General features: G+C 45.0%; 1 protein-coding gene across 2 annotated transcripts; it reads left to right on the forward strand.

Moving 5' to 3' along the window:
* Positions 1 to 1,593: 1,593 nt before the first annotated feature.
* Positions 1,594 to 18,491, forward strand: GATA6 (GATA binding protein 6; the record flags this gene model as incomplete). 2 transcript variants are annotated; one of them, XM_084281554.1, is made up of 6 exons in its annotated part: positions 1,594 to 2,464; positions 5,441 to 5,607; positions 8,432 to 8,557; positions 10,094 to 10,181; positions 10,284 to 10,390; positions 18,324 to 18,491. In XM_084281554.1, 6 exons carry the CDS (start codon positions 1,594 to 1,596, stop codon positions 18,489 to 18,491), a joined length of 1,527 nt encoding a protein of 508 aa, XP_084137680.1. The 2 variants fall into 2 exon arrangements, with proteins under 2 accessions (XP_084137680.1, XP_084137681.1); XM_084281555.1 differs by having other exon boundaries at positions 1,948 to 2,464; positions 10,284 to 10,417.
* Positions 18,492 to 72,089: the final 53,598 nt, after the last annotated feature.

Genomic DNA, 72,089 nt, shown 5'->3' on the forward strand with positions numbered 1-72,089 from the left:
GCCCCCTCCGCTCACACCAGGGCAGGGGGCCGCTGCCCCCTCCCATCCCATCCCTTCCCATCCCATCCCCGCGGTGCCCCCCCCGTGTCCCCGTGTCCCCATCCCCGTCCCCGTCCCCCCCCCCTCGACGGGGCGGCCTCCAGGGCGCCCGCCCCCGCCGTGGCCGAGCCGCGGGCCGGCTTCGCCGCTGGGCCTGGCACCCCCGCGGAGCTCCGTGTTTGTTTTAGGGCCGGCCGAGCCCAATCAGCGGCTGCTGCCTGCACTTTTCCGGCAGGGCTGCGAGAGGCGCCTCCTCCTCTCTCCTTTTTATACATCCAGCCGCCCGCCGCCGCCGCCGGACTCGCCGCCGCCGCTCGCCCCCCTTGCCACCGGATTTACCTCCCCGGGACCCGGCCCCATGAGGGCCACCGGCTGCAGGTTTGGCCCGACCCTTTTTCGCTTGTCCCCGAGCTTCCCCGGCCCCATCTCCCCCCGCCCCACACACAGCCCACCCCGGGGCCGGCCGCCGAGGGGAGCCGAGCTGCTCCCGGCCCGGGGGAGCCCCGGGGAACCCCGGTGGGCAAACATCCGATGCCGGTGGCTGCAGCCCTTATCTGGCCGGCCCTTATCTATCCGCCCGTTATCTCGCAGGGGGATAGGGAGAGGCGTCCCTGTCTGCCGGGGGGTGGGTGGCGTGGGGCCGGGCGCGCTGCGCGGGTCGGGGGGCGGTTATCTCGGTGGGCTGAGGGAGGGGACCCCCACCGGGGGCTTTGCTCGCTGTCACCCCTCGGAGTCCCCTTTCCCTTTCTGCTCTTTCCCCCCCGAAGCGCCTCGGGTGCCCGCCTGCCTGCGTGCCCGTGCCCCGGCGGCCCCGGGATGCCAGCGGTGCCCGGCTGGCGGCGGGACGGTGCCGACCCCAAAAGGACCTGCTGGGGGTCGGGGCCGTCCCGCTGGCACCGGCTGCTGCCCCATGCACAGCACCCCCAGCCCCGACCCCATCCCGGCCCCGGCCCCACAGCGCACACGTCGGGGCCCGGCCCCTGCGCATCGCCCGGCTCCCGGGTGCCTTCCCTCCTCCTCCTCCTCCTCCTCCTTTCCGTGACCTTGGGCTGGAAACGAGCAAAAGAGCAGGGCTCCCGGTGGAGAAGCTCCCGTCTCCCTCCGGAGAAGCACCCTTCAAGGGATCGCCCTGCTAATTGTTTTCTCGGTGGAACCGAGTCAAATGACTCATTCATTGAGGCAGCGCTAACAACAACAAGGGCAGCGGCGGCGGCCAAGGCAGGGGACACGTCCCTCTGCCCCCCCCTCGTCCCCACACCCTGCCCAGAGCCCGGTGGGGACGCGGGGGGCAGCGGTGGGGCGGTGTGAGCCATGGGGCGCTCGGAGGGTCCCCGCTGAGCCTGGTTTCGGGAGGGAGAGCGGCTGTCCCGCTCGCTAACTTTGTTGTTATTATTTCTCTCTCCCCCCCCCTCCCTCCCTCCCTTCTCTTTTGTGCCCTCCCTCCCCGCCCTGCCCTGCGGACCCCCCTCCCCTCCCTCCTTCCCTCCCTCCCTCCCTCCTCCCCCTGCCCTCCTCCCTTCCCCATCCCCACCCAGCGGCTAGAAGGGGACCTGGATGGCCGTGGCTGAAGGCGGCTGGTGCGTGCTGAAGCGGGGCGCTGCGGACTCCGGCGCTTCCTCCTGCCCCTTCGCGGCCAGCGAGCCGGGCCCGTCTCCTCCTTCGCCTTCCTCCTCCTCCTCCTCCTCCTCCTCCTCCTGCGGCGGCTCCCAGGGCGAGCGCAGCTCCTCCGAGCCTCCCGACGGCGGCCCCCGGCCCGCCCCGTCGCAGCCCTCGGGGGTCCCGCAGCCCCCCGGCCCGCCCGGCTGGGAGGACGTCCTGCTCCTGGCGGATTTCGAGCGAGCCACCAAGCTGATCTGGGCCAGCCGCGGCGCCAAGCCCAGCGCCGGCGGCGCCGAGCAGCCCGAGGAGATGTACCAGACCTTGGCCATCTCGGCCGCGCAGGGCCCCGCGCCCTACGACGGATCCCCGGGCGGCTTCATGCACTCCTCGCCCGGCTCGCCCGTCTACGTGCCCACGACCCGCGTGGGCTCCATGCTGCCCACGCTGCCCTACCTGCAGGGCAGCGGGGCGGCGCAGCCCAGCCACCCGGGGGGCGGCCACGCCGTCTGGTCGCAGCCGGCGGCCGAGAGCCCCTCGTACGGAGCCGGCGGCGGCTCGCACCCCTCGGGCCGCTTCCCCTACTCGCCCAGCCCGCCGGTGGCCAACGGGGCTTCCAGGGAGCCCGGAGCCTACGGCAACAGCCTGGGCGCCCGGGATCAGTACAGCCCGCTGGCTCGGCCCCTCAACGGCTCCTACCCGGCGCCCTACACGTCCTACGTGGGGCCGCAGCTCACCCCCGCCTGGCCCACGGCGCCCTTCGAGAACTCCATGCTGCACTGCCTGCAGGGCCGGGCCGCCCCCATCCCCGTCCGGGCCCCCAGCGCAGGTAGGAGCCGGGACGGAGCGGGGGGACGGGGGGGGACGGCACGGGACGGGGCGGACGGGGGACGGGGTGGACGAGGGGATGGGGCGGGCAGGGGAACGGGACGGGACCCACGCGTGCCCGTGGCGGGACGCGGGGGCGGCTCCTGCGTTGCTTTGGCTTTCTTCTTGCTTTTATTTTTCGGGGGTGTCCTCCCAGCGAGTCGCCGGCCGTAAGGGTTTCCCCGGTTTGGTGCTTTTCTGCTTGCCCCTAAATACGGGAGGCTGGTGAAGGATTGGTTCGCAGCGGGTTTTTCGGTCCCGGGGCGCTCGGGGAAGCTGCCGGGCTCGCTCAGCCCATGTGCGATTATTTCTTGAATCTGCCATCCTCTCCGTTGCTTCGTTTAAAAATGATTTAAAAATAATAATAATAATTAAAAAATAAAAATAAAAACAAACCAACCCCGCTCCGCTGACAGGAACGAAAAACCCCGTTCAAATCTTGCTGCCCAAAACGCCGCAGCGTCCCGAGGGAATTTTGCTTTCGCTTCAGAGGTGTTGTCACCTTTTTATTCCGAGGGAAGGCAGCTCGCGGTGTCGGTGTTTTAAGCCCTGAAGTGGCGGCCGAGCTGCAGCGATGCAGCAGCGGGCGGGAAGGTTAACGATTATTGCAGCCTCTTCAGCTCTAGAATATATTTAGGGAGCTCTCTAGAATATATTCAGGTGCCTCTCTAGAATATATTTAGGCAGCAAACACGTATGTAAATACAGAGGCGTGAGGGGGTCCTATACAGGCATGTATAGATGTGTATGGACACCCACACGCAGGCACTGGGGCAGCGTTTGCTTTAATCACAAGCTGCCCACCAGGGAGGCGTTTTTCTGCCCGCCGTGATTTTTCCCTTTCAGTGCAATGTCGCCGAAAATTCCCCGATCCCGTTTGCCCTTTCCCTCGGGACGGGTTTGGGGCTCCTGGAGCCACCCGCTTGGTGCTCGCTGCAGTGACAGGGGGAGCGGGGAAGGGGCAGCTTCAGAGGTGGGAGAGGGAGAGCAGAGCCGACAGGAAAATCGAGTTTTTAACACGATTTCCCCAAATTCCAGTGGAAAGCTAGGTGATGGGAGGAACTAAAAATATATATACTATTATTTTTTTTCGGGGGAGAGGAGCCGGGGGATGCCCGCTGCCTCGCTTTTGTCGGAATAATAACAGCACTGATTATGCTTCAAGCAACAAGCCCCTGTGCTCACGGCTGCCACTGCCCTGTCCCCTCGGCTGTGGGTTTTTTTGGGTCCTGGGGGACGAAATCCCACAGCGAAGCCAGCAGTCGGGGGCTGCCCGTCGCTGCCGCGGCCGGCAGATGCGTTTTGATAGCGAGATATTTAGCCGGCCTGATACGGCTTCTTTGACGTTGCTGGAAGGGTTGCTAAATATTTATCTATAAAGAGCGCTTTATTTTGCTGCCCTTCGAGATAAATCTATTTCTCACGCGTTAAGGGGAAAATACTTTAAAAAAAAAAAAAAAGGCAAAGAACAAAAAAAAAGCCCGGGAAATATTATCACGGCAGGGTTTCTTTCAGTAGGCACGAAGGTAATGCTATCAAGTAAATAGCAGAGACAAATAACTGTTTAACTTCCAGCGTCCTTGAGACCTTAAGCATTTTCCTGATTACAGTAGTCAGTGGCGCTTTTAGTGCAAAGATTAATAAATCTTGGTGATGTGCTGAGAGCCACAAGCTGACAGCGTAATTTGGGCTGTGCTCTCTGGACCCTGCCGCTTTCTGATTCCCGTTGAACTCGCAATCACTCGCAAATGAAGGGGCGAGAGAAATGTAACGTGGTGGGCACGGGCCAAGAGCCGTTTCTTTGTAAGAGCCAAGTGCCACCAGAGCCCCGTAGCGAAAGCCGCTTGACATTTACGAGCCCCCTTTCGCTTTACAGCCCGCAAAGCTAATAAGGGAAGGAGAAAAGAGTAAGCAAACGCTGAATTCAGGCAGGTAGTGGAGGGGATGGAGGGAGCAAAACTCGGTGGCGAAGCTGAGGTTGGGATCGTTGAGCGGTTTAGGCTGGAAGGGGACCTTAAAGATCATCCACGCTCCGTCAGAGGCTTTCCCAGCCTGACCGCCAAAGCTGCTGCAGAAATCACAGCGCTCCCTTCAAATTATTTCTGCTCAGCGCGGCGCGTTACATGGGAAATTCGTATTTCTTTTTTTTTAAATTATTATTATTTTTATTTTTTTTTTCTCCACGAAATGTAGAGAGGTGAGACAGAACGAGTATACAAGGACTGGCAGAGGGGAAAGGTGTTTGCTTTTGCGTGTGGGCTCTCTTTATTCTCTGCCGTGCATTTAGACCTTTTTTATTTTTTTTCAGTGTTTAGTAGCTGTCCGAGCAGGATGGCAGAACACTCCACGTTTTTCCATTTCCCCCGCTTCCTAACAACGGGGTCGGATTTAACCAAACCAACCGAGTGAAGCTCTCTCTCCCCGTGGCTGCCTTAGCAGCTCAGGTCCCCAGCCGCCCCCTGCACCCGAAGTTTAAGCACTTCGCAAAGCGCTCCCGACGAGACCCCCCTGCCGCCAAACTTCCCGCCCGGCCTCGACCCGGAGCAAACATCCAGCAACCCACCCCTCTTTCCAAAACCCTCTCCCCCTTGGCACACCGGCCCCCAGGTGTGAGTCGGTTTTGCCAAACCTCTCGAGGGCCGGGAGCCGTCGGAGGGAGCCCCCCGGGCAGGGCTGCGGGCGCTGCGCTGCGCTCCCGGCCCCGTCGCCGCTGGGGGGGCGGCAGCCTCCGGGCGCACCTCGGGAGAGGGAAATAAAAAAAAGGATTTTTATTATTATTATTTTTTAAATCACCCGAGGGCTGCTGTCGCTGCTGGGAGTTGCTTTTTCCGACGGGGCTCGGCCGCGCTCCTCCGCGGGGCTTTGCGGGGCTCTGCGCCCCCCGGTGCCTCTGTCCAGGCCGTGTCCCACCGCTTGTCCCCTCTGCTCCTGTCCCCAGAGCTGCTGGAGGACCTGTCCGAGAGCCGCGAGTGCGTCAACTGCGGCTCCATTCAGACCCCGCTGTGGAGGAGGGACGGCACCGGCAACTACCTGTGCAACGCCTGCGGGCTCTACACCAAAATGAACGGCCTCAGCCGGCCCCTCATCAAGCCCCAGAAGAGAGTGGTGAGTGGGGAAGGAGAGAGGGCTGCAGCCCTGGGGTCCCCCATTTAGTGTAGCCAGGCAGGGCGAGCGCCCTTGAAGCCCCTATGCATGGGGACCTCCAGGGTGCGAAACCAAAGAGGGGCTTGTGGTTGGATTTGGGGGGCAATGTCATCGTGGCATGGGTGAGAGCCACCCTCCGAGGCCAACTCTGGGCCCTGTGTGGGCAAAATCACCCTCTGCCCCCTGCAAGCCAAACCAGGGCGGATGGGTTTTAGTTTTGTTTGGGGTTGGTGGACCCCGTCAGTGAGGGAGTCTTGCTGGCTTGGAAGGGTTTGGTGCTGCTCATGTTGGAAGTTTCCAAAAGGGGGGGAAATAAAAAAAATCAAGGTTGGAAAGTGTTTGTTCAGAGGGCTAGGAATTTCTCCAGACCTGCTTTGTTTGCTGAGAGCTCGATCCTTGGGAATGTAAGCAAGTTTTGTATATAATTCAAAGAAAACCAATTGTTTAAACAATGATAATAGCCTTTGTTTTGTTTTACTCCTAAGAAATGAGCGGCAATTTTTCTAAAAATACACTCCTAAAACTAGGGGGGGAAATAAATAGTACAAACCAGAACCCCCTGTTTATAACTCAGGCTGGCACTGAATAGGCAAGGAGAAAATTTAACAAGCGGGAACTGCACATTATGTTTAGCAAATCTGGGTGGAGGTCAGCGGAGAAAAAGAATACTCTCCTCCGTAATGGCTGTTACCGAGCGAGCCACAATAAATCACGCCGGTATAATCCGAGCTGATGTTTGGACCCTTGTGTATGGAGACAGCGTATCAAACCGATCAGCCCTTCAAGACCCTTTCAGTCACCCCAGCTGCTTGCTCCGTCCCTATTTTCGTAGCGTTAAACCACGTCCCGTTCCTTATTTCACAACTGTCTGAATTTAGTGCCCTTATGGGGGGAAACAAAAAGCAAGCGTGCAATGAGCAGATCGGACAGTAAGGGCTCATGATCCCAACACAGGTCCCCTTAAACCTAAAAAATTCCATTTAATGTTAAGCCAGGAGCTGATTGTCGCTGAGTGCCATTTTTTTTTCTTTTTTTCTTTCTTTTTTTTTTTTTTTTCCTATCTGTCTGTCCCCTAAATCCCATCAAGGGAGGTGTTACCTCCTCAGCAGGGACACAGGTTTGCAGCCCCTGAGCAGCGTCGGAGCTTGGCTCCGGCACAGATTTGAGCCAGCTGATACCTGGCCCCAGCCTCTCTGTGTTCCTCGTCTTTTTGGAAGGGGGTGAGGGGTGAGGAGACCAAACCAGAGTCAAACTGCGGCCTGATTTCAGCCTGACACCTCGTCTGAATAACTCTGAAATAGTTCTGTGCAACAGTCCGCACCAAGTGTACTGGCCATAGCTATAAATCAAACGTGACTGCGTGTTCATGCAGTTGAAAATATGTAGGTGAGAAGGGAAAATGTTTTGAAAATGCTAAATATGTTTAGATTTCCCTGAAGTTTCTGATAAAATTCCTGCGGCAGAAAAGTCATTTTAGCTTCAAAAATTGCCCAGAACCTCACTTTTGTTTAGCTATGGGAATGAGCAAAAGATATTGAAATAAAATATATGAAGATTTAGACCTTACTGCATTAAAAAAAAAAAAAAAAAAAAAAAAAAAGAAAGATTTAACAGAGTGAAATGTCTGATGGCATTTCATCTGCAAAGAAGGAAAACGCAGTGTATGTGAAAAGACCAACTTTCTTTTACCTGGTCCATGTAAAACTTGTATTGAATCGAGGAGCACAATTTAGAGCGCAATTCAGACACTGCACATACGTATTTAATAATGAGATCAAAAATTCCGTTTTTGTGATAACTCGATTTTAAAGAAATATATACTTCAGCCGATATTACATTTGGCTGGTTTTCTTGTTATGCAATTAATAATGAATTACTGATTCAAAGTTACAAAAATCCTACTTGATCTCTAACTCTTTCCCATCGAAATTCAAGAAACTTGGTTATTACTCTGAAATATTCTTCATTCTTAAAACATTTCTATCCGTTTCCCAAGTGGCAGGCAGCTCTGTGGTATCAAAGGTGACCGAGCTGTGTCTAACAGCCCAGCAGTAAATGATTCAAGAGGAAGGGCACAGTACCCTCAAGTCAGTAATTTCAGTTATGGGCGCTTTATGAGCAGAATAAGATTAATGCAATTGTCTAAAACTGACTTTTCCACGTAAACTTGTTCAGCTGCCAGACACAGAGCTAGTCGTGTTTTTTTTTTTTTTATTATTTTTTTTGACAATGCGATACTTTGAAAAATAATAGATTTATGATGCAGTTGGAATTCTTTGCTTGTGATGAACGTAAAAGAGATCGCTTGTTACAGGAACTTTTATAACCCATTCACCTTCATTTCACATGTTTATGAGGACTGCCTTCACTTATGATATACAGCCTGAGGCCATAAAGCACTGGGTTATACGGTTATTTCTGATACAAGGTTGCTTCACCTTGGCTCCAAACTCCACGGAAGAGTGTCATAAATGGCTTGTTTGCAGTGTGAACCTTGCTGTCCCACACCAGTTTTTCTGAGGGCTGGGGGAAAGCTCCCTTCTGTAAAACACGTTCCCGAGGCATGTTGTTTTTCGCGCGAGGATAAAATGTGCGGTGATAAGGAAGTCTCTTCACGGAGACGACACTCTTTGACGTGCTCTCCCCCTCTGAAAGCCCTCTTCGAGCCCTCTCCCTTGCCCAAGCCCAGGTTTTAAAGCCCTTTTCCCCGTAAACTGCAAAGAGACAAACCGTCCGCTCCCGCCTGCCTGTTAATGCTTGTGTTTTTACCTCTGCTTGCCCGCAGCCCTCCTCAAGGCGGCTCGGCCTGTCCTGCGCCAACTGCCACACCACCACCACCACCCTGTGGCGCAGGAACGCCGAGGGCGAGCCCGTCTGCAACGCCTGTGGCCTCTACATGAAGCTTCACGGGGTAAGAAAGTCCCCTCCAGCTTGGCTTGGGTGCTTTTTCCCCAAGGCTTGGGTGCTCGGTCCTCAGGGCTCTCGGTGCTCTGTCCCCAGGGCTCTCAGTGCTCTGTCCCCAAAGCTCTGGTGGTTTCGGGTTTTGTGTGCGGGTTGCATTGGATTTTCTGAAGGTTGGGGCAAGGTTTCTGGTGAAACTTTTCATGGTCTCATCTTGTGGTTTCAGACCGTAAAGTTAAAAAATGATAAAGGTGTATAAAATCAATAAAAACCACAGAAAAATTCTAGTCGTTGGAAAATGGTTGTCTCGTTTTAGTGAGCTATGGTTTCGTCAGTGACCAAAAGGGTTTGTAATTGCAAATTTGTATGGATTTGTACAAAGAAACTGCCTCTGGTTATGTGGCTGATCCCCTTTTGCTACCGTGATTTCAATCAGCTCTTCAATGGAAAAAAAAACTAGACTTGTGGTACGACAGTTTTTCATAGTGTGGACAGACATAGCCACGACAGCAAAATTTTAAATGTAATTCCAGCCATTCCTGCAAAACTTTAAATGCGATTCCAGCCTTTCACAGGCAATAATGCAGGAGGAAAATAACTCAAATGTAATGGAGTAAGTCTGGGGAGAGACTTGGAATCTGTTGTGCCCCGACGGGTTAGGTTATAGCCACGTACAAGTGTTCGAAGAACAAGGGCACTAGGACTGGTTGGTAACTTGGTCTAGCCCTTGAGAAAAAAGTAAATTATATCACTGGTTTAAACATCGTAATGATAGTAAGCACATGGCTGAATTCTATTTCTCCAAACCGGTGTTATCACAAAGTTAAAATACATTTTAAGCCAATGTTTTCTGTATAACGATTATGGTTGTAATAACAGAGAACACAAGGCTGATTTTTGAACACATTTTCTCTACAAATAGAAATTTGGATACAAAAAGCTGTATCGTATGCAGAACTGCTTATAGGAACAGACGCTGTGCTGATTACGGCACGAAGCTTCTGTCCTAAAACACTTACTGAGGACAATCCAGTTTGCATAGCTGGTCCAGAGGAAGAGGAGAATTTTTTCCCTCCTTCACATTCTTGCTTTCCAAAATGAACTACTAAAGATAATCTGGAAACTGGCTGGAAAAAGGAATTGGGGATCAGGTACACCCAGTCCAATTTAATTTCGTATGACCTACAGCCAAATGATGCCTTTTTTTCCTTAAAATTGTGCTGTTAATTTGTGGACTGACTGAGGTGTTGGAAAAACTACACCAAGAAAAACATTTCCCCCTTTTCTTTAAAAAAAAATAATTTTATTATAATTTTTTTTTAAATTCTGATAAAACTCCCCTGGAAACAACTCATTGCTTTGCCCAAATAAAATACAAATGCTTTAGGAATTTCTATGGTGAGATGGGAAAAATGACTTGCTATATGTGACTTCATTTCACGTGTATTTTCAACATCATTATTTGCTCGTATGTTCTAGTTTTGGCTTTTGGTGATTAGAGCATATGTACAACTCTATGATTGGTGTGGAAATTTAATTTTTTCAGGTTCCCCGACCCCTTGCTATGAAAAAAGAAGGAATTCAAACCAGGAAGCGAAAACCTAAGAACATAAATAAGTCAAAGGCATGCTCTGGTAAATATGAAAAGATAAGGTAGTTGAGCTGCAAGAGTTTGTTTGTTTTTTTTTCCCCCACTGGAAAATTCTTGTTTTTAATGCCAGATCCCGATCTTTCAGGTAACAGTACTACTGCAGTTCCTATGACTCCAACATCCACGTCTTCTACAAACTCAGACGACTGTAGCAAAAACGCTTCCCCAAGCACACAACCGTCAGCCTCAGGGGTAAGTACTGACACAGCATCCGTGTTTGTAAGCAGGCTGATCACTGTGCAGTGTTATCACAGCTTTTATCTTATCTAGCAGAACAATAATCTAAACAAACTTTCCAGTTTTGTTAGCTGATACTGGAACAAGATTTTCGGAGGATATCACATATAGCTGTAAACAGAGTGAGGAGCTGAAGTACTTTACAAACCCCTTAATTAAGACCTATATAATTTTTATGATTAAGTTAAGACATTTCGTTTTGAAGTGTTTAGTTTCTTCTCTTTCAAAGGTTTTCCTCCGGAGGAAAAAAAAATATCATGCCCAATTGATCCTTTCAAGAAACAATTGCGCACGTGCCCTATTTTTTTTTTTTTTTTTTTTCTGAAATGGTCTGATAAGGGTTTATTCTGCTGCCTGGAGGGAAGCATAATGGCTTTCTTTCTGAACTGAGACATGTGCTTACACCCGGCTCCAGACCTCTCTGAAAACAGGCAGAGGACCCGGTCTGATTGTGGTGCGTGGGGATCAGCTGGCAGGGGGCTCCTCTGGGGATGGGTGCTCAGCATCCCACAGCCCCAAGCTATCAAGTTTGTGATCCTGATTTCACATCATACGCTCAAACCATCTCGCACTGCTTTTCTTCACTCAGTTAGAACATGTGATAACAAATACTACTGTTAACGTTTCGTAGCTTTATATAGATTAATTCCTAACCATTTGGCTATACATACCCATATCCACACTCACTCCTTTGGTCTTCTGAATCTTTCAATCTGCCACATAATTTCTTTGAAAAGCTTTCCTAACGTGGCTTTCTCTACTCCTTTATTAATAATAAAAAAAAGACATTGTTTATAATGACTATTTTTCAGTATGTCTCAGCATTCCCACATCCAAAATCCTTTCAATAGTTTAATTCCTGACATACAAAGTTTCATTGTAGAAAGGGGAAAAAAAATGGTTTTAGCAAATGTGATTGTTTGTGTGGTGGTAGGGCCACCCAGTTTCAGAGGCACTGGGCTTTTGGTTCTGATGCTGCCAAGCAAGAATATCATTAATAGGGCTCCTCTTTGACATGAGAAAACCTTGTCAGTATAATAAAATAAATGGGTCACACCAGAAAAAAAAAAAAAAAAAGAAAAAAGAAACAGTAACCAAAAAGTGAACTGTTCAGGCTTCCCAAAGCGAAGCCCTATATGTCGCTTTAGTTTCTCATCCTAGTATTAGCAAATGGTAACAAATCAGAACAACTTTCCCTGCCCTTCCCTTTGGTATCCTACTGATCTGAGAAATGTCGTGCGATTTATACAGTGGACAGAATTGTAACCAAAATCCACCCTGACCCACAGAGGTGCAGCTGTGTGCTGCTCTGGAAGAAGAGACCTTAGAGGTGAGATCCCGTTTTCCCCGCACTGTTGCTTTTCTGGCTGGCTGACTTCTGCCTTCCTTTCTGCAGCCCTTCTCCCTCCCTAGAAGTGATATTAGCAATTTTTGTGTTATAATTTTAGTGGCACAGTTTGTGACATAATTTTGGCGCAGGGAGTTGTATGAGTACAAGACAAGCATTGGATGTTCCTGGGACAAAAGGCTAGTTTGGTGTTGCTAGCAATAAGAGTAATGAACAGAAACCCTGAGGCTGCTCTTAATTACATAAAGGTATCCCTCAGTGCCGGGACAGCCCTGATTTTTCCAAAGATGATCAGTCTAGGAGAGGACAGTGGCAGCCTTCTTTTCACCGTGATTCCATCACATCTGCCCTGCATGTACAAAGCACTTGCAAAGTGCCTCTTGTTTGCAAAATTTCTGTAACAGGATGTGGTGGAAACAGTCTGTGTCTCCTGGTTGTGCCCAAGCATCAGCAGGGATGATGCCCAAGCATGGACAGGGAAGAGTGAAGGCTGAAAGCAGGGAGGTGGCTGGTGAGGCTTGTTCCACATTGTTTGGGAAGCGGTCTGCAGCTGCGAGGGGAGCAAAACCATTGTTGGTGGGCTGCAATGTCGTGGGAAGGCTGAGGGCTCATAAGGCCCCTTGAAGTTGCCAGGAGGGAAGGAAATTCAGCATTTTAGAGCCTGACAGCCTTTAATCTGATCACATGCTGAAGCACAGATACTATACTGGGCTTCTATTTTCCTTGATTCTTTTTTTTTCTTTGCCATTTGAGTTGACGCATTGGTATCCCGAAGGGTTTTTTTTAATCTAAACCCAGGTGATGGCTTTGCACAAGGAGTATAATTTTCTCCAGGCTATGTCAGGAGGTAAAAACCCCCGGATAGATGAATCCAGGCCCTCTAATGTTTGGTCACTTTAACAAGAAGGGTGACGTTGCTGAAACACAGGCACCTGTTTGGAGGACGTACCTGGCCCATTCCCCACGCGTTACACAACTGGCATGGCAACTTGTTGTTGTCTCACTCTGTTTTTGCTTCTCTGGCTCTTCTGTAAGGAGAGGAAAAATGCCAAATTGACATTAGGCAGAAAAATATGATGACGTTTTAGAAACTGTTGTCTGAAATTCACAGCCATGTTGTTGCTAAATGAAACAGAGAAAATGAATTCCTCTACTGGTACAAAAGTAATTTATTATGCCCGTTGTGGGAGGCTGCCAAAAGAGCTCCTAGTTATGTAGAAATCTAATGGAAATGAAATTCAGCAGAATTCATTTGTGTCAGTAATACTCACTTTTTGCCCTACCTTTCTTTATCTCTTTCAAAGTAAAATAAAGAGGGGAGGGCAGAAAAAGAGAAGGGCAGCAATTACTCACCAAAATGTCTTTGAGACTATCCATTTCATGAAGGGAATTTTATACGATGCCAATTTTGAGACAAATTAGCAAGAACCTTAAATGTTGATTTTATGTTCTAGCTGAAGTTTAAACATTTAAAAGATATGATTAATGAATTGCTATGGGTGCAAAGTTGATTTCAAACATCCCAAAATGTAGAAGTGTTTGGATCGTGCATGTTTCGTTGTCCCATTGTAAAGGGGCTATTTGCCAAATTCACATCTGGATCTAGGTTTTAGGCCCATTTCTGTTTTCCTAAGCAGTATAAGTAAGTACTGGGTGTCCTGTGTTACTAATATGGAAAAGGTCCAGCTACATGATATATGAAGTTGCCTTACATCCCCATAAAAAGAAGATTTGAAGGTTTCAGGCAGCCTGCATCTGCATCTATACCTGCTCTCCCTTTGATGCTGCTGAAACTGTACAGAGAAGAGCTGCATGGAATAATTTGCTAAATGAAGGGCACAGTCTTTAGTGCACACCCATACATTTCCATGCAGGGGCTCCAACTGGTGTGATTACCAGAAGGGTTTGTTCCCTTATTAGGATAAAAGGCAGGATGAAAACTGCTGTAAAATCTGCTTTTCATGGCAGGGCATGGCGGCTCTTAGAGCCAGAGCTGATGTCAGTAAAGGCTCAGCAGCACCGGCACAGCTCCTCTTTTAGAGGACTCTTACTACACTCTTTGCCTCCAGTTCATAGCTGTCTCAGAAGGACCATAAGCACACACCACAGAAGAACTGTAGAATAACTTAGGACAGTTGTCTTGCAGGTAAAACACGTGTTTACTTCCTTTGGAGGCTGATCTTTAGAAGTGGTTCAGGACTGGCTCTCCAGTGTTGTAGTATGGAAAGTGGGAGAGAAGAAGGAAACAGCCTTAGCAGGTGAAGAGCTAGAGGGAAAATACAGTTCTAGCTGTGCCCTCGATGTCTGACAATCTGGTCTGAATTCATGGAATAGCTTCTTGTGCATTTGTTTTATTTCATTTTTAGAAGAGGAATCATGAGATTGTCAGAGAGATTTGCTTCCTTTCAGGCAGAAGATCGGTAGGACATTGAAGCAGGCGATGGGGGAACCAGCTTGAGTACAGTATCTCCCAGAGTGTGGATGAACCCGTAGGCTCGACCTCTTAAAAAAAATTTCCTAACCGCCTGGATATTGGAAAGCTGAATGTCCAAGGGTCCTTCAGACTATCTGATGATAGGATTTCAGTTGGGATAGAATAATTCTGTAGCTGCCAGGACAAAGTTTCCATGAGAAAGCCTCACCAGCAAGGTTGTTAGGACTTTCACCTGGAAAATGGGAACACAGTGCCTCAGTCCTGGTATGACTAAATATTTATCTAAACCAGGTGGAATAAGATCAACAAGAGGCATGAGGAACATGGCAACCTCCAATATCAAATAGTCTGGTAGTCAGGGCATTATGCTGGGAGATGTAATACACCAGTTTAAATCTCCTGTGGCTGGGAATAGAAATGAATCTAGGTCCCCTACGTCCTTTGCATTATTGCTCACTCCTGGACAAAATAAGATGCTGCTTTCCTCTCCCCAGTCAGTTTCGTAAATTCAGGCATTCCTTTTCTTAGTGGTGTGTACAAGTATTCAAAAGAAAACTTTTTTTTTTTTTTTAAATCAAATTGAAAAAGGCAATCCAGCTTTTTTGTTTCAGCAGGGAAAACCAAGGAAAAGGAGTATTTTTGGTTCTACCCAAACCTTATATATGCATATAGACACATACATTTTGCCTTGTTTAGTTTTATTGCCAAAGCAATAAAGCCAATTACTCACACAGCCCTTGACAGCAGTGGGGTCATCAGCTTTCCCAAGCCATGCTGGAAGTTGGCTCCCTTAGGAAATTAATGAAGTATTAACCACAGATTTATGTTGCTATAATACAAAGGAGAGATTAGAAGATATGTAAACTTACACATCTGCAATATAAACAAAAGGATCAATTGGACCAGCAAGAAATTACAGCTTTCTGTAGTCAGGGGGTCTCTAAATCAAGAAAAAAGTTGTGGATTTGCAGTACTGAGACCTGTTCTTCAGAAACCAGGGAGTTATAGCATTTGGAGAAAGTGCTTGTAGTGGGGATGGCAGTTATCAAGGGGAGCCTGAGACTGGAAAATTAAGGCCTTCACTGCTGTTTGCCAAAATACATTATATGTGAAAGATGTTTTTGCAAGTGTGTCTCAGCTGACCACAATTATCGTTTAAGTGTAGCGAAGCTAAGCTAGGCTAATAGAAGAGGAAGGGAGCAGTTTATCAGCTGGGGCTCAGTTTACTACAGATGTAGTACGGTCCAAAATTCGTGGAGCATTTTGAACCTTCGAAGCAGATGGAGTAAAGGTCTAACTGACGGAGCAAAGGTCCAGACCAAGGCCCTTAGCTACCCCCTCCAGATGTCAGCACGACTTCTTGACCGGAGCTTTTGCCTCTCGGCACAGAGGCCTGGGGGGAGGCCGGGGTGGGCACCCCTCCCCTCTCCCTGGTCTCCATGCAGGAAGGAGTGGGTGGAATAAAGCAGGAGGCCTTCAGATGGAGATGTTCCCTCAGTGCTGGGCCAAGCGGCCCGTTTCTTATCTGGGCCTGCAGGAGTGGAGAGGATGTAGATGTCTAAATCCCTTTGTGGCTCCGGCCAAGGTCTCCCTGTGAGCGTGGTGGGCAGGTCTTCTACAGCAAGGCCACCTCTGATCCAGACAGCTTGCCTGGGGGCAGCCCCATGTCCAGCTTCTGCTGCTTTGAGTAGAAAAAAGGTGGGATCCTTAAACCACCTTTGCAGATAACAGGTTCGAACCTCCTCTGTTTGTTTGGGAGGCAAGCTCTTCCCAATGGATTTCATTCATTTTTAGCTCAGGAAGTTGAGCTCCAGTTGATTATCTATCTTGTTACCAGATATCAGCAATAACAATAAATCTATTACTTTTTTATTGATAGAGCCAGCCGTTGTGAATTAGAATAGCCCCTTGACTTCAGCATTGCTTGGCTTATTCATTCCAGCTGACAGCTCCTCTAATAGCCAACTGTAACTTCTGCTGCCTTTCCTCTGTCGAAGCCGGAGCAGTAAAAGCTCAGGTCGCCTAGCTCAGTGATTCATCCACCTCCTTCCCTAGAGTTTGTTTTCCATGTCTCACTTTGGGAGCTGCCCGAGCTGACTGGATTTGTCATGACATTACCGGGGTGGGGTTTCCAGGCCCAGCAGTCCTGCCCAGGTCCTGCCCGCGCTGGCTCGATGGAGCCAGGATCCGGCCTTGGTTGGGCAGGGATGGGCGGCCTTCAAACAGGACGTGCCTCCACGTCCTCCCTTCTGGGGTGCTGGAGGGAGGGGTGGCTGATAACCAGGCATGGAAACGGCTCAGCTCTGAGCCTCACCTTTGTGGGGCTGAATCAGGAAAAGGGCGAACTACACTTTCCGAGCCTGGAAAAAAAAAAAAAAAAGGCAGAGATAAGATATTTGCCTACCGGAACAGCAGCGGCAAATATGGGAAACCGGGTACCTTTCAGTGCAGCTCCCAGTGTGTCCAGCTCAAGTTGAGCAAATGCTGTTCAACTGTAATTGCAACCCTTCTTCCAGAGTGGGGAGAATCAATCTGTTAAAAATCAGACCTTTTGTGCCAAAAGGAGTCCACTGGATGTATCACAATTTTCAAAAAGCATTGTTGAAAATCTAGGTTGATGTGAGACCCAGAAATGGACCCAAAGTTTTGCATGTATTCTGCCTTACTGAATTATTTGTGCAGTCATAGAAAAAGAGCCTACAGAGATCAGATGTTACTCAACAACAGTTGTGTATCTGATAGAGAGATAACAGAAAACATATTTTTTTCAGATTATAGCCATTTGGGCAGTCTTTGGGGGAAGCAGCATGTTTGTTTTTTTTACTGTCTGCATTTTTGGGTAGCAGCTGAGAGATTGGGGTCCTGGTTGATGACTGGGTACAAGAATAGCAGTCTTCAGCCATTTTAATAAAAGATAAAAAAATATTTACCTCTAGGTTGTTTCAGACAGAAGTGACCACTGGCAAGAAGTATCTCCTTCAGAAGGTCAGGTTTCAGCTGGGTTAAACATGGCAACAAAAACTCTGCAAAGTGCCACTTGGAAATTGCCTTTGGATAAGTGACGCCCCACTTTTCCTATGTACGAACTGCTAGCTTGGCATGACTCCAGGACAGCCAAGAGCTCTACTCTAGTAAAATGATTAAATATGTATACTTTTCACTTAAACAGCAGGCAGGAAGCTTCTGCAGTCACGGTTTAGGATAGTCTTTTTTTTCTTCTTCTTCTTTTTAAGGAATCTTGTCCGAAGACTATCCATTAACAAGTAAATTAAGGTTTTAAAGTTGACATATCCAAGAGTTAATTTTGCATGAAGTCAGCTCTTAAACATTTCCTTTATCAGGTGAAAATGTTGCCCCTTCTCTGTCTGGCACTGCAAATTTTTCCTCTTTAGTGGATCTGCTCAGCCTCATGGAAAAAATGATTGTTTCTTTGTCTTTGCAACTCCTCGTTTCTCTGTTAAAATAAATGGACTGATTACAGTGCTGGTCAGAGTTTCAGCTTCGTGCCTACCAGGGCTTCCCTGTGCTTTGTCTCGGGAGTGTAGGTGGTGGCTTGTGGGACAGAGCAAACATGCTCCTGATTCTGAGACGTAGTTCTCCTCCACTTGAGATAAAAGGGGCATCTCCCCTAGTGGCTAGCCTTGCTGGAATTCAATGGTCATGGCAAGCGTTTTGAAAGATGAGGAATATTTTACATGCTTCAAGGTCTGCAGGAGCCAAAGAAGTCTGACTTCCAGGAGGTGCTCAGCACCCATTGCCAGAGGCACTGGGCTTCTCCCACCAGGGGAGCAAAAACGTAGGTGCTACCCCACCTGGGGTTTGGAGACAGGTAGTGGGAGGTTGCCCAGGAAGGCTGTGGTGTCTCCTCCTGGGAAATCTTTGAAAGCCACCTGGACGTGGTCCTGGGCACCCTATTCTGGGTGGCCCTGCTGGAGCAGGAGTTGGAGCAGGCGACCTCCACAGGTCCCTTCCCACCTCAGCCATCCCGTGATGCTGCGTGATCCTGAGAGTGGGGCAAAAACCCTGGCTTTTCACAAATGCCTAGGAAAGCACTGCATGCAAAGCTCACCCACTCAGCAAAATCTCTGTTTTTTCTCCCTCTGCAGGCGAGCTCGTCAGTGATGTCTGGCCCAGGAGAGAGCACCAGCCCCGAAAGCAGCAACCTTAAGTATTCAGGTCAAGACGGGCTGTACACAGGAGTCAGCCTGACCTCCACAGCTGAGGTGACAGCGTCCGTGAGACAGGATCCCTGGTGTGCCCTGGCTCTGGCGTGACCTGGTGCCAGCCAAGCTGGATCCCGGAGCTGTGTGGCAGCCCCCGGACGTCCACGTGGGGTTTCTTCTTCTCTGGAGCGGCGGTGGCAGCAGCGAGAGTGCTGGCAAGGGACGCTCCTCTGAATTTGTTTCCGTGCCTTGGTGGCAGAGGCGGCTTTCAGCCCTCCCAAAGAGGCTCTGCCGAAGCATCCTGTTCCTCATCTATGCAAGAAAACTATAGGGAAAGCAAATGCCCACCGGGGGATAGCTAATGCAGCCTTACACACCTAATAAAAAAGTAAATAAATAAAAAAAAAGAAAACAGAAAAAGAAAAAAAAAAAAAAGAAACTTAAAACTGTCGATAGGTTCCAGAATTACATCCTCAACTCACACAGCCGTGCTGCCTTTCTGATTGTATATTTGTTTTCACTCTCTCACCACCTTCTCCCCCAAGAACTGACAGACACCGTCAGCACTGGGGAGGGAGTAGCGGAGGCTTGAGTTATTAGACATAGCCAGATACTTTCTGAAGAGCTCTGGAAGCGTGTACGTACTGCTTGAGTCAGCGCAGGTGCCCCGAGCTGGACATTTGATGTCTTCACCTGTCCTGCACTCTCCATCGCCAGCGCCCGCCTTGCTCTGCTCCTCTGTGCCAGAGCCCAGCTACACCCGGGAAGGAAATCACAGCCTTTGGTACAAGCCTCACGGGGTCGAGCTGGTTAAGGAGATTTTGTTGTTGTTTTAAGATATTTACTCACTTTGCAAGACTGCATTATAACTTTTGAAGTACACTGTGACTGAGGTTTATGAAAGTTCATATTTTGCGGCTGAACTGTATAGAGTCAGTCAAAATTTGTAAACAGGGTAGCAATCAGATATTTTTCTTCCATATATACAATAATTTTTTAAAGAAGTGCAATTTGCGTTGCAGCAATCAGTGTTAAATCATTTGCATAAGATTTAACAACGGTTTTTATACGAATGAATGAATGTAAACATTTTAACTTAATGGTACGTAAATAATTTAAAAGAAAAACTTAACTAGGCATCCTTAGGCTTTTTAGTGCAACAAAAAGAAAAAAAAAATACATCCACTTTCTGTATTTCCAGTTGTTAAAGCAAGAGTTTCAAAGAACAAGCCTTCTCTCAGGAAAATTGCCCTAGCCATTTGCTCATAACTTTTGTACAAAAAAAAAAAAAAGCAAATGCATCCCCAGGTTGTTTTTTTTTTTTTAATTTTATTTTATTTTTTGTTTTTCTTTTTTTTTTTTTTTTTTTTTTTTTTCCATTGAATAAGTATGTGCTGGAAAGAAACAAATTGCAATGAAACTTTACTACCTAACTGATACATATGTAAATACTCCACGAGATATTTAGGCATCTTCAAAATTTAGGATGCAATCTGTATAGTGTGACTGACGCATAGTTAGGTTGGTTTCCATTGTTTTTCAAATGGGATGTCATTTGGAAAGTTGTCTCATCAGAGCTTTACAAATAAAAGGGTATCATTTGTTGTTTTTTTTTTTTTCTTTCTTTTTTTTTTTTTCTTTTTTTTCTGTACACTGTGCCTTCTCCTTTGTCTCAGCCGGAGTTGTTATGTATTAAAAGCTACGGAGATGTACCTGATAGAGGCAGCGTGTCTGATGGCTGCAGTGTTCTCACATTGAAGTGTCTGCTCTGTCTCGCTAAGTCTGTGTGGTGTGTGGTATTCCTATAGTTCCTCTCTATGCCGTCTAGTGGTATGTAAAACTAGGGTCCCGCACCTACCCACACAAGTGCACATGAGATGTTTTTTTCTGATGAAAGCCTAGGGAACAGGTCCCAAACCTTGTGGGGACTGCCATGGTTTTGCTTGGCCTTCACACCATAGCTAATGGATAGACACGAGGTCTCCTGTGTATGCAAAAATCTGCAAATGGTGTGGCAGAGCCCTGGATGTCACCCTCTGAGGTGAGCCTCTGTCACCCTCTGGAGGTGAAGTCTGAAGGGTAGCAAAAACTAAAGGTGCTGAGAAAAGATGACCACTAAATGCTACGGAGGGGAGCAGAAAACCTCTGCCTGGCTTTGAGGACCAGTCCTCTGCATTGCTTCTCGGATGGGAGCAAGACTTGCTGCTCTGTGTGTTTTCCAGCTATGTAGGCAGCACTGCCAGGCCAGGATACCCGACCACCATGCCCAGCACTACCATCACCCCATGGAGTGGCTGTGGTGTGAGTCTTTGCCTCCCTGAGCCAGATTTTCCTTTGGGGTGAAGTGGGATAGTTCCTCTGTTTGTGGAGAAGCTATGCTGATGTGCACCGGCTGAGACCCTGGCCTGTAAAAAACAGAGGGTTGAGGCTGCCTCCTTAACACAGGAGCTGATGTGAGAACCAAGGGATTGACAGCTCTCTGGGTGAAGAACAGCTTCTAGCAAAAAGGGTCAGACCAAACCTCTCCTAGGGTTTGGGTTGCTCTGGACCAGCACAGCAGCCCCAGTGGGGCTGTCACACCAGCCTTGGTGCTGGGTCACCTTGCTCCCTTGCTCCCTGGGGGTTGATGTGGTCGTGCACCCCAGTCCTGCTAGCCTGAGGGCCACATGGGCTTGGACCTCATGATTTACAGATGGAAAGCCCTATCCAAGTGCAAAGAGGGCCATGCAGGGAAACACTGGGTTTAAAAAACCAAGGGTGTGAAGAAGAGGGTGAATCTCTTTCCTTTTGAAGCATTTGTTGGCTGAAATACCCTCTTCTGTGGTTTTCTATTGTTGACACTTAAATGGATAAAAAAGCTGTTGCTAACTGGTGTTGAGCAGCTTTCATGCTTAGCTGGTGTGCCGCTTCTGGATAGCAGAGTGTGAAACTCACTGCTGGGCAGGAGAGGGCTGCATATGTTGGAGCTACGTTGCTTGGAATTATCCTAAACCAGGGAGCTTTAGGATACTAAAACTAAAACAGGGAGTTTTAGGATACACATCCAGCAACCTGCGGATGGTTACCTTGCATTCATTGCTTTGGAACCCCATGGCATCTCTTAAGAGGGCTCCTGGGAAGCCCTTCTCCCTTCTCAGCATCAACTTTTACCCAAGTTCTGACTTAGGGTGGTTCCTGCAGATGAGTGTTGTGGGGCATAGAAGAATGCCCTATGTGAAAAGAGTCCTCTTGGATCTGAGGCTGAAAATGCTCTTTTAGGTGATATAAGCAGGAAAGAAAAAAAAAAAAAAAAAAAAGGAAAAAAAAAACAGCTTTTCATAGGGAAGGAGTTTCCCATTATTTCTTATCAGCAAAAGCATCAAGAATGAAATACTTTGCTTCCCTGGACCAGAAGCAGGGATAAACCAGGTTTTTATCCCTCTGCAAGAGGGAAGGGGGATGCAGTACCCTGTTGCCTTACTCTACAGATGCTGAGGAGGTTCTGTGTTATGATTACACATAGAAAAAGTCTACAAGAACTCTTATAAGGGTACCTCCCTACTCAACAAAACTGCTCTCCAAGTGTACTGATTTCTGGAGCTGTTTGGCAAAATAAAGATTTCTCTCTCTTTTTTTCTCTCTCTCTCTCTCTTTTTTTTTTTTTTATTTAATTTTGTCTTTTAGTCCTGCTGAGCCGGCACAGCTCTGGGTGTGTGAGCTGGACTTTGCTCTGGCTCATACATCACCAATAGCACTGATACCGATAGACGGCCTGGCCAGATGCTTTCCTTACTTATCCCTGTTTCTCTTCAGTGACAGCCCTTGGGATGGGCTGAGAAAGAACAAAGAAAGAGTTCGACTCTGGGTCTCAATTACTAGCAAGGCTGAACAAGCCAAAACGACGCCAGAGCAGCTCTCTAGTACCAGGATGAAGCTTCAGAGTTGACATTTGAAAACAAAACAAAACAAACAAACAAAAAAAAACAACAAAAAGCACCACCAACAATATATGGCTACTTGTTGCCATAGCACCTTTTCTCTGGAAACAACCAAAATGAAATAGCCAGTGACTCAAGGCATCTGCTTCGAGCTCCCATGCCAAGTGATACTCAGGCTCACATTTTGCTTAGCTGACCCCTCGAGAGCAGATTGATCCTGGACATGTGCGTTACCCCAGGCTCCTGTCTTCCCTAGATCTCAGGTTTGGTACTAGATCTGTTCCTGTTGACCTCATCCATAGCTATATATATTTTTTTCCATTCAATGTGCTTAAAATAAGCTGTGATCCCTACAGTGGTCCAAAATGGTATTTTTCAGCATGGCATTGAGGGCATACACTGGTGTGGTATGAGTGCTGTGGAGGTATGAGAGGGTGCAGAAACCACTGGGTTTGGGATGGTGAATGGGGTGAAACAGAGACAACCAGTCCTGGTGGTAACTTGGGGATGTTACCCAAAGGGAGAGGCACCTGGCACTTTCCACCACCACATGTGGGTTTTGTTACTAGTGGGCCAGCAGAACACAAGGACCTGATGTGAAGTGAGGAGCCAAAGTAGCTGATTTGGTTTGGTTTTCTTGCTGCAAACCTAGATAGAGACATTTGTCAGCCCTGCAACATTTGTTATATAGAACTTGGGTAATTTACTGTCTGTTCCTGCATAAAAATAATATAACCTATTTTCTTTTCAAAAAAAAAAAAAAAAAAAAAAAGAATGGATTTAGGAGTTACATCCAGTCCTGTTACCAAGAGCCATAGTTGAATGCAGGCTGCAGGAAACCCAAAATGGACTTCAGCTCCTTCAGCTCCTTCTGTGTGCTTGCAGCTCCAGATCTTCCTTATCCAGCTGTCCTGAACTTCATTCCTCACAGATCCTTCAGTTCCTAAATCTGTATACATTGGAAATTCCAGGGTTGTGTCAAACACACTGAATTCAGTATTAAAATATAGGGCAAGGGTTATTGCAGTTGGCCAGGGGAGAAGGAAACTGAAGGCTTGAGGGGCAATTCCAAGTGGCCTCAGCTCCACAAATTGCAAAAAGCTTTGAGATTCTTGTTACATGTTTGTAACGTGTTTTGGAATCACTTCTTACCTTCTTCCCTTAAAGATATCTGAAGAAAAATGGAATAAGATGTATGAAAGGGGGGAAGGATTTAGGTGCCCTAAATCCTGATGGAGATGCAGCCAAACAAGAGCTGTCAGAGCAGTGCAGTAACCAAAAGTTCTGATATGTTGCCTGAACAAATAAACAGGAAAACATTGAGCAGGAGTAAGGAGGTAGTTTTTCTTTGGGATGCTGCATCCAGAGCTGGCATGCACATTTGAAAAGGATGTTGAAAACGAGAGTGTAGGGAAACAGAACCACAGAAATGATTTAGGGACTGGGGAAAATGTCTGGCCTTGACAAGTTTAAAGACCACAGCTTGTTTAAAGTATCCAAAAGAGGACTAAAAGATGACTGGTTTAGAGAGTCCTTTCATGAGGAGAAAATGTTTGGTACTTAAAGGGCTTTGATCCTGCAGAGAAAGACATAACAAGGTCTAGTGGACAGAAAGTGAAGCCAGATATACTCAAATGAGAAATTAGCCTCAGCTGAAGCAATGAACATAACTAGCAATGGGAGTGATGGCAAGGGAAGAAGGGTGCTCAGTCTCTTGATGTCTTTGCAACAAAATTGGAAGAGCAATTTTAGCTGAGCAAAATGACTGAGCTCAGGACCAAGTGGGTTACATCTGCTTCTTCATAATTTATAGGCTGTATTAGTTTCCATTTGGCCTGAAATTGTATTACTTTTTGGGATGAGACCCCATGCTGAGATCTTGAATTTTTGTCATTATAAAAAAAAAAACATGGCACTTTTCCTGTGAGTCGTGGTAAACACTGTGGTGTCTTGACCCAGTTTCAGCATAAGTAATTATTTTTTTGCTTACCTAAAATGTCCTACTTCCTCTCCAAAACTGTCCTGCATCTTTGTTGTTTCCTGTTAAATACTTCCTGAGTTGCATAGAAGAAAGGGTCATGTTTCAAAGATGCACAACCAAAACTTGAAAATCTCTCATCTTCTATAGTACAACATGCAGACAGGGCCTGTGAAGCAACTTGCTGTTCTTGGAGAAGCAGGAAGGAAACATTTGCTGAAGACGATGGTCTGTGGGTCTTCCGCCTGTGACCTTTCAATACAATGAAGACTGCAGCCTGAAAAATGAACACAGGCACGTGGAGCATCTTGCAAATGTGGGGATTTTAAAAAGGGGGAGCAATGGTAGGTTTGTACAGTGCACAAAACCCTGTCTCTGATCCAAACCCTACCTGTTTTGCTCACGGGGATAAATATAACAGGGAAAAAACATGCTGCGTTTTGTGCCTTGCTTGCTGGGGACCCAGCGTTGCTGCACAGAGGCAGTGGGAAAAGATGCACCTTGTGTATTTGGTTCATCCTTGTTCTGACCCCTTTGCAGTACAAAGGAGCCCCAAGGCAGATGGACAGATCCTGGGGAGTGCTCACACACTGGAGGGGTTTTGCACAAGCCTGTCAGATGTGCCTCTCCCACCTCCTGCAACAAAGCCAAGAGAGTATGTGTGCTTGCAATGGGCTTAGGGACAGGAGGAGAGAGGATATCTGTTGGAGATGAGATCTGCTGTACCTCAATGTTGGGCAGGCTCTTCTTGCTGTGACTTGAGGCACCCAAGGGCCAAGAAGCTCCAGCTGGCCTTCAGGATGGGGTCCCCCTCTTCTACGTGTCTGTGTGTGTGCATGCACTTTTGTTTTTAAAAAATAGATCTTTTTTCTCTTCTCTCCTTCTTCTACCATGTCCCACAGTGGGCTGTAATTCACCTGAAGCCATGTTTAGGAGACAGAAATGCTGGAATGTGGGGCCGTATTTCCAGACCATGCTCTCTGTTCTTCACAGAATAAACTGTGTCACAAGGTTCATTTCGTTTCATTTTATTTTAAACTATTAGGAACATTTCATCCAGCCTGGAACAGGCTCCTGAAGAGAGCAACACACCCTTCCCTTTAATGGTGATGTCCTATAGGTTCCAGAAACTTTGGCTTGCCTTCTTTATCAAATCAAAGTGAGAATCCGGAGACTGGAAAATAACATTTTTGTTTTATCTAATGGAAAACAACAAAAAGAGTTGCTTAAAAGTTTGACCGATAAAACGTTTATTCTTTCTTGCAACTATGAAATGATTCCTTCAAGGTTTTAAATTGCATGCCAGCTGCAATCAGAGTAAGCATGGAGAAATGTCTACTCATTGTGCAGTTTAGCAACTCTCAGAAAATTAAAAAACATGTATTCTCCCAAAGTATCGCTAGGATTATCTGTGCACTAGAGAGAAGGAGGCCAGTGGTGTCTTTAAAATTAGAGCTCCCATTTTATTACCAGGTCCCATGCTTTGCTCGGAGTAGTGATAAAATTCCTTGGCCTAAATGAAAGCTTTGTATAAGCAGGAAATTCAGGAAAAACAGCTCGTCTTACTAAGTCTCCATGATCAGTTTTCAGCAAAAGTAAGAAACTTCAAGTACAGATCCCAGCAGACTCAGGCTCTGTAAACAAGGCACAGATATCTTACCATTTCTTCATGTCTGAGTTCATCAGGGAAGAAGGGGATAGGCACCAACAGCTGTGTGCCATATCCCTTCTGCAGTGTGAATTGGTCCCAATCCTGCTGCCCTTAATGCTTGTGCAGTTTTTCCTGTGGAAATAAGTAGGTGAGTGAGCCAGAGTGCTTGCTTTGGGACTGTGCGGTAGGGTCAAATCTGTCGCACTGTGAAACCATTTCTTATCTAAAGCAAAGGATTAACACCTCTAAAATGAGCCACATTGAAAAAAAAAATAAAAAATCAGGGTGAATCTGTGAGAAATTTGTATTTCACACCTGCTACGCACCAAAGTGTGCATGAAGTTTATTATGTACACTCTGCTTTCCTGGCCCCGGGCAACCTAAAAGGTGATCAGGATGATTTAATGTACTTCATCCAGGGGGAAACCTATGTGAGTGAAATGTTGACTCTGAGGTTTCAGTCACAAATGGTTCTTGAGAAATTTTGACCTTGCCTCTTTATCCACGCAGATTGAGTCTGGGACCTCCCATAACTCCCCCAGCCCAGGCCTGTGTTCGCTCCCCCTGCAGTCAGGAGCACAAATCCTGGCAGGTCAGCGGCGGAGGTGAGCTCTGATTTATAAGGACCTTTTAAAGAGAGGAGCCCCAGCCCTAAATTATGGTAGGCTAAAGTAGTACCTAAATTATGGCAGGGAAGCAGTAAGCCGTCCATTTCGATGTAAGAGCTGTGTTAGCTACAAAGGCAAGGAGTACATGCTTGACACCTTTGTAATTAATGAGACTCCTGATGGCAGACTCCTAGATCAAACCCCAGCCACTGGGAGGAGCCTTGTAAAATGCAGAGGAATTCAGGACAGGCTTCATCTAGCTTTTCCAGATGGTTTGAATGGTGTCTGGTTTAGGGACTTGCCAGGTCTACCTTGGCAAGTAATCTTGGCCATCAGAATCCATAGCTACCCCCTTTCCCTAGGGGAGGACAGGGTCACCCCTCACTGCTGGGGCATTAGGCATTCCACTCACCTCCACCACCTCCATGTGGTGCAGGAGAGCAATGCCCCCCTGGGATGATGCTGAGAGAGCTTGATCTTTGGGCCCGGTGACTCTGTCCTGGCCAAAGCTGGCCTCTTTAGAGGAGAACCAACACTCCAGGTGGTTAAAAACATGGACGTGTGCTGCCCACATGGCATAGGTGGGAGGGAAGCAAGGTCGTGATGGTTGGATGGAGCTCTGCTAATAAGAGGCATTGCAGCAGAAGGCAGTGGGAAAATGTTTTTTTAGGGTGAAAATTTAAGCGTAAGGACAACTGCAGCACAGGAGAAGAGCAGCACAAACCTGAACCTGTAGTGTGATTGGGAGACTGAATTGTCTCTGCAAAACTTTTGGAGGACATTCCTTACATTTCCTGTTCTCATTTTGCGGGTTAGAATGGTGGGTTTTCCATTTTTATTTAATTTCTGCCACAACCAGGCTCCTTTGGCAGGAAGACGAATGTTTTGCAGAACCTCTTTTATTTTTGGTTATGTCCTGGCATGGTACATTTTCTGGTGGCGAACATTTTAGCATATCTAAGGGAAATTTACAATTTGCCAAACTTGTTGTTGTGGTAATTTTACAGTAATTTTGTCATGGTCTGTGCTTGCCCTGCTTGCATCACAGACTACTTGTAGGCACCCGCAGACATCGTGGCTGTGTGCTGCCCCGGAGACATCTGTCCCCAAAAGGGAGTCCTCCAGCAGGGCAAACCCTGGATCGATATAGCCTGGTCTACAGAGTTTAAAGATGTATAGAGGAAAAAGAGCCCAGATTAAGTGGCTCTTTTAGGTATTGTTTAATCCAAATACAAACAAGGTAGCAAAATTAATGCATCTGGCCTTTTTTCCCCTTCTCTTCAGATAACATTTTGAAGACACCCTTGTGGTTTGAGTGTTAACCCCTGAATGATTCAGGACTGGCAATCCCTAGTCACAGCCCAGGGTGAGGTGCAAGGCGAATGAACTCCAGCTACTCACAGGGAGATTTTTTTTTTTTTTTTTTTTTTATAGCAGCAGAAAATACAGGTCCCATTTTTGCCCTTTGTACCAGAGATAGGGACATAATAATAATGACCACTGTGGAGATAATTCTGATTTACGCTAAATAAATTATACCACTTGTAGGCCAACTGCAAGTGCCTACCTGAGGCACGCAGCTCACGTTCCCAGCTAGAGCAGAGGAATGAGACGGATGTGGGGGACACCTCTGTGCCTTTCTGGCCATGATCATTTCCCAAACAAGGGTCTCCAGGATGGTCTTATGAGAGATGTGAAAAATGCAGAGCCTCCAGCATCACTGTCCCCAGGTGCACACGCTCTCCTCCCTGTCCCCATTGCGAATGATGGAGCATCGTTGGTGTGGGGGCAGCATCCCCAAGCCCTGGCAGGAGCAGGGAGAAACGTCCATTCCCCAAACACCATGGCTTGCGTGGGTGTCCTGGGAGGAAGGGGAAAAGATGAGCTGGCATTTCCCAAGATATTTGTATTTTTTGGTGCTACCTGATACAGCTACCTGATACAGCTGGTGTTGTGTCTTAGCCAGAAGGCTTAGGCTGACAGGGTGAGAAGGGGAATTCCCTTGCCCCATGAAGAATGGGGATCATTTATCAACCACAGCCATGAATATATTAATTCCTCTGTTTTGTGTATATTATTGGACTCCTGTGCATTAACTGTGTAGCCAGAGGATAGGACAGCATCCTTCTATTAATAAATACAGGGTAGATAAAAAAAAGTCATGTGAGAGTTTCGTTTCAAAAATTGAACAGTGGACCTGAGGCATGCAGTATGTTTTTAATTAGAATTATTACTTAAAGTGAGTAATAAAGTGAAAAAGCTCCTTGAGTTCTATGATAGGATATTCATTAGCTAATCAACAGAACTATTATTTTCTTTGAAGTGTGCCCTACTCTGCTGAACTAAAGTGCACACACTGATTTACTGGTAAGGGTAATTAAAGGGCATGTCATAAACACCACTGACGTAATGGAATATTGTTCTTTAACCGTCTTTCCAGTTAACTCTTCCACGTGGAAAGACAGATATTTTGCAGCTGACCCTTACCTGGTGTCAAGAGTTCTCCATCTCCCAGTGTCACTGCAATTTTGGGAACCAACGACACTGGAGGATGTAGGCAAGCATTTATGGCTTCCTGCAGCCATGAAGTAGATGTGTTTGAAAAGTTTCCATATAACAGCCTTAGCAAAAGCCTCACTGCTGTGCAGAAGCTTTTTCTAAGAAAAAAGTAGTAGTTTCAAGGAGAGCCTACACCAGTGTGACCTGGCTAACCTGGCAGTGAAGCCCTGCTGGGGTGGCGAGCACCACGCCTCTCTTGCACTTGCACCTTCCCTGAGATAGAAACATAGCCCCTGGCTGGGCAATATAGGTATTATACACCTTTCTGTTTTTTAATGGGGATCTGCTCTATATGCGAGGGGAAGACCAGGTATGTTGGAAGAACTGTAGCTAAGCTATGCATTAAAACCTATACTTTTATATAGCTCGGAGGATCTTCAGGAATAAAGTCTGAAAATCGGTGGTGCTTTGCATCCAGCAGAGCTGCAGGCTTACAAATGCCATACTGGCACAAGGGTGCATGAGTGAGCAGGGGAACATCAGCACAGACATTTCCTTCTTCTTGCTTGCTTTCCCTCCTTTCTCTCCCCCACCCCCCTTTTTCTTCTTCCCTCTCTCTCCATCTGTTTCATCTGGTGCATCTTGTTTCATTTCTTCCCGGCTATAGGGTTGTCTTCCATATGTTTCTGTACAATCAGGGGGTTGGAGAAATCTTTAAATCCACAGCACTGAATAAAACTACTTCTTGTTTGTTTGTTTTCCATTGAATTTATTGGGTTCGCCATCATAAGCGAATGGTAGCATCGCCTTACTGAAATTCAGGTAGTGGTATCATTCCAGATAACAGTAATAAATAGGTCATAAAAATGGAATGGATAATCATCTTTCACTTACACAAATGAAAGAAGAAAACTGATTTCAATAATTTAAAACACTTGATTTTGTAATATGGCAAACATTTTTAACTGTGTATTTTAAAGGTATATGTTCTTGTTTATCTCAAATATGCATGTTTTCAATGTAGGTGACTGTTTTCATTTGTAATTTAAAGCAGTGGCCAAAATTCCAGTTTGATCATGAATCTTCTTCATTTTACTTGTGTTACTAGACCTAGTATTTGCTCTCTGTTAGGATGACGCTATCAAAACCAATGACATAAACCCACACTGGTTTACAACTAGAGTACTCACATGCGTTTCCATTACGATCCAAGCTGGAAAATGCACTGTCCTCCTGTCACTGCTGAGAAATAGATCGAGGCTCATTATCCATTATATGAATCAAGAGAGATGAGAAAGACTCAGTGGTTTGTCAGAAATCTGAAAGGTGCTCTCCACAGAGAAGACATTTATGGTGTATCTCCAAGGCCCTAGGCAATGTCCCAGCTGGTGGACATGGGCATGGGCAATGGTGTGTGACAGCTCCACTGGTGACTTCTTGGCATGGTTTTGGCCAGGATGACATAGCACTGTCCCAGCTGCCCCCCAGCAAGGGCCAGGGGACCAGCATGGTCCAGGGACTGTGCCCAGCTTGAATTGTTGCCCCCTGCTTTGAGAATGAGAGAGCTTGGTGGACATAGGTTGTGCTTTGCAGTACTCTTCCTTTGCCTGTTCCTTGGCCCATTTTTTCCCCAGCATAGATATAGCCCCTTGATGTGTGTTTGTGATGTGTGGTTGTCTGCTTGCAAGGAACTGGCATCTTTCAAGAATGGCTCATGAAGAAAGAAGATAAAACACCATATGAAATGTGGATGAGTCTTTTGTGACCCTGAGCCAAGCCCTGCCTTAAAACTGGGGATATTTTTTCATGAAGGCACGTGATCCTCTGCTTATGCAGTGTCAGCACAAAGCAGAGATAGGCCCCAACACGTGACTCTTTAGTGACTGGTTTGAATGGAAATGTGTGATTTCTGAACAGATTTATTGTGCAAGCAAAAATGTATTTGCTAAAGATTACAGCAGCCTGTTTGCTCTGAATGCTGAGCCTGGGGAATAAAGACTGCCCTGTGTGACTTTTCATAACACAGTGAAATAAGGTTTGTGGTGTCAAATACCTGTTTTAGCTTTGTTATCCCTGTCCCATGGTCAGCAGTGCCCCATCTGTGTGGGGCCAGTGGAAGCACGGTAGGGCCAGGACGTACCTTATGGACTTGGACCATAGGCCTGCATAACACTCACATGGCCTTGAGGTCTGTGCCAGGTGTAGACACATAACCTACGTGCCCATCGTTCTCTGACCTTCCCAAAGTGCTTCTCTGTGGTTAGGGGGTCACTGAGACGCTCCTTGGCCCACCAGAGCCCCTGGAGGCCTTCTGTGTGCTGTCCTCAAGCTCCTTTGTGCCACCTCCTTCCCAGGGTAGCAGGGAGCCAGGAGTCTCCACTGATGTCTGGCTTCTGATTAGAGAAAGAAGAGAAGAACCAGGACTTGGCCTTAGACCTCCAATTAGTCATTGCCACTTCAGATACCCAATGTTGCTACGATTTATGTCAGATATGCCTTGAGTTGTATAATTTTATAGCTGGAAGATTTTTGTGGGAGGTAGGACTAGGGTTCTTCTACAGAGAGCATTTTACTTAAAATGCAGCAGCTGAGGAGTTTGGTCACATTTCCTCCAGAGATGTTTGCAAGGCTAGTTTATGAGCGTTTCCACCAAGAACACCTTGTAGCACACATAGCCTAGTGGACAGCAAACCATCTTGGGCTGGGCGCAAACATGTTCTGGGAGCATGAACCACATGGAAAGGTAGACAGAGATGTCTCAGGCTATTTGACAAAGGCAAGTTAATGCAAAGCAACATTTGGGGAAATTCCGTAAATCAAAACCCACCCTGTTCCTTTTGCCTGGTTTTCATTTTTTAAAGCACTCAAGTGGCTGTTCCGCAATGCATAGACCTCATTTTGGTTTGGAGCTGCAGCTCAGATGTACTTGTAGATGAAAATTAAAAAAACCATAATCTTATAAGTGTGCTCAAGGTCAGCTGATAAAAATAATTATTTTGCTTGTGTGTTGAATGCAGTTACAGGTCCCATCACTCAATTTCCCTGGCAGAAACACTCCTGAGACTTTCTTGTGCTGATACTCCACAGTACTGTTTGGAAAGAGAAACTCAGCCAACTACAAAGTTATCTTGGAGTTGTCCTTGTACAAGGGAGAATGGGGCTTGATTTGGTCTGGCAGGCTGCTAACATTTGCTGCTATGGCATTTTTTGCCAGCCTTCATGGCGCCAGCGAATGGAAGAATGCTGCAGCCCATGGATTTCAGGGGGTTTGTTTAGCATAAGCGCGCTTGTAGGAGGAGTAGTTTCCTGAAAGGAACAACCAGAGCGGCTGACCTTGCACTGATCCTGCTGACAGTTCCTGCTTGAAATAAGGTTGCCCTGGTCTGGTACAACATCACTCACCTTCAGCAAGGGAGTTTCCAACTGTTAGGAGACGCGTGAGAGCTATATAAGGACTAACACATCCACAGAAATCCCTTGGCACGGGATCTGAGCGTGCGCAGGCTCTGAAGGAACTCTAGACTGAAGGTTGCAGTGGGTTTGTGAAAGATGTCTCCCAGCTCTGCACATCTTCAAACATCAAATTTTGAATCTAGTTCTGGATCCCAGGTAAAGGCAAAGGCAAACGAAGGGTGAATATCCTGAAATAGAAATCAAAATAATGTCCAAATTATTTGCTCTACAAGGATAGCATCTCCATAGCTGTTACTTAAAAGCTTAAAAATTGAAAAACCTTGTTGCAAACTGATGTAAGGGACTTGGCAAATTCAGGCTCAAGGCAGGGGACTGAATGTTTTGCCCCTTTGCCCTCCTCATGCTTCTTGCCTTGGAAACCTACCTACAGTTCTGCCTGTTAATGAACATCTGCTTTTGATTGTCACAAACCCATATATTTCAGTAAAATAAACATACCTGATGTCCACTTGGGAAACAGTCTATTGTTTCTGCTGTGCCAGGTTCAAGCATTGCTTTTAAATAAGAAATGGACTTTTTTTTTTTTTTTTTTTTTTTTTTCTCCTCACTTGCCTACTGGTTATATTTAAGTGCTAAATGACCTCAGTGAGAATTATGTTTCTGTGTTTTGTCTAGCTGCAGGACATGGGCTGAAATGTTGCCTTTTCCTTGGTGTCTGAGGTGTCCTGTGTTGAAGGACTATTTCTTGCATATACAGACTATTGTTATAAGTGTATAAACATATCATTTCCCATCTCTAGGCAATTTTGTGTTAGTCCAGATGGACACTGGACTAAACGCAGATTAAATTAGGTTAAAAAGCATGACTGCACCCAGTCCTGCTCATCTCACCCAGTGATACTAAACTACTGTCTTTACTGAAGCCTTGTGAGTTGGTACCTCTGTTGCTGTCCTTCTGTTGATGACACAAGACTTGTACAGCCTTCATTGTGACCACGCACACATATTTTCTTCTTATTTGATTGCACAATAATCAAATAAGAAGAAAATATGTTTGCACAGTCACGATGAAGGCTGTACAAGGCAGGAGCCCCCGGTTTCCCAGAGCAGATAGACCTTCATATGTCATGACATGGTGTTTGCTGTTTGATAACCTACTGATCTTGTCATATAGTATGAAAATCACAGTTTCTACACATGGGAGAAATCAACACCTGTTGATTTCATGATGACTATTAGACTATACGAGCATAACCATTTCTTGCCTTAAAACACTGCTGAGAGCAGCTGAGATTCCTCACCTTCACCTCCTCAGTCTCAGTTCCAGCTAGTTTCAGTCTCCATAACTACTTGTTGTGAAATAATAGGGGTGGGAGGGACCTTCTTCTCAAGAGAGTAAAAGGTTCAAGATTTAATACCTTTTTTTTTTGTTTGTTTTTCTTTGTTATATCCTATCTACATGGTGAAAAGTTTGCAGCAGTCTAATTGTCTGTAGGGGAAAAATCAGTGTGAACGTACTGGTTCAGACCAAGGATCTTTCTAGCCCAATACTCCGTCTCTAAAATGGGCTACAAAAAGATGCCTTGGGGAGCGTGAGAACAGGGCAAGTATGTGTAATATTTTCCTTTAAGTCCCTCCCACTCTCTGACCATTTTCAGCTCAGAACCGTTTGGACTTTCCTAAGCCTCTGCAGTTTGTTTATGTAGCAGCTTGAGATGGATTTCTCATCCAGGGCTTGTCCTGTCTCCCCCTTATCCCATGTAAATTGTGTGCACGGTGCCTTTTGACAAGTGACTCCGCAGACCTAGCACCTGCCACAAGAAGAGCCACCTCCTTCAGCCTGTTGTGAACCCAGTGTCTATTAGCTTCATTTGATGGTCCCTCGGTCATCTTTTGGAAGACACTGTGGACATGCTGATCCCTGTCTGCAATCTCCAAGCCACTTCTGATAAACTACTGTCCTATCCCCGCCAAAGCCTCTAATGTTTTAAAACCTGTGTTCCCCAGGTCATTTCCAGCTTGGGAGACTCAGTCGATAGACAATGGAGGGAAGTGGTTTTCCCCTGAAGGAAGCCTGTGCTGCAGCACCGGCATGTTTGTGCGTGACAGGTCTCTCAGGGACATCCAGAAGTGTCAGGCCAAGAGCACAGGCACAATGAGACTGGCTCACACCCCCACACTGAGCTGGCCAGAAGGCACTGGACTCGCAGCTAAGGACAGCAGTCAGCCAGGGCTCTGCCCAGCTGACTGACCTGGAGGACTGGGGCAACTGCAAATATAGTCAGCCCATAGAAATGGAGTAACCATTTGACTGCACGTATCATTACGGGTCAGCCAGGGACTCACTGGAGAGGTGGCTGCTGGCCAAACCTTCCTCACCGAGGGGAACACTGCTAGCACACAGCTGATGCTGAGGAAGGCTGGAAGGTGCTGCAGGGATTTGGTGCATGAACTGCAGACTGGGGTTGAGTTTGCTTAGGGCAGTGATGATATATGGAGGCCCATGTGGCCTGGGGTAGGGTTGAAATATTTTGGACACAGGAACGTGAGTGGCAAGAAATAAATAAGTGAACAGACAGCACTTTTGTTCAGGCTTCTGTTGGGATCAAGATGAAAATGTGCATCATACCTTTTCATTTCCTCCTTCTCAAGCATCCACCCATCTGCATTACCAGTCTTCCACACAGCTTCAGCACGAGAGGGACTGTGGAGTAGGAAGTGAGGGGACACTCTTCTGCTGCTTGCTATCACAGCTGATTTTGAAATTGAGAATAATTCATGGGATTATTTGATGAACTAATATAACCTCATGGTTCTCACTTGAGCAGCACAAGAAAAAGGCAAGAACAGCAGCACTTACCTTCCCCTACCCCCAAAGGCAAATGAACCATTAATGCTGCAGTAAACCGGCAGAGCAAAGGTGTGTTTGCTGCACGAGGTCTCATAAAACTGAACTTTGCCCAAGACTGAGCAAAACTGTAAGAAATACACTGTTGGCAACTAAAGACATGATTTTTATATGGACAAGTCATCTAAGACTTTCATCTGATATTTTATGTGGTTTAATTTTTTTTTTACACGACATCCATTCCTATCCCTCTTTGGCAGGAGAGATGTCAAGGCAATAGGGCAGATGCATTAACCACATTTCTTGTGCTCACTTGTTACTGAGGTACCTTCTCGCATTTTAAGTGTTTTATGGTCAAGTTGCTCCATTCGCATAATTACTGCCACATCACCAGTCAATCAATTTTATCTGTTTCTCTTCCAAACCAATCTAAATTATGACACTCATATAAAAACATCACGCATGATCATACAGACTTCATGTTTGTTATTGTTTCAGGTCAAAAAGATCTGATAAAATTACCTTCTGTTATTTCCCCTTCTCTGCCAGTTTCTTTCACTGACAGTTCTGCATACTTTATATGACACAGTAGTATTGTTTATCAGCAATTTTATTTTTCTTTGAATGGGAGACAAAATAAAATAAGTAATAAAGAAAGTCAAAGCAAAGCAAGTAACTACCATAGGCTATTATGAGAACTACTCAATTTTATAAGTGCATGAAATCACAGCTATAGGTTGACAGGTTTGCCACGCAGACATTTGTGGGAAAGTCTGAAATGCTCCTGCTTTCTGGGTAAATTCCAGATTGTATGCTAAAAATGACCCTGTGATTTCAACAGCACCTGGGCTCCATTGACCAGAGAAACTTGGTGGCTTTATTTTACATCTTGGTGAAACACTAAAAATAAACTAAACTTGAGGGAGATAACATGACTTACAGAAGTGTCTGCAGAAGTCAAGATGAGCAAATCCTTTTCTAGATTTTACGTATTTGTAAGGAAGTATGACACAAATCATCTCTGTTTTGAGTTACGTGCTGGCTGGATCTTGCCACAAGTTCACATACAGAGAGAAAAAACAGAAATATAATACATGCTGATAATAAGAGGTACTTCTTAATTTCTTGGTGGCAGGAGTTAGCTCCCAGTTATGAATTATCATTGAATTAACAATCTGATGACATTCTCTAAATATTTGTTGCTGATTCTTGCTCATCTTCCATGCAAGGCACACTACGATAGACTCAACATTTTATCCCTTCTTAATGTAGACTTGCTGAATGTAAAGTTCATTTTTGATCATTTGAAGGAGAAATGAAAAACTAGCCTGTTTTCTGCATAAAGAAGAGTTGACAGATATTTATAGAAGTTCTCATCTTCAAAAGAGCCCAAACAGAGCTAAAAAACATGCAATATCTCATTTCTGCTGACTAATTTATCTTGTTCTTCTAGGTGTCGAAAATGTCTTTTTTTTTTTTTTTTTTCCCAGTGTGTGTTTTTGTTTAGATTCATATTTTTACAGGTCAGATAGCAATTTGAAGTGAATGGCAAAATTCCCACTCACGTTCACCAAATGAGGAATTTACATCTGCTTTAATCAAAGGCTTCTTAGTTGCTGCTGCCCTTGTCTCAGTGGTGCAGTTCACTGTTTCCTTCTGCTCCTCTGTAGCTCATTGTTGATTCAAGACCTGCTATTTGCACGCTGCTAGAAAATAATCCACTGTGCTTTAAACAGGAAAACTCATGAAGGAACTGGATGGTGAGCTGATTGTTATTTGTGGTTTGGAAGTAAGTTCTTCACTGCTGATGAAATTGTTAGAGGAAAATAGCTATTTCATTCAAATTGCTTTCATGGCAACTGTTGACAGTTTCCTTCAGAAAAGCCAAGCCTCACCATTTACAAATAATGGATTCAGTCTTATCCTGACAAGGACAATGCTATCAACAAGCTTCTGTCTTCAGGTTGATAAAAAAGGCTTAATAAAACAGTCTTTGTAAAAACATATAGTGACAAAACCAGCACACAAGCTAAGATGAGGTAAATCATTTGACCAACTTGTATTTGGCTGGAGATTTTGGGTAAATGAGGACTGCTGTAGCACGCACTTGTTTTCCCTCCAGTGAAAGATGAATATGTGGTGGGAATGCCTTGAGCTGAAGCCTGCGCTGACATCTATGAATGAAAGCTAGATAAAGCTACACTCGAGTGGCTTCTTTCTTTCCACTTGGAGAGAACCTTTCCACTTGGAGAGAACCAGCCATCTGGTTTGTGCTGTGTTCTGGACATATATAACCTGTATATTAATGTGAATATGAAACTAAAAAGGGAAACAATGGCGCAACATGCCCTGTGGTGGCATCAGCACCCTGCTTTCCCTTCAGGTGAACTGCCTGGTATCTGCCACACAGCCAAGGCAGTTGCTCAGTCACTCCTGCCAGGCTAGGATGAAGCTGAAATGACAATCCTCTGAATGAAAGGTGGAGAGATGCACCTCTAAGTGGTGCTTCTTACCCACTACTAATTTTGCAGGCGTTCCTGGTGTTTCTTTTTCCTGGATCATGACAGTGTGCTCACTTGGTTCTCCCTGAAAGGCTGTTGGGGTGTGACACACATATCTATACACATACAAAACTGTTCAAGCATACTAAACGCGTAATGCAAAGACTGATCTGTCTTGCAGCTCATTTCTGAGTGTAATTTAAATGACTTTGCTCTGCTGAGCCAGATTCTCTTTGACTCCAGGGTATTTTCTAGGACTACTTTTTCTGGAGGACCAAGCAAGCAATAGCATTAACAGGGTGATATTCTGTGCTTCCCAGAGCTGTGGGTAGGGTCTTCTCAGGAGACAATCCTTGAATCAGGAATTTACTTCCCCCATTATGTGAGGGAGCCTGAGTTTGTTGACTTTCCCAACACGTTGCATAGGCTATCTATTTATTCAGGCTTTTTCTGAGCGAGTGGGTTTGGTGTGGAGGATCTTTGAAATTTCCTTTTGCTTTCCTTTCTTTGGAAGACCCCCATTCATATCCTTGCTGGTTTCCAGGCTTAACTACTTGTCACCTAAAGAAACGTGACAGATGTACAAAGCTGCAGAAAGGAAAAAAAATACATGGAGAAATTACTCTCTTCCTACATGAGCCTCTGTACCAGTTCTTTAGTAATTAAGGGAGGAAACCAGACTTCCTCCTTCCCAGTGATGCCAGACATTGCTGGCTTGGTCCTTGGCAGTGCTGGTGCAGGAAGCGTCCCTCATCCTCAGCCGCTCACATCCTTACAGCCTGAGGACGAGCTGGCAGATGGATGCAGCAGGGCCACCCATACCAACAGGAACAGTCTCTTTGTCTCCTGTGGAGCACTTTGGAGATCAAAAAGGATGTGCTGTTGTTAGCTGGGCTCCCCACCGGCTGCAGTGGGCCAGAAGGGTCCAAGGCAGGGCTGATCCTCCTGCCTAGGGAGAGGAGGGCGGAAGGATGAGGGGGCAGGGAGAGGGAGATTTTGGACTGAGTTGATAGCAGCATAAAATATTTTTCAAGCAGTAAATCTATTAGATAAACTAATCTCAAGTGTTATGAGATTCCAGATGAAATACTGGAATATGCCAAGCTTCTCATTTTTATTTCCAAATGTTGAGTTAATTTGGATCCAAACCGAGCCAAATTTTGCCTTAGTGTAAGCAGGTGCAACTCCACGGGCTTGAACAGGGTTACACCCACTTACAACAGGGCTGGATTTGTCCTGAAGTGATTTAAATAGGGCAGAGCAGAGCACAGATGTTTCCAGTGTTTCAACTTTGAACCACAACCCACATGAGCAACAAAAATTATTCTTGGTCTCTCTCACACCAAGCTGTGGCATGGTGGAAAGCTGTGTTTAAGCACAGGGCCTCACTATCTTTTCTTTTCTTTTCTTTTCTTTTCTTTTCTTTTCTTTTCTTTTCTTTTCTTTTCTTTTCTTTTCTTTTCTTTTCTTTTCTTTTCTTTTCTTTTCTTTTCTTTTCTTTTCTTTTCTTTTCTTTTCTTTTCTTTTCTTTTCTTTTCTTTTCTTTTCTTTTCTTTTCTTTTCTTTTTTCTTTTTTTCTTTTTTTCTTTTTTTCTTGTCGTTGTTCATTTGCTGCCACTTCTACTCACTTTCTTTTCTTCCTCATCCTTGTGTTTAAGATGTTTTAGTTAATGGGAAAGACCTGCCACCAGGGTGAATGAGAGTTTTGTTGATGGATTCACCTGATCCAGATGTTACTTCATTTCCTTCTGACTTCAGTATAATTGGGTACTGGAATAATACTCGTGTTGTAATCTTCACTGCAGTTTTCATGGTCATTGTGTTTTTCCTATTCTCTTTAACAAAAATAATAAGACATGTCGGAAATCTATATGCTTCCCACTAAAACCAAGTGACTTGCTCATTTAATAGTAAGCAAGGCTGTGTATAGAAAGTTAAAAAAACGGGACATTGACCTGGCAAAAGTACTTGGTTTCCAGTTTAGTTATAGTTACATAACCATAGGTAGAAAAACAGTGCTACATGTGGGTATGACTTTTGTCCTTCCCATCACACCACCCAACGAAGCAACCACATTGCTGCCTGAAGGGGTCTGGCAGGGCAGCGCTGCCAGCCCAAATTAAGCTCTCGACACAGCTTTCCCCCATCCGTGGCTCGGATCAGTGATGGTTCAGCAGCACTGGGAGCTACCCAGGAGGCACAGAAGGTTCCCACTGACCCAACTCCCGGCGATGCTCAGGGAGCTCAGGCCCCATCTGGAGCTCGGTGTCACCTGGCTTTTATTCTCCAACTCGGATATTTGTGGCTCACAGCCATTAACTCTTCCTCCGCCCCCCCTCCGTGCACGCAGAGCAGCAGTTTGTTATCCGCTTCCTTCCTCCATCGCCCCATGGCACGGCCCTGGAAGGAAGGAAGCCCCCAGCCCACCTCCCGCTGTCCTCATGAGAAATGGGGCCCAAGTGCCACACCACTGCTTTGGTGCATGAGAGGGAGTGGGAAAAAGTGTGCTTTATCACCATCCAATTTGTGGATGGTAACCACTGTGGTTTTTGGACAGGGTGGCCAGCTGTTATTTGCAGGACTCAGGGTTTATCTCATTTCGGCAGGTCCATCAGCATCCCCAGAAGGGTGTCAGCCTGACAGTCACACACCACAGGACATCACAGATGCCAGGGCAATTACAGTGGGCAGGTCTTCAGTCAGGCACTGATTTGGCAATGATGGAGGTGTAACTGGGCCCGAGCAACAGCTCTGAGTTTACCCATGGGGAAGGGAAAGAGGCACTTTTCTCATGGGGATGTAAATGTGTGCAGTCTGAGCCACTTCCTCTGCTCTGGAGCCCCAGGAGGCTCAGCTCTCTGAGGCACTGCAAGCCAGTGAGGCAGGTCACTTTGCTCCTTCAGGCTCAGAGGTTTAATGGTCTGGCTTGGTGAACTTTGGATATTTTCAGGGCTTGCAAAGAACATTTGCTGTTAAGGAGTGAATCCTTGACATCTAGGAAAATATGGACATTCTTAAAGATGTATACAAGACCATCTTCTGGGTCTTCCCAAGTGGCAAAGCACTCTTTCCATACTGTTACTCCAGTTAATTTACTCTCCTTGAAATTCATACAACAGAGGCCAGCTTGCTTTTGTCCCTGAACAAGCAATGTGCTTTTTAGCAACAATAGCAGCTTCAGCTGCAGAAAACACTTTAGGTTCAGACCTGGAGGATGTTAAGCCTCATCTTGCACTTCCCCTTCAGCCATCCCTTTTGTTACTCGTGTTAATATTCTTGGCTAGAGCAGCTCGTGCTGAAGGAAGAGGAACAAAATGTTCGGTCTTTTAAGTACTCAGCTTCACAGTGTGTTTTTTTCTTTTTTCTTGCACTACAAGCATTTTACCTAGCCTGGATTCAGCATAGAACCTTGCTAAATTTGTCTCACAGGCACATACAAATCAGTGTGCTCTTGGACTTTGGTAATACAAATCTGTGCATATGCCATACCAAATCAGTGGTCAAAACAAAGCAAGGCAAAAAAATAATAAAAACCATAGCTGTGTTTATAGGTTTTCTTCCTATAAGATACACATATTTGAATTAATAAAACCTTACAGGGGGCTGGGCAGATATTCAGAATATGATGCTGACCTGCTGCCAGACTGTCTGTGATAAGTTTCCACTAAAGACATTCAGATTTTTTGCTGAGGTCTACCTGGCGTCCTTACCTCGTGTTGCTGTTTGAAGGAAAACAGTGACTATAATTCCTTCCCACCTGGGATGCTACAATGAGTTTTACAGAGGATATTCCAGACTCTGAGCCTCACTTTATTTTCTGACACTCTTTCAAATAATTCAGTCTTGAACATTGCCTGATGAAGATATGTTTCACATTTAGACGAGACAGCCCATACATCTGAAAGCAATTGCACCGACTTGCTGTCATGCAGATTGCTGCAGCAGTTACACTGGGCATTTGCTTGGGCATTTTCATCTTTCACGTGTTTTACAGGCAGCGGAGACTCCGACCTAGGCAGGAAGCTAGTGTGGAGCAGTGATATCTGATATCTGATGTCTGATACGATATCTGCAACCCTGCTGTAAGGCATCCCTGGTCAAGTGATAGCTAGGTTTAGTGCTCCATTTGTTTCTCATATTAATAAATGTGCTCCGTGATTCCCAGCTTTCTTGTTTTAATTTGAATAGTGTATTTATTAAATAGCATAATTTATGATAATGCTGTAGTTGCTATTTCTAGTAACTACTTCTAGGAACCTGGGTTTTCCCTGCCTCAGTGGAGTGAACTATTGGTCTGCCCAGTCCTGACTCCTTCCTAGAGCTCCGTGCTTTGAGCAGGAGGCTGGGCCAGGCAATCTCCAGGGCTCCCTTCTAGCCTAGATGACTCTGTGAGTGTAAGATATGACTCTTACAATCTACTGTTAGGTACTACACAGAACTTTTTTAACACCTGAGTGAGATCAGCTTTTGTCACAGAGTGTGAACTTATCTCCCTTTACACTGCTATCAACTGAAGCCCATCAAATTACCCATCCCTTCAAAATACAATCATTATCTGACTTGGCTGCTGTGAAGAAATACTTCCATTAACATATTATAAATATTTCATCTTTTACTTCAGTAACTGCTATCTCTGTAACTTTCAACCAAAATTCCTTCAGTCTTGAAGTTAAAATGCATTTTTTTTCTTTTTTTTTCTCTTCCCCCCCCATTTCTGATATAAGTAATTCTTTATTCAGTGGGAGACATGCACACAACTTCTCTGCAGTTCTTTTCCAGCAGACAGCATTCAGTCACTAGGAAGATGTTCCTGTTATAGACAGGAAGGGTAAGGAGGCACAGTGTGTCTCCAGAATAACTGAAAGTCAATTTTAACATGCCTTAACACCCACATGCTCCCTTCTCCTTCACCCAGAGCATGCTTTACAGAGAGAGACGCGTTGTCCATCTCATGTGAAGCCTGGGTTTGGATTTACTTCCCCTCAAACTCAACCAAAAGGAACAGCTCCCATTTTGTGAGTCTTCTCCAAACAATGAGGCAGAGCAAGGAACACCTGTGAAAGAAAATGTGCTTGCCTGCCTCTGAGATATGTGTGAACACAGTCATGAATTTACACTTCCTTCAAAGACAAGACAAACTCTGCTTTAAAAAATACCAAGGTCTATTATATATGTGCACAGACATTTGACTTATTGATGCGTAAAGATACATGAAAATCAGTAATACACAGGCACCAACTCTGATACTCAAACAGGGTTGCTCCAAAGGGAAGCAGTATTCAGTCTCATATTTTCATAGATCTAATCAGTCACGTCCATCTTGTTCCTTTAAAATCACCAACTATATCCGATTGAGTTAATTTAATACAGTTGGAAGGCATTTAGTACTATCTTTGGTGGCTTGGGTTGTCACCAGCTGTGAAATGGTGCGCACATTAACTTGCAGAGAACTGAGCTGGACAAAAACAAAGGGAATTGATTTTCTAAATGTCTTGAGAGCTCTCCTACTGGGACCTGGGGCAAAGGAAGAAACAAGAGAAATGCCTGGTCCTCATTCCTGAGCCCTCTTCTGAAGCTCTGGTCCTGGGCTGAACCATCTCCCTCCTCCCGCTGGCCACGGGAAGCTGAAGGTGATGGGAAGGAATGAGTGTTTGTTATTTCAGACCAGGTTAATAATTCTGCAGGTAAGGAGTAAATTATAAATGACAGGTTAAGTTGCTATTTTCGTTTTAAGTACAGGTTTATCACAGTAAATGATGAGGAATGGGAGAACATGAAAATTTGCCATTTTCTTATGTATTTCAAGACAGCTATCAATGATGGCCCACCCAGGAGACTTTGAAAGGAGCATTATTGCACACCTTCACTCGTGTACCATACTTATTCCTTAGCAATTGCTAAGACTGCAGTGTCATTGCTGGCTGTGCTTCCTTCCTTCACCATTTATCCATTAGGCTGCAGAGTTTGGTTCTTTCAGCGATGCTCCAGCAAGTGCTTGTCACAGAGAGGTCACATCACGGTGTCACAAACTGGGAGAGGGTTGAAGTTGTGCACAGACACACCCAGGTATATAAAGCTGCATGTGTCGACAGATATTTTACTTTTTTTACAATCACTGTGGCAGGGAAAGAAAGTCACTTAGCAATTTGTTGTGAGAACAAATATATAAAAGATCGGGAGGTGGTGTGGATACTGGAGTCACTGGACTATACAAATCCCTCAGGAACAGAACTAGAACGTTTTTATACCTTCATGGATTTAAATAAAATAAAATAAAATAAAATAAAATAAAATAAAATAAAATAAAATAAAATAAAATAAAATAAAATAAAATAAAATAAAATAAAATAAAATAAAATAAAATAAATAAAAGCTTTTCTTTTTTAGAACGAGCTCAATAAGCAGGAGGTAGAGTTTTCTCAAGGCCTTACATTTCTGTTCCACGTTATTACTGGTAGTTTGGCAGTGTCATTAAATAATGTTGTAGAAGGTTAATTATTTTTAGTCGAGCAATGTAACATGGCAATAAAATTTTCAAGCAAGAGACCTGTTTGAAAGGTCGATGACCTCATATAAATTGCTAAGTGTCAATAAATATCTTTCAACACAGGTGGAACAATATTTGTATGGTTATGGACAGAGCTGTAGAGTTTAACTTGCTCAAGACCATTAAAGATCTTATGCTTATAGCTAAACTATGAATGTCACCCATGCAACCTTTAAAACTTTGTCCACTCAGGCATAGTTTTTGACTTTTTCAGAAAATGCTGCTGTTTTCAAAAACTGAAGGTCACCATCAAAACAGAAAGGCTTTTGAGCAAAGAAAAAAATGCCAACTGCCTAAGTAAAGTTTGATTTTCTTTTGTTTTCACTGAAACTTGATTCCTGAATCATTTTGCTTTACACTTTCCCAAACAGATACAACATTGTATCAACCATCTTCTTTAGATTTTTAGCTCCTGGAATCAAGTTAATATATGATGACTTATTAAACTAGGAACACATGGAGAAATTTCTAACTTCAGTCTTCTCATGTACCAATATAACTTCTTGGGCTGGATTTGCTTTTCTGAAAGATTCATCAACATCTGCTACTTCTTCTGCCACTAACTGAAATGGGAGGGGAAAGACATTAAGTGCTTTCTCACAAGGACTGTCCAACTTCATGCTGTGTTTGGATGCATGCAGGCTAGGTGACCAACATGCAAGGTCTTTGTGAATGGAGGAAAGTATATACTGAATTATCTCCCTGCTATTTCATAGGCAATTTCAAAGCAAAACAAAGCATGTCTTTTATACATGATTCATCTTCTGGGAATTCATGTTTTCATAGCACCTTTTCTAAAACAGGAAATAAATACATGTTGCTAAGCTACTTTCATGCTTTGAAAAATCCCACTTCAGTTTCCATTGTCCAGTTTGTGTTCTGAGGCCTGTGCTCCATCATCCAGCCAGTCCTTTTTCAGCCCATAATGGATTTTTGCTCTTTGAACGTGAAGGTAAAGAGTCACAATGATTCCCTCAGCAGGTTTTTTTTCTCTTACACCTGTGCAAAATGCGTCCCAGCCTCACATTAAGCCAGTTGGCTGGGAAGATGTAGACAAAATTTCCCCAGGCACAGAGGAAAATCTTGTGGGCAGTGGGGCACCAAGCTAGCTATGGTGACCTCTGGCTCCTCACTGGAACACTCAAGAACATCTTGACGTCTGCCCTGGGACACTCAGTGCTCCAGCCAGCATCAGTGCCAGCACTTCAGCCCAGCAGCTGCAGTAACCTGCATCTCAAGAATCCAGTCTGCTATCTTACCATCTTTGACTTGATGCACATAAACTTTATACCATATACAATTTACATAGAATTACTTCCCTCCTATGTTTCTTAAGGGCAGCTGATTACAGGTTAACCTAGAGTTATAAATAGGACTAACTAACATGATTGTACAAGCTTTCCCCCAGATCCTGGTCAATACTGTAATTTTGACCTGTAATGCACTCTCCCAGCAATTCCAGTACTGGGCGTCTCTTAAGTAAATATGGCTAATCACTTCAACAGGCTGCAGACTTTTATGAATTGAATTGCATGGCAAATAGCTGTGACAGTGTGTACAACATTGCCAGACAAGAAAACAACTTCATTATGTAGGGCAGAATGTGACCCATCTCAAGAGAAGAGCGGAAAAATTGTATGACATTTTCAAAAGATGCGTAACTTGGTGGTATTTTTCATATGGTTAATTAATTGTGGGATTTTTGTTTATTTGTTCAGGCTTTGGGATTTTTTTTTTTTTTCTTTCTTTTTGGTGGTGGTAATGGTATGTTTGTTGTGGTGGTGTTTGCTTGTTTGTTTAGTTGGTTGGGTTATTTTTTATTATTATTATTATTTTGTCATTTTGTTTTGTTTTGTTTTGCATCTAGGTAGCCACTGCTGAAACTTTGGGTCAGACACATGGAGAACTAGATTCTGGCTCTCTGCTTTCCCCGGTGGGCACTTCTTCATGCTGAATAATGTGTGAATAATCTCCTCCACCTGGGCCTGGGCCTGGGCCTGGGCTTGGACCTGGTGCCTGGTGCCATGGTCAGGCTGGGCCCGCTGCGTGGCAGCTCAGCCTGCTGGTGTGTGGTGCCAGGCACAGTGGTGGGCTCTTGCCAGTGCCTCTCGTACGGGTTTGCAGTACAGGGCCATTGTAACGTGGATGGGACACAAGTGGATTTGGGTGGACCAGAGGGGTTGGCTGGCTGTCTCAGCATGGTTTTGGCCACAGCACTGTTGGAAGAAGTGATGAGCAAGGAGCCCCCAGCCCCAGAGCTCACAGCGGCTGTTGGCCTGCCGCTGCTGGCTCCATGGTTGTGGAATGATCTCTGGCACCCTTTAACAGCTACGCTAATACCCCCATGGAAAGAAACAGTTTATTTCATCCATTCTGTCACAGGCAGTCTGCTTCCATTTCCATTTTCCACCTCTTGCCCAAATTAATTTCAATCTTGTCACACCTGAAATGCGTTTGGCTACATCTTTCTTCCAGTATGTAGATTTACATTAGTAGTTTAGTGCTCTGAAGGCTTTGACATAATTAGACAGTTAGGCCAGCTAAGCTATAGTTTGCTTTATACTTTACATATTAAAGAGCATTCAGAGCACTTGGAATACTCCAGAAAACATTTCCCTGCAATTTTCAGCAATCCAATACAAATTCTTGGTAAAATGATACATTAGTCACATATTACACAACTTGTCTTTCTCTAACAACTTACAGCTCGTTTTAACTGTACTAAAAATAGTGGTTATAGCCCTCATTAATTATAAGGATGTTGGACAGTAAATTGCTACAAAAAAGCTTTCATGCCAGGAACTGCAGCTCCCTTGTTTGTATTTGATGTCTGTATTATGAGACAAATAATGTTTCCTCTCCTGAAACCGCAGGCCCTGGCCCAGAGGAGCTGGCAAAACTCTCCTGGAAGAAAGCCAAGGAATAGACTGGGGGACACACAAGCTTTGGGGGGCTCTGATACCTGGAGTTCACGAAGGTCCTCTCCTGCGTGAGCTGTTCTCCTGCAGCTGTCCTGAGCTCCAGGGTACAAAGTTACTGCGAAAAAAGATTGGGATATCTGGGACATCCCCCAGTGATTTTGAAAAGGGATTACTTCCACAGAGGAATATGTTCTCTTTCTGTATTTTTCACCTTAAGAGACCGGGGGGAGTTGCAGGCTCAGAATGACACTGAGAGCCAGCTAGGCTCTTTCTATCCCCTAATTCTGGAAATGGAAAGTCTACTGTGAAAGGCTTCTTACAGTCTGCCACCTCACGGTCTTCGGGCTTTACCCAGACCAGTAACCTCAAAGCATAGCACCATCAAATGCATAAAAGGCTGCAGTAAGCTCCAGGGCTTGCCTCTGGTTTTGTGTCACTAGTTTCAGCAAGGTCACACAGCTGGACGCCTGGGGCACTTGCAAGAAAGATCTTGATGAACACTGCAGAACACGCGACTGCAGGGAATCCCATTGATATCAGAAGGCTATTTTCAGCATGTGAGACCAGAGGTCATTAAAATTGGCAGTAGTGCACTGAGGTTAAACCAGCAATGTCCTTTCAGACATTGCTTGGAAATCTTTTTGCATCCAGTGGGAACACAAGCAAGTGAGAGGGAGATGGTATTAGTCTGTAAAATCATGACTGGAGTGAAAAAAGTGAATAGAGAACAGCTATAATAAATTCACATTACTGGAAAGAAAGCTACATTCCCACAGCAGACTAAATTGACCTAACAACAAGGCCTTGGACATACTGTCTTCTTCAACTAGGTTGAAAACTGAATCAAGTGAAGAGTGTTCTGCTGGTCTAGACCCATGGGACAGGTCAGCATGGAGGTGGACAAGCACCTCCTGAGCTTGTGTGTGGCCAAGGCTTAGGCCACTGCCAGGCAGATAGTCAGGATGCAGCAGTCCTTTTACCTTACTTCTTGACTCTTGTGAGACCTGCCCAGATTGCTGTGGCAGGCAGTGAAATGCTCAGGAAGACTGCAGTGTGAACCTCTTGTCAAACAAACCTGGTGCAAAGTCCAGCACCAAACTAACACAAGGAGATCTTTTTCTCTTGAGGAAATGCAGAAAGATACTGTAGGACTTTTCCCTTCAGCATGCAGTGGAGGAAGTCTACACAGGTCTGGAGAGAGGGGTTGGAGAAATTATTGGAGGATGAGTTCAGCTGACCTCTGACAGCTGAGAAGTTGTGAGAAAGGATGGGTTCATATAGGATCTGTTCTTCCCTGTGCACCACTTCTCAGCCCCTTTGGTGACAGGCCAGGGAACTGCTAGTGGGACAGCTCGACTACTGCCATTACACATCAGCACCTTCTCCTTTGTCCCTCCGATGGCTCAAGCCAATAAAGCACACTCAGAAATTCACTGTATTGGAAGAATGACTCCCTTTTCTGCAGTTTTCTTCACCTTAACTCAGCTTCATCCGATGCCTGGCGTGCTATTCAGGGTCTTTGGGTATATGTGGCATTTCACTGCAGTAATCATACGGTAGAAAATAAACAAACACCAACCCAGCTACATGACAGTACAATTTCCATGCTAAAATACAATAGTATAAGCTGGTATAAAAAGGGATACTATGATTTATTGTGATTAAGAGCTAGATCCAGAAAACTCTTTCACTGCATTCTTCTTTGTCTCCTTAGCTAGATGCCAGCTTTCCCTCCTCCTCCCCCACCCTTTTTTTTTTTTTATTTCACTCATATTTGATGGATTTCTCTGGATACTCTGGGGTTTTGTATTGTTTTGTTTTGTCACCTAAGTATAGTGGTGATGATTGTCACAAAATGTGGAATTTATTTCCTTTGAGAAGGCCAGTAAAATCCAAACTCTTCCCAGGACACCTATCTTTTTGTCTTCACAACCCAGAGGCTCCAACTAGCAAACTGAGACATATTAAAATGGGCTAAAAATTTACAAAACAGATGAGGACCTCAGACATTAGCTTCATTAAAATTATTTGGAGGATTACTCTATCTCAACAGGCAGCACAAAATAGACAATAACACTCTGAAGCCCACATTGCATAAGCTGGTTAGTTAATGTGAGCTAGCCAAAGTCTGCTACCACATTAGAGTAACAGGACCCGTTCTTGGGACATCCCAATAAACCTCATAATGTTGGAAAGATCACCATCCCTAAACACGTTTAAATGCCAGGAGTCAGCTAAAAGTTGGGCGTTGTGAAATTCTCGTGCAGCAAGAGGGAAGCTGGGCTCTTCCTGCTCCTGCTCAACCACGGGGAACATTCCCAGACTCACTCCAGTGGCAGCGACCGCCAGTAAAGTAGCACTGAGAAGAATTCCTCAAAAACACCCCCTCAAGAGCCACTTCGGCTCCTCAGTCTCCTGCTGCTCCTGCATGCTACGACAGCACAGGGTATGCAAGCATTGCGAAATTGTGGCCCCGTGTGCAGGCAAGCAATCTGCTGGAAGCTGTCAGGTTTGAAGGTCGCCTCGCAGATTGGCAAGGAACAGTAGCCCAGAAGGATCACTAGGTCACGTCCTCCTGCGTGCTGTACAACGTTGTGTTCCACTAGACGAATGCTACTAGTGTTAAAAGCAGGGAGTATGTGATTAAGGAGCTTTCAGGCTTCTTAAAGAACACCTCCCAAAGGAAACTAAGTGCCTCTGAGGGCTAGCAGACAGGTGTTTGCTTTCTCTTTTCTGTAGGCTGGGACTAGGGTGCTAGCTAGCATACATGTACAGTAAACTGTTATTATTTTCCTTTTTTCAGATTAGTCTTCACACCCAGCATACTGAAAGAAAGTCACTTGTGCAACAGTTCTTGGGGACAGTCTTTTATTCATACCCAAAGAGCTAACCCAGCCCTTATTGAGTCTACCTGTCAGAGACCCCAGCCTGGGCTGGTAACGAACACAGAAGAAAGAGGCCTTGTTAGAGCAAATGATCTCACCAGATTTTCTCACTGATTCAAGGTATTTTCATGCCGTCTGGCATTGGACCTGTCACAGGACTGACTGGCCCATTTCCTTCTTCAAACTAGAACACAAGTTGCTTATGGTTTGTAAACACAGGAATCAAGTGAGCTATAGTCTGGGAAAGGAATAAAAGGGTTCTCTTTTCCACCAAAGAAAGACATCTGTAGAGCTGTTCACTGAAATTACTCTTGCTGGTGTGGCCCTGCAAACAGGAACAAGCCCTTTTTCTCCCCAGTTGAGTGGGGCAGGGAGGATACCAAATAGGCAAGTCAACAGAAGAATGCAGAGCAGTCCCTGAAGAGTTGTGGCCTGGAAATTCGGCAGAAGATGATCTTGTAGCATTGTTTGTTTTGTATGGCTGCTGGATTTCCCTTTGCTGCAGGGTTTGTGGAGGCTTTTCATTTAGCACAGCCAGCAAGGAGCAGCAGGGACAGTGGCAATCCTGGTTAGTACTCTGTGGACTAATAAGCTCCTACAACCTATGTACGCTGACTGCTTTAGCTGATGGAAATTAAGAATTGCAATTTACTGATACTATTGTCATAAGATGAACACTGCCTCTTTGTAGGTGGCAAGTTATAGAAGAGTCCTTCAGCAAAACGTAAAAGAATCATTGGCATTTAGGATAGTAAAGTCAGTTCTAAACCGATGATGCTAAACTGTCATGGAAATGAGGTAAAACTGTAGTATGGGCAAGATGCTGCCAGGTGATGTTATTATGCTTACATGACAGCTCTAAAGTGAACCTAGATGGACCTCAAGTTTTAAGCCTGAAACTGAGAGTTGGAAAACACATGTTCAGCTGCTTAATCCTAGACACCCATAACGTCTTGGCTGTCTCGTTTTGGCCTGAATGTTGCCCTTGACTCACAGGGATTTAGGCTGCATTACTGCTGGACAGAAGAGACCTGGCCACCAGGCTATAGGCAGGCCAGGAAGGTTGGGTATATGAAGACTTTTTTCAAGCGGAGTTTATGCAGAGGAAAGGCATGTGCGACCTGCTGGCCAGGACAGTAGGAGCACAAGAAGCAGTGTGTGTGTCAGCAGCACATCAGGAGAAACCCCTACTCCCCATCCCGGGTCCCACTCCTGTTGATGATTTCTGTGGAGGAAAATCTTTAAGGACCTAGCTTCAAAGGGTCCCTGTGGGGTTAGTGGCACCATATTACCAACCTTAATTTGGGTATCTAATCTCCCTGGACCAGGGGTATGCGGTGAATTAGGGATTGGGTCCACCATGCGCTAGTGATTTCAGTGCACAGGCAGCGTCCAGCTCAGCACGTAGATTTTTTTGGACTATCCTTTGGAAGTACCTAGTTCTCTTCCCACATAATAGTTTCAATCTTAACCCTTAATACAGCATTCTGGCTTCTGCCACTACTACACATTATCTGTACTGAACTTGTAGGAGCCCAGTCCTTTGCTGGATGTGGCCTAAAGTTTATTAATTTTACCAGAAATATACATATTTAAACAACTTTATTTGTCCAATTTTGTCTCTCTATTTTATTGACTTTTTGCAAATGATCCCCTGGCAGGCAAAAGGGCACATTGTAAGCATTTATTGCAGATTATTCACACTACAATTCACACACTATTCCAATGGGCCCTAGGGGGAAAAAAAAATCTACTAGAGTAGGATGCTGGGAAACTGTCCTTTATTCACTGTTAACTTCAGCGAGGGTGAGACAGTCCAAGAGGCTGGAGAAAAGTCTTGTGACGTGCATAACATTCCCTGCTGCTCTCTGGAAAAAATCTGCACTTATTAGAAGGAGTAAGGCATTCCTGACTGATGGAAGAACATGACTCTGCTCTTTGCTGAACTCTTAGCATTTCAACTCATCTGCATTTGAGAGTCAAAAATAACTATCTCAGAAGTGATCTGATGCAAAGATTTCTTATTTCCACCCTACAGTACCTCAGGAACTGCAGATTGCCTTTCTCCCTTGCTTCATTGTCTCCAGTCCCCATTTTCCTGAGAATCTAAGGCACATGTAATGCCTATTTGCACTTACCCCATCTATCAGGCTATTACCAGTTAAAGCCATTTGAAGCCATTAATGCTTCTGTTTTTACCATAACAAACAGCTTACTTACTTCATGAGCTCATTCGTGAAAATGAAATTAATTTTAGAGGCTAACAGTGACAGGTAGAATGCATGTTATTGTTACTGAAGGAGAGATGTCCAATTCTAGGCATACTGGTGGTGCTTATAAATGAGCTGTGCCTGGGCCACAGCCACTGGATGCTGGTGAGGTTCCCCTGATGCCATGCCAGTTTTTCCCCAAGGAAAATTTATCCCCCTTTTTTTTTTTCTGTAAGAGCATCTGCCCAATGTAATATTTATAATGTATTTATTTCTCATAATCTCATTTAGAATGATAATTGCATTCAGAAATACAATAAATGAAATGAATATATTTCTGGAAAAATGCTTTAGGAATAATACAAAGTGAATAAAGAGATCCTTGAATACACTGACGAAATTAAGTCAGCATAAACAAATTTAGACATAAACTCCCTGCTGTCAGTGGCATTATTTCTGATTTTGACACTGATACTGGTATAAGCCAGACCAGAATTAGGTCGTCAGTGTTTTCCAGAGTTTGGAAGGACATAATGGATAAAACTTAATGCTTTTCAGCCTAGACTTTGTAGTTGTGTACACTCGTCTGAATTCTTCTTTTATAATGGCCAAGCCATTAAAAGGAGACCTTTTCTACCCCTCTAGCATGTAGCAGCATTAATAAATCAAATGATTTCTTGCTGGCCAAAGTAAGTTGGCCTGAAAAAAATAAAATAAAATTGTATAATATGCAGGCTATGTAGCTGTGATCTTTCCTGTAATAATATGGTTCTGTATCGCATATGTAGTATTTGTTTAAAGACAACATAAAATCAATATTCTCTTAGAAGAAAACTTTTTGGTTGAAAAGATGTAGCAATAGCCATGCATGTAATATAGTTTAACAATCTTAAATATTCCAGACAGGAAAAGTTTTTTGTCAAAGTCTCTGACAGTTTAAACTTTAAAGCTTCAGCAAAACTTTTAAACTTTTAAACTTTGAACCTGTTTGAACTTCATTTGATTTATGAATTATTAAATGTACCACTGAAATTCACCGTCTTTATTTTCATCTAGTAAAGATTTTTTGTTTAAAAGCTGCAGATGAAGAGTGGGAACTAAGGAAATGCAGCCTGAGGAGATTATAGCACAGTTTTATCAGAACAGCATTCCTCTCAGCTGTATAAAACAAAAACCCAGTAAAATATTTAGAAGTGGAAGAGATAACGGATTAAAACTGGTATATACAAAGTGTGGAGAAAATGAATGCTAAACTGGAAAGCTGGATTAGACAAGATTTTGAAAATTAGATACCTCTAAATGAATTATTTTACTCTTCCTTCATGTAATGCGCAGTTTTTATATGTCGGGATTAAGAGAAGGGCAACATCAGGTTAACAGTGTCTTTAAAATTAAGTAGAGGGCAGTGGGAAGGAGGAAGGCATTACTTTAGAAAGTTTCTCTGGAGGAAACAAATCTATGGAAAGGGAAATGCCCTGAATGGCTCCCAGAGTCCTGAACCAAAGTGCTGGCTGTAATTTATGTCCTGGCTGACGGGGGACCTACTTAATTCACAGCGCTGAAACCATATAGGTATAAAATGGAGAAGCTAAGTGATCCGCACCGCTGTTGCAGCCGCACTCACACGAAACTAATCACAGCTCTCAGATCCTGTCCCAGCACAGTCTGGGCAACGCACAGACCTGTGGGAGCACGAGGATCCCAGGGGGGATCTTTCCGAAAGCCTGTAGGAAAGTCTGCCCTGGAAGAGGCACAGGGAGAGCGTGGCGGCAATCTGTGCACAGGCGGCGGGTATTTATAGCCTGTGTCTGAATGAGCCTGTACAGATGCAGTTTATCTGGGAGTGCTAGATACTGTCTGCATATTGATGATCCCTTGCTCGCAGGATAAAAGGAGAAATAAAGAGAAGACAAACGTGCTCGTTGGCTATTTAATGAATTGTAAAAGTCTGCTGTACTGGGCTGCTTCGTGGCCAAGTCCCCTGAGAAGGCACTGTCCCCCAGCCAGGGAGCAGAGCTGTGCTGGGGCAGGGGATAGCTGTGAGAGCAGCATCCAGCAGCCGCTGGGAAACGTGGGCTGCTCCAGCCCTCCTGTACGCCTTCCAGCAACTGTTGTCGCAGGGCAATCACGTTAATAAGGCCAGAGATAAAAGGGATAAAGCGCACCGGGGAAACTGAATGAAACTAAAGCTGCGTGAATGCCGAAATATCCAAACTTGGCAAACGTGTAATGTCAACAGTGTACGTTGCAATTGAGCTTCTGAACTTGCAGTGAAGGGAATAGAAGACAAGGGTAAAAATGAGGAAAAATTGGGGAAGAGGGAAGCCAGAAACAATGTACTCCTCAGCCTGTGCATGCAGCCATTACAATAATCCATGCAGCATCTAGCCTCAGGTTACACACGGAGAACAAGGTCTTAAACAGGAGAGAAACTAGATATGTGAGTATTTTTCTCTAATAAGGAGCTTTTTGTCTGCCTCTTTCCTTATACCTTGTTCAGGATGATGTCATCTTACATAAGAAAAGGTGTAGTGATATTACCAGCTTCCAGATAGAGCATAAAATCAAGGCTGTTCACCAGCTAGGTGAACAGCACCGGGACACCATACACGAGTGGATGCCCCACATTGTGACTGAGGATGGAGAATCATGAGCCCTGTGAACTGACTTGAATCGGAGCACTTCAATTTATCTGATGTTAAGTGGGTTTTGCTGAGGGGCTGCCTTCAAAATAGGGCTACTTGACATTTTTTACTCTGGAGTGTATTTACTTAGAAATCTAAAAAACTGGAAGGCTTATGGATAATGGGAACTGTAAAGACATGCAAAGCCCAGCTATGGGTCACTAAATCACAGGCAGAGGTCTGTACATTGGTGACTGCGTTAGTTCTGTGAGAGCATTCATGAATGTAATGATAGCAATTGCAGAATTGGGCATTTGGCTCAAATTCGCTTACATTTCATGAGCAGGAAAATAATAGTGCCATTCTTTTACAGTGCAAACTGAGTTTGCCCTTTTCTCCCAAGCGGTGCCCTAGAGGCTTTTTCTGAGCACATGTGTGCAGGGACACTTGCTCAGGTAAATTAGGGAAAGCAATGTCACTGGGTGTTTCCTACCTACTGGGTAAGGCTATGACAGTCATACCTCCTCTGCAGTTGAAGCTCAGCACTCCGGACCCCAGTGTTTGAGAACTGAGGCTGTGGTGGTGACTCTAAATAGCACAGGCCTTCAGCAACAGTACTTTAAAGATATACTGAATGCTTGAATTCTGAAGTCAGCTTCTTAATTTGGGATAAAAACAAATCATTCAACCTTATCCTGAAAGCTAGGTGGATTGGGCTATTTACCTCGATAGCTATTTTTGTGAGGGCTGGTCAGAAGGACCATGACAAGTCTCTGCAGTGTTTTTTTCCACCATTTTTCACCTGTGCTGTCTCTAGGGATGCACTAAGACAATAGTAACTCAAGATGGAGAGTGGTTTTTAAATCTGTCTGTTCTCTTAAAGCCACGGGAAAGAAAAAAAAATAAATAACACTCTGCACCAAAGCTCAGGAGACTGGAAACCATCTCAGCTTTCAGTGTGGAAAAGCAGCTATCTCCCACCCACACAGTCAATGCTCTTACAACGCATCCTAAGAGCAGCCTCAGATCAAAGGAGCTTTCTGGATGAAATCATCACAGGTTTGTGTATAAACATGTCCTCTTCTCATCCCCAACCGCTCTGGGATCAATTTCTCTATCAGCAGTGCCATTCAAAAGGCGGGTCTGTGAGCAGCAGTGGGGGCTTCCAAACTTAGCTGCTTGGGGGATCTATGGATCAAAAAGCACTGTTGACCAGAGGAAAAAACTTTCCTCATTTCTCCTGTGTTACCAACAGTGTTGTTTTAAAATTAAACTAATTGTCATGTTGGCTTCCAGTGCAGCCTTTCTGTTTTGTGCACGGTCTGAAATTTCCATTGGTGCCCTGACCCAGCCAGGGGCTTTGAATGAGCTCCATAGGAAATGGGTCAGTCTGGAGCAGCCTAACCCACAGATCTGTTGCTGAAAGTAAGTCTGCACTTCAGGAAACAACCAGGCAGGAAAGAAAAGGGGAAAGAAAAAAAAAAAAAAAAAGAAAAAGAAAAGAAAGGAAGAAAAAAAGGGCTTTGCTCAGGGAAATCTGTGCAAAACTCAAGGAAACCATGTACATCATGAACATTTTAAAAGAAATATTCAACAGTGGAATTTGTGACTCATGGAAATGGGCTTTAACCATTCTTCCCAAACGCAAAGACAGAGAAAAGCATGCTGCCAGTGTAGGTAGAGAACACGTGTCGGTGGACTTGGCCACTTCAGCTTCCAGCACACATGAACGGAAGTATCATTTGCAGGCATCAGAAAGAGCTGCAAGGCCAAAAGACTTTGACAGGGTGAAAATTTGACTTGAGCATATCACTAAAGCACTGAGACCTTTCACCTTCTGTTTCCTTTGCCTCTTATAAACAGATATGGTCTTCTGGAGACTGCCTGCCTGGCTCTGCCAATCCCCCCACCAGGGAACTCTAAGGCACCCTTAGGGTGTGCAGAGGGGTGAAGGGATGGGCCCTTCCCTGAAAAACCCAAGGGGCCGTGCCCCCCAACCCAAATACACGTCAACCTGGCGGCTGCAGGCCCTGGGGGCTGCGTCATGGAGGCGTGCTGGCGGATGGGATGCGTGGCGGCCTGGCCTCTCCTCCTGAAAATTTTGGCCTCCTCCCTGTCTTCCTGCTAAGCATTTGAAATATTTCGACCCTGAAGTGGACCAGTTTCTCCCAACACTTGTAGTGCTTGGCAAACAGCGGCAGCCCAGCACATCCCGTCCAGGGCGGGCGAAGGGGGAAGGTGGCTCCTGGCCCCCCCTAGCCCAGGCCTTGGCGGCCCCCCCAAAGTATGCAGTGGGCGTGCGCCTCCCCGAAGTGTGTGTTTTGGATGAGGCAGCGCATCAGCTGCCTGGTATCAGCGCTGCGGCTCCGGCGGGGCGGGATGGAGGCTGAGCAGAGCCAGGCTCGGGAGGGTCAAGTACAGGTTGCTGCAGGAAAGAGCCGGGGGAGGGGAGCCCGGGTCACTCCTCTCCCCGCTGTCTCTCCCTTTCTCTTTTTCCTTATTCTTCTTTTTCTTCTCCTTTTTTTTTTTTTTTTTTTTTTTTTCATCCACCCCTCCCACCCTTTTTCCTCTTCGCCCCCTCCTCCTGCCGCAGAAGGGGATGTTGGGACTATTCCATCAGTGTGGTATGTCTGTATAAACATCATTAGCTCCTATGAGCTGACATGCTGGAGATTTTCATTTCGTCTTACAAATCGCTCCCTTCCACAATAAAAATACCATGCATATTAGGCTGGATATGTTAGGAGGGAAGACGGAGATGTTTATTCTCGCTGCCTTTGATCTCAGGCAAAGCAAAAAGCGGTCTCGGATGAGGACTATCACCACCGGCAGGAGAGCACAAGGGTCTCCCTGAGGGCCATGGTGTGGGTGCAGGGCTGGTGGCCTGGCCATGGGCATGAGGCAGCGAGCAGGGAGCCAGGCACCATCCCGTGCTCCCACCAGCCCAGCCGAGAGGCCCCAGGCTCCAGCAGCACTCTCTGGAGCAGCCCAAAGGGTCTGAGCGAGGCAAGGCCGGCTGTGAAATATCTCATCTCTGGCGCACCGGTGGACACAGCTTGCTTCCCTTTCTTCAGTTGTTTTTTGGGGGGAGGAGGATTCTTGGTGGGGTGTTCCCAGTGTAGCACCAGTAAAACCAGTGAGGCCTGCTTGCCCAGCTCAACAGGGGAGGGCAGCACACAGCATCTGGCAGTTCTTGCAAACCTTTGTGGTCAGTTTTTAGTCAAGTTTGGTAAGCCCCAAATCCCAAAGGTAGAAGGTCCAGGGACCTAACCTTACCTGAGATTCCCCAGAATTTCTCTTTTTGCTTTCAGCAACATTTGGTTTTGTCTCTTTCTAGGTCTCTGTGTACCAAGCCATACAAACAACAGAAGACCATGTAAATAAGGCCGTTCACAGCGTCCAAACGTGCAGACACCACTCCAGACCCTTTTGTTTGCAGAAGTCCCCCCTTGCGTGACCAGCAAGCCCTGCCGTGTGACGAGGGGCCAGTTGAGTTGCTAATACAAAGCTTGCAAATACCAAACGTCAGCCTTTTCCCCTCCGCAAGGCTGATCCTTGGTGTATGCTGCAGCGTAGACCCATTAGTCAGACTGCATTGGGTAATCTTTCCTTCTTGTCCTTCAGCGTTTCCTGTCTGTACCTCAAACCTCCTTTCCATAAATCCCCTGTACAACGGTGTGGGCAGAAACCCCGTCGCTCACTGGCCATTTCCCCCCATTCTTCGTCTTGGTAGCCCGGTGGGGTTGTGCCAGAGCATTCGGCTCCTTCCTCCCACTCACTCGTTTGTTGATTAATCACCCCAGGCTCAATCAGGAAGCTTCACTCATCTGTGATACTGTCTTTTCCCAGGCAAACTGAAGTCATTTGTATCAAAAGCAAGTCCGGAGGGTTTTTTAACAGGTCTCCTACATACATGATTGTGTGTAATGGAAAATCTATGGCTGCAAGATAGCTTGCTTCTGCAGTAGAGGATTGCTTTGTACTCTACCTATATAACAGGAGTTACTTCGTGGCCTTCAAGCCCTCAATTTTAGAGAGACAGCTGGGTAACTAAGGACAGCATTCTGCTTAATAGGTATCAAAAGTCAGAGGTCAAATGGAGTTATCATTTTTCCAGTGTCTGAGAATCTAGCCCTCATTCTTTGAATGCATTTTTATGCCATGTGGTTGCAGTCGAGGGACTGACAGACCTGGAACCCAAACCATGGCCAAATAGTGAAGGAGTTAGAAATCCACATTTCTCAGCGAGAGATGAAAAACTGGAGGCTTTCAATCCTCATAGAACAAAATTCATCACTTAGGCAGAAAAAATGAAGTGGTGGATCCAACAGTCTTTGCTGAATTCATGTTATTCCTTTTATCCAGACAAGTAAAAATAGAGATCTCAAGACCCGGTTCTCTAACTAGAAGGGAGGAAATGCCCACTTCCAAGTCTGGAGGATCTGTCTTCATGTGGCCAAACTCGTGATTCCTGTGGTGTAGGATTTTCCCAAAGGATAACTGTAGTAATTCCAACATCACTAATACATTAATTGTCCATAATGTTGAAATTGCTAGTTTGTATGATTTTAAAACATCTGATTTACAAGACCAGACGCTCTCCTCTGCATGGGTCATGCAGAGTGACTTTAGTGACCTGGGCATTGCCTGCCCTGCTGTTCGTGTCAGATTGTTCAGCCCACCGAGTGATACAACAGGCTGAACACTTACAGCAATGATAAGACGTCAGTTTTTCAGTGCCAGGCATCCATGAATGACATCGTACAGAAACAATGTGCCCTCATTTTTATCACCCAAGCTGCCTGAGTAGTACCTAAAAATTATCTCGAGTAAATAAAAAGGGGGTTTACTTGTGTTCACTTTTTCTTGTGGCTTCTGCATGTATTCAGTGCTAATAGCTTAACAAATAGCTAATTAGTAGAAGCCTATACTAACACAGGAAAAATTGTAAGACACTGTTAGTGGAAAGACAATTTTTAATTCACATATGCTGACAATTGCATAAAAACAAGGCAGTGTTATTTAGTTTTTCCTAACCTGGTTTTGGTAGAATCATCTATAAATATCTAGCTGGACTAATGAAATCTAATTTTGGATCTGCAGTAGAATAATAATCTGCAGTACTAAGAATCAGCAGTAGAATATAAGCAAACATTTGTGAACATTTGTACAGACCAAAGTTTCTTAAAATCATACAGACGATAATTTTGAATAAAGGCTCTTAAAAGTACCGTAACTTGTTTGCTGACAGCTCACAAGCAGAATAAGCCAGGCCCTCTAGATAAATTATTTGCAATGAGTTCTTTTCTTGGATCTAGTTCTCCTCCTCCTCGAGCAGTATTTTTAAAGTGAACAGTCACTGATTACATGGATTTTCAACCCCAGGGATTTGGAAGCAAAAAGAGCTCACAAAAGTGAGTGTGGTTGTTTTTGTTTTGTTTTGTTTTGTTTTTCCCAACATTAATGTGAATTTCAATAAAATACAAAAACACGCCTGCTATAAATTGAAAAGGGATCATCATGCAGAGCACCCATTGATTCTGTCCTGAAATTAGGAACTATTAGCTGTTTTTCCTGAAAAGGTCACCATTGTGAACTCACTGGGCGGTGGAAAGTCTTGTAGACAGACTTATTGTGCTGTCAAAGTAAATTGTAAAGAAGGCTTCTCCCAAGGTTTGCTGCTAGCACACAGCTTATGGAACATAAAAAATATGGAACGTTCAAAAGCTAAAATGGAACATTTTAAATTTGACTTTAAAAAGTATATATGTTGAATGAGAAATGTGATAAAGTTTTCTATGAATAAATGATAGACTATAAACTCTCATTTACAGTTCACCACCACTGTGACAGGCTAAGTGGTCTGGCTCCTTCACACAGACCCGTTTACACAGGTAAGAAGATGTACTGTATTTGTATGTACTCCCACTCCAGTGTAACCCTTTCACCAGGTTCGGCAAAGCAAGAGTTGGAAGTGCAGGATAGCCTTGGCTTACCACAGGATGAGGTCACTCTGAGTAACAGACCTTTTACAAGTTGTACTAAAAGGCACAACCCCTTCTATACACAGCCTTAAACCTGCAAGAAAGTCTGCTGCAGCTTGGAAAGCCAAAGCATGCAGTTTATCCACTTGTCAGACACTGCAAGATCAGTACAAACCCTCCTTTATGGAGAGAAAATATCTGGCTTTCTGGTGTATCTGAGGATGCCCAAGCCTTTTGTGTCCCTCTTTGTCTACATCTGCACCTCCTGACACCCAGAGGTGGGGTGCCTCTAGGCTGGGGTCCCCAGCCCTGTGAGCATCCCGCAGCTGCGGAGCCAGCCGAGGCAGCCCAGGGCAGCGGTGCCGTGGCAGCAGCACAGACCTGCAGGCGCCACGTGAGGTACAGATGCCACTAAGAGCAAAAGAGCTGAAGGGCTGACTCAGCAGCTGCTCTCTAGGAGCAGCCAGAAGCAGTTAGGAAATGCATGCTTTGAAGGCTCCGAGATGCAATTCCTTCCTAACAGGGAAGGGGACAAAACAATTCAAACTATGTGCAGAATTTAAGGCCAGAGAAGAGCATGTAGCAAGGCACTGCTAGGCCATATAACATCATCAGCTGCAATCAGTACCTGCGATAATGGCCTTTAAATTGCTGAAATGGCATCATTGCACTGTGTTTACTCGGCAGGTATCAAATGTAAACCTTAGGAATAAGGTGCGGCATATTTTATTTCTAAGTTAAAAAGAAAAAAAAAAACAAAACAGGGAGGAAAATTTGCGCCTTTCCATATCTGCCTACAACAACTCAGGGCAGCATTTGAGATAAAGCATATTGTGCTTTAAGCAGGAGGGCATAGTGCAGCATCCATAATACCAGTGTGTGCTTTGCAAATCTGAATGAGAGATTTGCTTTGTGTTTACTGCAGATGCACAGTCAATTTGGATGCTCAGCTGTAAGCAGGAAAAATCTGTTTCAAGTAGATCCACTGGAATGACAATCATGACAATCAAACAATGACATGTTTGTTTTCACGAGCTCTCTGTAGAAATTGTGTCCCACTAGTGTGGGTGTTTTCCAGACCTACTTACCTGCGCCTAGCTTCAAAAAGAGCCAAGAAGCATGCTCAGGCATTAACTTCATTTTGACTCTTTGGTGAACTGCTGAATTCACCGCTTTGGTGCAATTGCTAAATAAAGTTTTCTTCCTATCATATAAACTTTGTCTTGCCCCTAAATGACCCTCCACTCAGGTGTCAGAGTCACCAGGCTCACTAGGGAAATACAGGATGGTGGTGTCCTTGTTGCTGCGCAATTTGGAGGTGGCGACCAAGTTACTTTTATTTTCATCAGTATCAGCTGCCAGGGCACTTATTATTTGGTAACTGTGATGTCAGAAGTCAGTCCTTTGGGCTTGGTCCTGGGTCCCCTGTTTTGAAATGTCTGACAAGATGCAATCAGTCGTTCCACAGTTTTCAGATTTCCCCATCATACAATGACAAACTGTGTTTTCCCAGGTACTTTTCAGGGCAGGTAGCTCTCAAGCACCTAGAAAAGCAGCTACCAGCTTGGCTCACCCACCACCCATGCTCCCATCAGTGCTGTGTCCTGTGCTGCTCTGGTCTGAAGGACAGCCCTGCCTGGGAGGCTGCGATTTAGCTGCACAGCCACAGGCTGAAGCTGCTTCTCTCCAGCTTTCTCTCTCGTTTTCTGACTGATGGCTGCAACTGGCTCAAGGTGCCAGCATGTGGAGCACCCCTTGGTAGTCACCTGCCCTCTCCCAAGCTCATCAGAGCTCCTTTTTTCTGCCCTGTAAAATTATTTCACTCGCATCTAAACCTGTTTTAGCCGTTTAACTGGCTAAAACGTTTTCGCCCCATTATGGAGAGCGGGTAAATACCTCCTCCTGCCGAACTTCCCTGACAAGGCATGCAGGCCGGGCAGCAGAACAAACACAGAACCACAGGAGGCAGGAAACAGCCCCAGAGCTGGCGCTGGTGCCGTTTCCTACCGAACTGCAAGCTCATTTCACTGAAGCTGTGAGCTCCTAGCACGTAACACAAGCTGGCAAAATGTGGCGTCTGATTGAAACACGGCATGCCTCTGCTGTGTTGTGTGATATGCCAGAGCTGACAGGTATGAATATAGGCTTAAATGTAGTTTTCACTCATTTGCCATGACTCCTAGTGCTTCCACTGACTGTTTGTTTGATTTGAACTAACAGTTCCCTGGGTTTGCATTTGGAGGAGCATGAGAATCCATCTTCCAGGGAAGGAACAACTGGACAGTGGAGGTGTAGTTACCAAATGCACTCCCTCCTGCATCAGCTTCTCTCTGTGCTCTCAGAGACTGCAGCTTAATGCTTGTTAAAATATTATTTCCTGGATGGTTCCAAATGTTGCTTCCCAGGGGAAGAAATAATAAAATACGTGGAAGATGCTTATTAAAAAATAAATAATAAGAAAAGAACAACCCTTTCAGCCAAACAAACACTAAAATCTGCCACATTCCATTCAAAAGACAATGGAATAGGAAATGAAACATAAGAATATGCCTACCATTAAGCAAAAAAGTCGCCCTGTCAAAGGGCTGTAAATAGTAAAACCAGAGCATATTCACTGTAGCAGTGAAGCCTGGGTCTAAATAGATTCTCAGCAAGGGGTATAAATTGCCTCTGCCTTTTCTAATTGGTGCACAGCAGAGCTCAGGCATCAGTTCTCCATCGTTAAGTTTTTCTAAATTCTCCCAAACAATTTTAATGCGAGTACAATACAACCTTGAGAGCAGTCCTGGAAGATATCCGAATGTCCAGTTCTCAAAACAAGATTTCAACATGCGTCACGTCCCTCCTTGGACTATTTTGGCCAAGGGTGACAGGATCAACCAGAATTCCAGGTTACAGTTCATTAGTCCATGACAGCTAGATTATCTCTGTCTGCAAGTAGGGCAGCTCTGACCATACACACCAGGATCTTTTAAACAATTCCTAGGATACTTATCTTGATGCAATTTTTGTGCCTCTGAGCAAAAAATAGAAGCAATTAGACCTGAACTGAAGGTGTAATCAGCTAGGAAAACAGCTGAAGATTTATAATAAATTCTACCACGAATGCAAAATTTCCAGTGTGAAAGAGAAGATCCTTTCAAGTCAGGATCTTCAGAAATCACCTTCAGATGGAGCTGGGCTGTTTCATATGATTTGGTTCGGTTTTGTACTGGGCTGAGGAATCAGAAAAAATGTGCTTTAAAATCGTCCCAAGTTAGTGAAACAAATTACCAACAGCACAGGCAATTAGTCACTGGAACGCTTTACTCTGGGAAATGGTGAATACTCCAATGCTTGATGTCATCAGATCAAGACTGGACATCTTTCAGGAAGGTCTTGTGTTAGGCAGGAGAAGTTATTGAGCTCGTCTTGTGATTATTTTTACATCAGAAGTGGGAATGGCTGACGAGGAACCTGAAAACATGACAAAAATCTGTGAAAGCAGGTTAGTGGGGTTCCTCATTTGATCTCCCAGTGTAACAGTCAAAAAGAGTCTGTGCTCAGAAATGAATTGAGTGTTGTCTGAAGAGAGGCTGAGTCAGTACAGCTATCAGCTCCCTCTCAGCACTGCATCGGCTCTGCGGTGCTGACAGCAGTAAAAACTTGTTTATTGATTGTCAATGAAGTATGACTTGAATATGCACAGTCTTCAAACAGAAGAGGAAAAAGATGATTTTACATCATCATCGGTCTGGCTATCACTGCACATAGCTGCACTGGGCTGATCCAGTTATATTTTCTGTTGTTAAAGTTTGTGGGGTTTTTTGTTTTGTTTTGTTGTTTTCAGGAAAATTACTCCCATATTAGAAGAATTAAATAGTATCCTGGAAAAGAAAATGTTGACTCAGATAAGGAAAATGACTGCTGGAAGCACAACAGAAAGTAAATTCTGCCTTTCATTTAACTCTTTCTTCTATGTACCCATGAGAATTTTGCAAAAGATGGGAAGCAAAGACATGCACAAAATGTAGAAACTGAAAAAAATATGAAAAGAGAAAACAGAAACAGTGTGTGTCATTGAAAAATACCTTGATTTTTTGGAAGAAACAAATATTTTACTTCCGCTTCTCCGCAGGCATTATTCTGTAAAAACAATACAAAACATTTCAGCCTGTTCTAGTGATGACTTTGTAGGACTGACCCCCATGCAGAAAGCCAAAGCAATGTCTGTGACTCAGATAAGACACAACAAGCCCTATTTTGAAGACATCCTTTTGCAAAGGCTTGAATTCCACTCTTTAAATACATGGAGGCAGCCCTGTCTAAGATGACGCAGACACGATAGTGCCATCTAAGCAGCAATGCTGTGGCTGAAGATGTTTTCAGCCCCAGCTCCTATTCTGGGGTGCTTATCATGGGTTTGCTTTGGGACCCACTGTGCTAGGTGTAGTGCAAACCATACCAATGAAGCAAAGTTTGCTTGCAGTTTTTAATGACCCTCATGCTTACAAGGAGAAAAGTTTGGAAAGTATGGAAAAATGACATTGGGTTTCTGTGCTCTTCTCTGTAAGAGCAGGGCAGTCAGTATTCAATACAGAATAAAAAGCCACAGAGTCAGAAAATAGGTTACACATGGATTTTGGTTTGGCTGCTGCAAATCCAAAAACGTATTTTAGAAATTTCAGAATTCTCTCACACTCAGAGATTCATGCTGATAAATGGGCTTGGCACACAGCAAGTAATGCAATTTAGGGTCACACCTCTGCTACCAGACCTCCAAGCATGTCAGCAATCAAACATGGACCCATTCATTTCTCTATTTCCATGTGCATCCTTTTAAACCAGAACATGCTTTACACCCCCGCGGGGGTATGGTAGCTCTTCCACCAACTTTGTGCTTTCTTTGCAATGATGGAAATGGCTCGGCAAAGTGCAGAATGACAAATAATTGGATCCCCATAGGATAAGTCCAGGTTACACGTGCAAGATAGAACCCAGGGCTCTGCCCCACTGAAAGAAGGAGCCAAAAGCACGGGAGTTGGACAGGTAGTCTGACTTCAGGGAGAGGAACTCAAGATTTGCACCAAAAATACTCAGAGCAATATACAGCTATTGAAGCAGGCCGAATTTCCAGGGATGCTTGGCACGTATACCCACTCCATATGAGATTTTATGTTGTTGTTGGTTCTCAGAAGGTCTCAGTCTAGCCTTGTTTCTCAGTTTTACAGCACATTGTGAAAGCCCACAGGATTACCCCATGCTATTCAAATTGCATGTTTTCTCCATGATGGCAGAATTTTCTGCCATCTCTGTCCAGAAGAGCATTACCAGTTAGGTGGGTGCCTGAAGATGGGGACAGAGTTTGTCTGATCTTCCATTCTTGCCTCAGGTGATTCTGCATGCTCAAAGGGAGAGCTGTGGATGACCTACACTTTCAGAGACTGTGTTCATGCATGTTTTTTTTTGTTTGTTTGTTTTTTGTTTTGAGACTTTCTACGCCTGCCTGGAGTCTGAAAACTTAAAATGTAGGGCTGCCCAAATTTCCATAATTTCATTGATGGAAAACACATTTGAGATCTCAAATGGAAGCTAATACAATAATGAAGCTCTCAGAACCAAGTTAACACACAGCTTGTACACATACTGTTATGGCAGCATTCTTTACAAAGCGTTTATGACTGCAACTATATTTTAAAGCAAGATGGGAATTGAATAACTGGCTCAGTCTCTCATCTCCATCCTTGAAAATGTGTGTACAAATCCCAACACACTCAATGGATGTTGCATGAGAATTACAAAAATGGTTTAAAGAGTTGTACAGAGCAAGGCCAGGGTGCTGCTTGCTGTTAGCACTCTCGTAAATTCATTTTTCTCTTTTCATTTTTTTTCAGTATTTCTCCTCCCACACCTTTGCCCTCTCTGCCTTTCTGAACTTTCACAGATATTTAAACATTGGCTTTGGTACTGAAACTGGGCCCTGATCTTATGTGAAAAACAAGGAAAACCTTCTGAAGGAATAACCTAAGTGTAACACCAGATAAATTAAAAGTACTCTCTGCTGTCATTCAGCAAAGCCATGTGCAGACAGAGAACTTTCACAGCTATTAAAAAAAATGTGCTATTCGGTGCAAACTTGCCATCTGGCTCCTAGTGCTGGATTCCACTACAGTGTGCTTCTTGAGATTACACTCATCTGCCAGCCTCCCCCTCTCCTCCCAAGGCACTTAGGAAGACTCTTCTGGGAATAGAAAGTGAATTATTTTATCCCAATCACCATGCAGCTAACTATACATGGTAATTAAACAAAGAGACATTCTCCTTCTGCCATTGGAGGCAAAGGTTTTCTTGTTAGTCATAAATAACAAGCACTCTTTGGGAAGATGAAAAGATATTTACAGAATAAACTGGTATACTGTTATCACGCTGATGGCCAGGCAAAGATAATCAAGCATTAAAATAGAAACCAAGGGAAAGATATTCAAAGCCAAGGCTTCTTATGCCATCTTTAATGGATGCAGTTGTTCTGGATGATCACAAGTATCTTTGAACACAGAGGAGAGGGGGAATGTTTATCTCCGATTTAAACAGCCATGAAGCCAGTGGAGTCCACCAGGAATGAATGTGGTTAGCTGGGAGACCTCACCTCCTACAGACAAGGGAGTACCTTTATTAATCCGAGTGGCCTCCATAAATAGCATCTTCCATATCAACATTTGCAGGATGAGGCCCTACTAGTTGGCAAGGTGGGGAGCTTTTCCATGCAGCTCCCATTGCATGTCTGGGAAATATTAACATTCAAGCAGAGGAAAGTACTCTTGTTTGTACCAAGCACCACTGACTTCAGCTGGGGGAGACCTGCAAGACACAAACCTCCCCAAGAGCACCCACTCACTTGGCAGCCGCCCTCTCCTGTCGGCAGTCCCAGATGATTCACACACTCCTCACGCCCTCTCTGCTGCTGACCCTGATATTCCCACCAGGCCTCAGCCAGTTTGCTGAGTTAGAAATTCGCAACAACACACCGCGATGTTGCAGCTCTGACCCCAAACTGGAAATTCCCAGATGGCCCAAGCTTTTCTTTTTCTGACCTGAGAGTTAATTTCCCTGATGATTCAAATAATGATTCATTTTTTATTTTTTTTTTTAGCATGCATTTGAAAAGCTTTCATAATTTTAATTCACCTGCAACTTCTGTCTCAATGTCAGGATTGCCAGCTCTAAGTAACCAAAAATATCACGAGGTATATGCTCCTGGCTCTGTTTCACTCTCTACTCATGATGCTTACTTGAGGAATATAAAGAGCTTTTCATTTAGTCCTTTGGTTTTGGAGCCTTACCACCAACTGATGAAAAAAAGCAAAAAAGAAAAAAAAAAAAAAAAAGAAATCAGAGATTCTGAAAAATTCTCAGGACTCCAGGAGCTTAGCAGAATGGTTAACAGGAAATTTGAAATTCCTCCTTAGTTCAGCTGCTTCCCCTTCAAGCTTAAAACTACATAGTGATTTGAGCTCCCATCTTGAATCTAAAACACCATGACTCCCCCTTGCTTTGCTGTGACTTTTCCAAAGTTTTCTGGATATAAAATTTCTTACCCATAGTTCTTAATGGACTTATTCCCCACTGGGTCCTAAACTCTTGCTTGGGTTCCCAATTGGCTCTGCTTCTTGCTCCTGAGGCTGAATTTATCTTATCTTACATACGGAGATCCCTAATGGCTTCTGCTCACTGGTTTCTTTTCCTCAAGAAACGACACTCCCCCATGGTTTTGTACTCTGCTTCTCAGTCTGCCAAGCAATATATAACATGTTATTCATAACTGTGTGAATGTGTTTTGATAGACCGGTTCATTCAATAGCCTTGGTTATGCTGATGTCACAGACCTGGTAGTTTGTCAGGCAAATAGTCTTCCGTCTGCCAAGACTTTTATGTCTCGTGATTAAAACTACATTTGCAGAGCTAAATATCCTAGCATCATTTTGAAACTCTTCTCTATGTGGAGGATAGAGAGTTTTATGGATTCACACCAGCTATAATTTTGGTCCCTGTTAAAATTAGCTGCCAGAACATGTCCATTGTATTAACTTAGTGTGTTTCCAAGTTCACTCTGAATGGCAGATTCAACCACCCTCAGCACTCCGTGTCTTCAAGATTATGCTAAGAAACAGGCAGCTCCAAACTCTGCAAAAGAGAGAGCCCCCAAGTCTGCTTGATGTTTTAGGGATGGCCTAACCCCTTGCTTAAACAGCCTAGTTCCACCAAGCCTTACAGCTTAGTTCTCCAGCCCATGGCCTGACCCCAAATACTGCTAAGCTCAGCAGCAATGCTGTGACATGGAGCGGACCCAGGCTACAGACAGTAAAGAGAATGAATAGCAAGTGGGTATCACAGGCGCTGGCTTGCTGTGCTGGAGCCTACCCTCACCACCTCTATTGCTGGCACCTATGAGTGTCCCTTAGCTAGCTGTCAGCATTGCTCTTTTGGTGATATCCCTGCCCTGACTATGCTGGGGTAGAGCAGAAACTAAGAGCAGGAACCGGTCTGCTGATAGACCAAACTTGGCTTAGTCTAGTACCCTATGATTCACTCCCACTCCATTGCTGCCTATTAATATAACACTTTTTCTAAGATTCAGAAAATGAATTACTCATAGATAAGACACTGAAACTGAAATCTTGTCAACGCTGTATATTTAGAAAGTGGCTGTGGGACAAATCCAGGTCAGTCCTCTATTCAGTGTAGAGTCAGCACCTGACTGGATTTGCTTGCTGCAGGGGACAGTACCCAGAAGTACTCACCACTTTTTGTCTTTTGCAGTACACAGACCACCTGGACCCATGCAATATCATAGGCAATTCCACAATGTGGAGAACAAAGCACACAGGTGAGATCATGGAAAAGACCCTTCCAACATTTTGGATGTTTTTCATTGTGCTGTTCATTTCATGTGTTCATTTTCATTTCAAAAGTGAGTTTCCTGGAGCAAGACAGGAGTGTCAGAAATTTGCTAAAGTCTGTCTGGTCTTCTGCTCACCTCTCTATATATGCTATGCTATGATAGATCTCATCTTCTCCTCAGAGATGACAGAAAGGGAAGCTGTACTTCTGTGCCTTCATCACCAGACATCCACTGAACTGGTGACTTTCCCCCAAGTACATAGAAAGGCTATCTATTAAATGCAGCATCTAAGGGGCTGTTTAGGTGATGTCTCATCATATTTACTTCAGTGCTTTCAAGAGTAACAACAATGGCTTAAAAATTTAAGGATGTTAGAAAACAAAGTATGCATAGGCCCCAGAAATCATTCGCTTTTACAAAGATCAAAGATGACCGGTTTCTGCCCTCCACCAGACTCACTGCATAGCTAATCATATCGGGTTCTCCAGTCTATGAAATATCATAGAATCATTAAGGTTGGAAAAGACCTCTAAGATCAACTAGTCCAACCATCCACCCACCACCAACAATGCCCACTAAAACATGTCCCTATATACCACATCTATCTTTTCCTTAAACACCTGCAGATCCATCACTTCCCCGGGCAACCTGTTCCAATGCCTAACCACTCTTAATGAGAAGAAATGTCTCCTAATATCCAACCTGGTGCAACTTGAGGCCATTCCGTCTTGTCCTATCAATGGTTACCTGTGAGAAGAGGCCAACCCCCACCTTGCCACAACCTCCTTTCAGGTCGTTGTAGATAGCAATAAGGTCTCCCCTGAGCCTCCTCTTTTCCAGACCAAACAACCCCAGTTCCCTCAGCCACTCCTCACAGGACTTGTGTTCCAGACCCTTCACTTCACCAGCTTTGTAGCCCTTCTCTGGACATGCTCCAGGGACTCGATGTCCTTCTTATAGTGAGGGGCCCAAAGGTGAACACAGCAGTTGAGGTGCAGCCTCACCAGAGCTGAGTACAGCTCAGAGTACAGTCACCTCCCTGCTGGCTGCACTACTCCTGATAGAAGCCAGGATGCCATTGGCCTTCTTGGCCACCTGAGCACACTGCCAGCTCATATTCAGGCAAGCATCAATGAGCACCCCCAGATCCTTTTCCTCTGCACAGTTTTCCAGCTACTCTGCCTCAAGCCTGTAGTGCTGCATGGGGTTGTTGTGACCAATGTGCAGGACCCAGCACTTAAACATGTTGAACCTCATCCCATTGGCCTCTGCCCATCGACCCATCCTGTCCAGATCCCTCTGCAGGGCCTTCCTACCCTCCAGCAGATGGACACTTCCTCCAGCTTGGTGTCATCTGCAAATTTACTGAGGGTGCACTCAAATGCCTCATCCAAATCATCAGTAAAGATATTAAAGAGGATGGGCACCAACACCAATGCCAGGGGAACACCACTGGTGACCAGTCACCAGCTGGATTTCACTCCGTTTACTGCCACTGTCTGGGCCCAGTTGTCCAGCCAGTTTTTAACCCAGCACAGAGTATACCTGCCCAAGCCATGGGCTGCCAGCTTCTCCAGGAGAATACTGAGGGAGAATGTGTCAAAGGCCTTGCTGAAGTCTTGGTAAACTACATCATCAGCCTTTGCCTCATCCAACAGGTGGGTCACCTGTTTATAGAAGAAGAGGAGGTTGGTAAGGCAAGAGTTGCCTTCCATGAACCCATGCTGGCTGAGCCTGATCCCCTGGTTGTCCCACGCATGCTGTGTGATTGCATTCAAGATGACCTCTTCCATCACCTTTCCTGGCACTGAGGTCAGGCTGACAGGCCTGTAGTTCCTGGATCCTCCTTACGACCATTTTTATGGATTGGTGTCACATTAGCAATCCAGTCATCTGGGATCACTCCAGTTGACCAGGACCAATGATAGATGATGGAAAGTGGATTGGCAAGACTCTGCTGTGCATATTCAGAACTTAAGTAGCACGATGCTTCTAGTCCCACAGAGTCTTTTGGACATCAGAGTATGGCTCCCCAGTGTGGTTTCAGTTGCTAACAGGTTAAGTCATTTTCCACTAATGTTTCTAGGTAGTCAGTAATCTAAGCAGCCTTTGATTAACAAAACCTAAACCAGTTTGAGATGCTTTTTCGTATCTTTCCTCACCGTTCAGTATTGGCAGGTGTTGAAGCTTTATGTCTTTTTCAGTTAGTCTGTACATAGTATCTCTAACTTTTGCCCCTAAAGA

Source organism: Netta rufina (genome assembly GCF_964035555.1).
Source record: "Netta rufina genome assembly, chromosome: 2".
In the NCBI taxonomy this organism is placed as follows: Eukaryota; Metazoa; Chordata; class Aves; order Anseriformes; family Anatidae; genus Netta; species Netta rufina.